Below are 72089 nucleotides of genomic sequence, written 5' to 3' on the forward strand. Positions count from 1 at the left end.
AGGAAGTTGGATATAATGAACTTTTTTCTGCCTTCAATTGATTTTTTTTTTGTAATAATTTTGAAATTTTTACTTTAAAATAAATACATATACCGATTTTTAAAACCATCTATAGAGGGGAATTTAGCGATAAGCTTCTTTTATCTCACTTTCCTACCCCTAAACAAACCAAGCAGATATTTCCAACCCTGGCAGATAGTGCACCTGTAAGGTGTCAGTGGGATCAATATGTATTTTCTGTCAGGATTGCTCATCAGCTTAAGATTACTATTTTTTTTTTTTTGTAAGCAGGACGAAGAGTAATGAAAAATAACGCATTTTCGCTACTAAATAACATTTTTCAGTCATTTATTTAAATAATGTGTAATAAAAGGGAGGAGTTTGGGAACCATTAGTTAAATTGCCTGCGTAAAGGATATAGTGAACCAAAATTTCGGTCCCTTGAAGGTTCACTATAGCGGGGTTTGATGACTATATAAATTTTCACACTCCTGCATTCTTCTTTTAAAATTATTGCACTCTGCAATCAATCTGAGTAAATATAGGAGTACCTAAAGTATACATATATTACAGTTAGAATAAGCTTGATTTAAGGTTTATATTCACATTGTCAATAAAATTTAGAAAATGTAAGGAGTTGAAATGAAAAGTTCCTCAGATTCGACCTGTTTTTTCTCTTCTAAAGTGCTTCAGAAGTATTTCATCATGATCCAGATAGCCCGCATTTTTTTTTCTTCTTCCAGTAGCGTTGACTACATTTGCATGCACACCTTTTCAACGCAGTTAATAAAGCTAAAATAATTTCAGTTTTTTTATTTATTATATTTTGCCCTTAAAGTTAGCTTTATGTTTTTAGATTAAGGAAAACACATTTTTAGTAGTTCATCCCATCAAAATATAGATTAAATATCATTTGGCATGATGCCAACTCATAATAGTAAGAATTTACACCAATCGAGCAACTTTTTCTTGTAGATATCAACTCAGAGGGGTAGTAAACATCTTCTACCAACAATATCTATAACTAAATTGATATAACACTATTGCAAGGGCACCGGCAGGGGGGTGACCTGGCTTTTTTTTAAACAATTTTTAACAAGAGATACAGAAAAACAATTTTGTCATAAATTTTTTTTTATTGAAAATATTTTTATTCGAAAACAAATAATTAAGTAATTATTGATACATAACAATTTAAGTATTTTTTAATCAAACAAGAATTGTAATCGTCTTGTTTGCTGTCCAAATCTGTTTATAACTTTTTCAATGAATTCTGAGTCATCTTTGATTCTTTTCACATTGAGCATGCCCAACTATTTAATCTCTCGTGAGACATTGTACTGTTTGTCTTTAATAGGTATTCTGCCAGACATTCGCCTGGAACTGTGGCGGTGACTATGGTAACGAGGTATGATAATTTCAAGTAGGGGTGCGAGATCCCTCTTCAGGACTGGTTTCGGCGAGAGAAGAGACCTTTTTTAACGAAGCTACCCTCCCTAAAATGTCCTCTTCTTGTTTCCATAGCACCAGACTGCCGCAGACTTAGTGGCGGTCAGAGTACCTATCTTAGACAAACAGTAGACCGATTCCATGTTTTGATGCGTAGCATTGTACTAAAAGTGCGTTCAATAGTGCACGTTGTAGCTGGAAGAGTTAGCCAATTTTGATTGCCTCCGCTACAGCTGCATAAAACGGTGTAGCCTCAATAACTGAATCGATGTATTCGAGGGATTCATAAGAATTTTCTCTATTCCTCCACATTTCGTACCACGTTGTAGCTTCAGTGATGAAATTCGGTGAGAGCAGATCTTTATACATAGTATATATATCTTCTACAACTTCAAGGTATGATGCTTTGTCCAGTTGGTAAATCGCATTTGGGTGAATCTGTAAGAGTTAAAATGCTTTTCTTTGTGTAGAAGAAAAACGGTCTTTCAACGAAGATATGATGGAGTCCAAATAAGGAATAAAGATTGACCTCCTGAAAAATTCTGCGTTTTCAGAAGGCACATTCGATCTATGAATTTGTCTAGATGCCACTCGAGGTCGATTCATTAATGACTAATTCTTCGCAAATGTGTTGTGTTTTCGTGAAAATTGCAGTAAACTCTTCAGAAGCATTGTTTTGATGAATTTGCAGCACACCTATCAATTTGGCTACATAATCAGTTACTTCTTTTAGATCTGTGTTTACTTTTTGCAACTGATTGCACACAGATTCAAGTTTGGCAGAATAAGTAGCAATAACAAAAAGTGATACAATGTATGATGGCGTTGAAGCAGCTGATAAAAGTATATTAGCTTTCACTTTGGTGTTTTTGTTTGCCGCTTTTTCTGTAAGGCCCTCAAAAGCTTTTATAATTGTTAAAAAAATTTCAGAAAATCGTCTGGTACTCTTGTACTTTTCTGACCAGCTTGTTTCACAGAGTAAAGGGATGTTAGGAATTTCTTTTCGTCTCAAGTTACTTTCTCTGAAAAAGCTAATAATTTCCTTCCTTGTCCTTATAGTATTCTGTACTTCCTTAACTCCGTTTAAGGCGCTGATCACGAGATTCAATACATGATTGACACAATGAAAAAACACAGCTTTAGGATATTTGTCTGGAATCAATTTTTGAACACCACCTTCTTGGCCAGCCACAAACACGTAAGTATACGAAACTACTGTTTGTAGTTATTTGTGTTTCAAAGTCAGTAGCTATGCCAGCTCCATCAATACAGTTTCTCGTGGCAAAATTTGCAAGTACAAGAAATTCGTATTTTTAAATATCTGGCTAACAATGAAGAAATGAATTTTAAAAGTATACGTATTAACAAAACAAAATGTAATATCAGAATAATTTTCTTCTTTTTTTCGAGGTAGAGGATTAGTTTGTTAGAGGGTTGCACCCCCTTTCATATTATTCTGCCGGCGCCCTTGCACTATTGATGAAATTTCAATTGGTACCAATTTATAATAATTATTACCCATATTAGCACATTTGGTATCGATCAAAATTGTACCAATTACTATAACACCAGTACTGCCACGGAATAGAAAAATCAACGAAAATCAGAAGAAAAAAATCTAAATAGAGAGTTTTATGTATATGGCACTTTTGTATGATAAGGTACATATTGCGAATTTTATTTTCGGAAGTATATTTTGTTTTATCAGTTTTCAGAGATTCTATTTTTACGTCCATAGCATTAGCAATAGAAAGAAAATAGTTGCCAAGTCACTTGCGTTGTTTCTTCAATTACATGGCAGCGTAGCGCCCATTACCAAAACTAATTAGGTATCAATGTCGTCGATATACATCACTGCTGTCGTTCATTAACAGTTAAAGAAAATCTCATTAAAAAAAAATTATTCCTTTCTTATTTTTACGTATTTCCTTTTCAATTTTTATTTTTTAAACGCTTAATTTTAAACCATTATTTTATGCATTTCTGTTTTTTAGTATGTACTGTTTCACAATATTTAGCAATCTATTACTAATGCTTTACCAACAAAAAAATATTTTTTGTTGGAGATGTTTGTGTAAAATTTTGTGACGTTAATGGATTCGATTATAAACAAACCGACCCCTTTCTCTTTTAGCTTTTTCAAATTTACCAAAAATTTTTGCTCTATACCCAGAAATATACGCTAATTGATTTTATCGAGTTTTTAGTTCTTTTTATGGGTCCCACAAATATTATCCACTGTTTAGTCAACCTATTTAGTGTTAGATCTAAACAAGGAAAAAAAAATTTTTTTTATTAAAAGTTTTTAAAACTTTTAAAGCGTAATCTATGATTTAAAATAATAAATTCAAATTCTATAACTAAGCACCTAGTAAGAGTTCATTGCGTGTTCACAAAACACTTTAGTGTGCTCCATAATAAATTAAAAGCACATTAAATATAAAAGCTTCACTAGCAAAAAAGGTGTTCTAATTCAGTTTAGAAGAGGCACGTTCAGTTTTTGACATTTCTTTTAAATTTCTCAAGAAATACTTTATTTTGTAACTTCAGAATTGCTTAGTTCATGCAATTTTTCATGCTTAGCAATAAGATTTAACGCTTTCAGTGGTTCGGGAGACCTACAATAAATTACAAAAGAAAACAAGTATTTTTTAACACATAATGCCAAAAAACTTGTATTGATTACTTTAGCTAATTTTAATAACTGCTTAAACCTGGAGTAAATACTTATGGAGATAAGGCATAAAAAAAATTTTTTTTCATAAAAAATGTCCTTAAGTTTTAATGATAAAACTTATAAATATTCAATGGAATTTAACAAATTTTGATAGAAGTTTAAGATTAATTACAAAATTGTTAACTTAAAAAAAAATTCGTTAAAAACTGCACAAGATATGTGTACTTAAGCTAGTTCTTTTGTAACGACTGCATATGCGACGAAAAAATTTTTTTTCATAAGTTTTGTAGGGAATCATACTTGGCAACTAATGATAAAAGCTTTATTTGTGAATATCTTAAATATATAAAAAGTCTCTTCAACTAATTTTCTGAGTAGTTTCATAAAATTTGTGAAAGCTATTTGGAAAATAGCTTCCAAATAGCTTTAAGAAGCTATTTGGAAAATTGTTTGAAACTTTTTAAATTTTTAAGATATTCAAATCAAGTTTTTTTTTATTAGTTGCCAAATACAATTCACTACAAAATTATGAAAAAACCTTTTTAAAATTTATTCAGTGCATGTGCAGTATAAAAGAACTAGCTTAAATACTCATAACTTGCTCACTTTTTAACGAATTTTTTTAAAACTTTAAATCGACAATTTTGTAATTAATCTTAAACTGCTCCGAAAGTTTTACTTAATTCCATTAAATATCTATAAAGTTATAATCAAAACCCGCAAAGAGAAAAATAAATTTTCTTAAAAAAATGTCCATATCTCCATAAACATTTACTCCAAGTATACCAACTAAACATCTCAAAACTTTCAAAATAATCCTTGTCTCTTCCATTATTGTAGGGTAGTGTACGTACAAAAATTTGCTATTTGTTTGAATTATAAGATGAAATTTTATATTTAATTACTTTTGTGGGGCAGAAAAATTTGAACCAAAATTTTATAGACTAAGTACTATAAACATTGTAGCCATTGTATACCCATTCAAAATGGAGTGATCAGCTTTATCTTTACATTGATTAAAAGCTGCATAGCTTAAATAAATGCTACATTTTTGTGATTTTTTAATAGTGTCAAAAAAGTGATTTAGTTTTCATCTCACTGCTCCAGAAAGATTTACCAGGAATTATTATTATTAATTTCGTATTTAACTAAAAATAAAGTGGTTAAAAAGTATGATAGCTTTTTGTTTCTAATTTGAACAAAAAAATAATAATAATAATTATAAGTACAACTTCTGATGCCAACGCAGCCATAACCTAGAAATTTCTGCACTTTTTCATGCTTCCTAGTTAATGTTTTGCACAAGATTAATCCACGATAGCTTGTGCAATATCACTATTCTGCATTGTTACATTCTGTACAGAAACTTTTTCATTAACGTTATCCTTATATTCTTCAAATGTTTTCTTATTTAAGTGAGATATCCAAAAGCACATTTTTTCTTAAGATTCCTAAAAATAACTTTATAATTTGATAACTACCATACATTTTAAATAAAATTAAAATTCAAAAGACAGAATCTAATACAAATGATGGCGTTATTCAAGTTAATAAAAAAGTCGAAATCTGGTCTTATTAGTTTAAAGATACTAAAATAGTAGTCAGAAGCTGGTATTCTTTAGGGGCCATGGCACGTCCCAGTACCCAAGATTTTTTCAATCCCTGTGTTTAATCATTAATAGTAATAAAATAGCTAAAGCAATTGGTATAATTATGAGTTTGCTAAATCGGTGCAAGTAAAGGCAATTCTTGATTTTTTAAAATAAAAATAATCTGATTTCTTCAATGTGAATAAAATTATGATTTTAAAAGTGATTTCCCTTTTTTTTATTTTTAACACAGAAATGAAACATAATAAAAAATCTACAGTAATTTTTTAAAGTTTTTACAAAGTACAGGCAACGAAGCTTTCATCAGAAGTAAAGCTTCTGCACAACATGCCAAGCAAATTAGAAAATTATCGATTTTTAATTACATAATGATACATCAGTCATAATTTTTACCCCATTTGGTTGATTTTTTTTATACTAAATAGAATGAAATAAATATAAAAAAATATAATAAATCTAGAGAAAATAAAGATGAATAAAATTATGTACAGGATTAAATATACAATTGTAAACAGAAAAGAAAAAAAAATGATTAGAGTTAATCATCCACCTGGAAAAATGTAATCATTATTTACAGAAAGAGAACACAATTCATTGATATGGCAGTGACATTACAAGAGAAATTTCATAGGCTGCTAATACATCAAAAGCCATTAACAATAATGAACACATTGGCAGTGTAACTAGAGGTGAGTGTGAAACAATATGCGGTATTTAACAATATGTGGTTATGGTCATGAGGTAAAACAAGTTTCATAAATTCTAACCAAAAAATGACTTTTTATACAAATTTATTATATTAAAAATATAAGAACACATAAATTATGCCAAAATTAAAGATGATTAATTATTAAAAATAGGATTACTAAAGCCAGACAGTTAAAAATAAGAAATTAATTTATTATTGTCTTGTACAATGACTTTTTTATATTGCTATAAGGATGAACAATAAAAGAGCTACTACTGAAGTTGAATTGCTACTTTAAATGCAAGTAAATCATTATAATAAATTATAATGCTATATAATTTTAAAAGCAGCTGCAGTTATTGCTTTGAATAAATGTTAAAAAATATTGCTATTTTTTGATATCCTGAATATTTTGGTACTTTATTTTCAAGGTTTGACTATATTTTGCTTACATATTATCAGTAATAATTGAGTTTGGATTTAAATTGTAAAAATGACACAAATTCTTACATGTAAGAGTTTATCAACACCAGATATACTATGTATTAGTCATGTAGTAGTGTATTTTAGCAATTTTAATTCATTTTTTCATAGCCACCAAAGTTCACTCTAATTTCAAACATACATAAAAATGTTTATCATGTTAGATCAATATAAAAGAGCTTGTTAATGTTTATGTTACGAAAATCCAGACAATTTTATTTTAATTCATCTCGAGAAAAAAAACCCATACGGATTTATAATGAAATCGAGTTTCATGAAATGTTTAAGCCTCTAAGTAATATGGATTTTTGAAGTTATATTGTATAATCTATTATCACTATTTAATTTGTTTTAAACACACAAAAAATTCAAGATTGTGTAAAAAAAAAAAGCATAAAATATTCTCAATAATACAAGGCATTTATTAAGCATGTGAGTACGTCCACAACATGAAATACTTAAATAAACTATTCATATTTAAATACTGTTATTTATATAGAAAAAAATTTAACTCTCTGGCTCCAGTGTATAAAATATCACAACTAAAAACACCAAAAAACAAAAAAGTAAATTCATACAGAATGAAAAAGTATGGATATGGCTTGAATAAATTAAAGGTGATATATTATGAATGAACACACATTTGGTTTTCACTAAAATTTACTATTAGAAGTAAATGAATGACTATAATATGATTGTAGGTTTTGAACGAAAATCTATGGAGTGAACACAGACTAGGCATTAATGAAGATGATTTGATAGGTTTCAGGTTGTAACATTTGAACATTAGATGTCTTCGTACAAGGTGTTTCAAAAATGGTAAAATCCCATATACTTTTAGAAACAAATACCAAACTGGATCCAAACTAACACCATTTCATGATATTTCCTTTTTTTAAAGTTTTTTTAAGCTATTTTTATGTTACAATTTAAAAATCACATATGTACATTTCAGAAAACCTCGTAGATCTTGCGGGTTTTAAACCAAACAAGAACTTGTATAAAAATGCAAAACAGTTTATAAGAAATAAGTAATTTCTAAAAGATAGCTTCAAAATGCACAATCATTTTGTGCTATATGAAATAAAGCTACCCCACAAAAGCCAGTTGTGGGCCAAGTAAGTCAGGGGGTTTAGGGTTCCGTAATTTCAAGACCAATAGTATGGCGGGGGCAGTGTGATCAACATTGCACGCCAACCACCTTTACTTCCCAGACCAGCTGGTACTAATCGATCTGAAATTGAGTGGATTTCAAGTTGCCACCTTGAATTGAACTTCGCTCCTACACGATTTCATGCCTTAAACCAATCAAAGCAGATCCTCTGTTAAAAACTAAAATGTAAAAAGACTTAAATATATTTTACTGGTTTATATTTTGGGATATATATAGAGATTGCATCAGTTTTGAAACACTCTGTATTAATGCATAGTTAGTTAATAGGCATTTAAAAAAAAACTAAAACAATGTAATATAAATGAAGCGGTGGGTACAGTAAGCCAGAATTTCTTAGATTTAAATGTTACAATTATTAATGAAGTCTAAATAGTTCAATTATTATAATACTACTATATAAATAGTATTACAATATAATTTCAAATTAAAAATTAAGATAGTGAAAATAACTTAGAATAAGAATTAAAGGAAAAATGTGAATCATCTGATTTTAATTCCTTAAGGTTTGAAAATTAAAAAATAAATAAAAGATAAAAAGAAAAGAGAACAGATTAATATTCATGACAAAGTTATTTATAATGAATGAATTAAGAAAAGGGTAAATTCACAATAAAATAATTACTAGACAAAAAATTCTCAAATTATTTTTAATCAATGCCTCAATTGAGCCAAAAATGAGACAAATAATGTGCCCAACTCTTTTAATATACACATTCTTAAGGCAAAGCATATAAGTGCTGATTTTTTATTTATTTTCTTAAAAAAAGAGGGATTTTCTATATTTATACAAGAGATTGAACACCAAATAATTAGTATTATTCAAGGGTCGCATTTCATGCGAATAAAATTTTGATGAGAAAGGGGACTAATTTATTTGATCTACGAAGTACAGCAATTTCCAGAAGAAATGCTGCACCCAAGGAAAAAATCGGCAAAATTTTCAATAAACATTGTATATGTCATATTTACTTAACATAGTTTATTAAATTCTATTAAAGAGAAAAAAGACTTTTAAACAACGAACCTCCATACTTTTGCAGTGGCGTACTTTTCCTCGATTTACTTCTGCAAGTATTTTATATTTTGGTATATCAATATAATTACTTCTATGTTTAAAAAATAAATAAAATTTTAAGTAGAAATTTTTTAGCAATAGAATAAATCTACTACACTAAAATATGAAGTCCGAAAAATTTAAATGAAAGCTAGTTAACGCAAGCACTATTGCAAAATGCGTTTCTGAAACAAGAATATACTTATAAGAAAATTTTGATTAATAAAATTGGCTACCTTTCTTTCAGACACTATTAGATGCCTCACTTTTAGATAGGATTTATATTTTCATAGCCTAGTAAAAAACTGGATAAAACATATGAACTATCTCAAAAAGTGTTGTTCTAAACACTGATCTAACTTTGACAAGTTAAAATAACTTTTTCATGACAATAAAGAACAGTACTGTTATTATCTTAAAAACATTAATCATTAATAAAAAGAATGAACTAAAATAAAATAAAAATTGAAACAGAATATATATAACATACCAAGATTGCAATTTTACTTTATTTCATTTTAGTATAGACACTGTTTAAATAAATGTATTTATTGTTAATAGAATTTGTGATGCTGGAAAACTGAGCGATACAAATGAAAAAGTGTAATTTCTCAATCGTATTCAAACATCTAAGAAATAACTGGCTTTTTTTTTTTAAATGCAAAAATATTTGTACTATTTATCACAGATATTTTATGAATCTATTAAGAATAAATAAAAGATTCTGCAGTCAGAAAAGTTTGCATAATTTCAAAATTACTTAGAAATTATAGACTTTTGATAGTATAAGCAACAAGACAGTTTTTGTATTAACGCTGGTTATTAATCTAAATTGTAGTTTTTTCAAATCACATTTACAATTAACTTAAAAAATTAAGCTAACAAAAAATTTTCAAATCTTTTTTTCAAACAACAATCAATATGATACATGAACCTGCTTTGTAGGAATAATATTTACATTTTATGCTATAATTCTTTTAACAGGAGAAATATATATACATCAAAAAATAAAGGTTTCAAAATTAAAATAATGCTGAAAAACTTTTCATTACAGTTGAAATTTAAGATCGATATGTTTAAAATTTGATATAAGAATAACGCTTGAAAAAAAAAATATATATAAGGGCTTCATTCATTATAGTTCATCTAGTGAAAAAATATCTTGAAAGAAAAAAGAAAGAAAGACAAAACCATATTTACATGCAATTTCAAACCAGAAAAAAATGCACATCCAAAAATAAAATCATATAATAACAGAAATACACCAAAAGTAGAAATCAACAACCATTTCTTTGAATTAATTTTTAGTGAATAAAAGACACATGCATTTTCTTACACACAATAATAAAAATCTTTTATAATATGTATACTACATGACTAGACTTTGTAATCCCAACTATCCCCAATCAGCAAGATAATAATAAATAAATGATACTAGAGCATGCTTGCAAAAAAAGTAAAATGAGAAAGAAAAGTAAAATTATGGGCATTAAAAACTAATATTTTGTTGCTTTGTATTAGCTAAAAATAATGGTCAGGAATATTTTTATAATAAAGGATTGTTTGCTGTTACAAATTATTTCCTCCTCTTTAGTTTTGTTGCACATAAAGATCCAAATCTCTGTCGTTCGCAGGTGACATTTCACCTTAAAAAAGATTTAGCTCTGCTTAAAAGTTATTCTTGAAATACAAGTAACTTCTTAAATGTGTTCTAAAATTATTTAGATGTTGAACACTATTTGGCCATAAGCTTAAGAGATTTAAAACTTGCTTGTTTCATTAAAAATAAATTAATTTAGAACTATATAGAATACAAATAGAAAAGAACAAATAGAAGAGAACATAAGAAATTGTTCTAGTTTCATTAATTTTAGTAAAAAAAAAAATATGCCTGCCTTCTACTCTGTATATTCTAAAAAATAGTAAATATTTAAATAAGAAATAGTAATAATTACTAGTTTCTATTACTTTCCTTTTTCAAAAAGATTTTGCAAACTTTTATATTTTACTTTTTAAATAAAATATGTAAAAAAAAAAGTTTAAAAAGTTTTAAAGAAAAATTTCCCAACGAGAAAGTTAATATGAAAAAAAGTGCATTGAGTTGGTGCTGAAAACTAAATTTTTTAAAATTGCACACTGTTTTATAAAGACCCAACTGCAGAATCTTAAATAATGTATATTATTGTTACCAGATTAAATGCAAGAAATCTTCACAGCATGAAAAATAACAAATGTGTATCTTTTTTCTTCTTGTGGAGAGAGAACAATTCTTTCAATGAAAAAGACACAAAGGCACTGATTATTATCTCCCCTAAAAATATTCACTTAGCAGCCAATCTTATTATTGTGTGCCTTCCTTTTATTTAATTGCTTATCAGATGAAAGTGTGAAATTTAATTTTACTAATTTGGGATAAAAACACACTAAAATATAGTTTTTGTATAAGCACAGTGAATGTAAGTTTTCAATGCATGGCACTTGCAGGAACATGTTTTTTCTCTCGCTGAATAGAAAATGAGAAAAAGATCACTTTCGGCGGTGCTTTACCCGTGGAGGTTCATTGCTTGTTGCACCATTAGTTGGCAGTGAGTCTAATGATGTGCGGATATCTGGTGGCAGTGATGCATAGGAAATTCTTTTGTACTTGATGGCAGATTTTTCAGATACCCACAAATCTGGTAAGCTGGGAAGAAAAATTATACTACAGAACAAAACATATATATATATAAAGGCAAATGTAAAAGAAATATATGGATAAATCACAATATTAATATTAAAAAGGGTATCGGAGGTGCAGGACGCTACAAGCAACGAAACTACTGAAGGTGTTAGGACCGGGTGATTCATCGGTAAAACTGATGCTATGCAATTATCACTAATCCGATGTCTGGGCCATGACAGCCTGGTTCGTAGGGAGTTGGACTCCTGTTCGTGAGAATGCGAGTTCGAATCCAGCCAGCCGAAGAATCCCAGTGTTTTAAATGGTGACTGGTGCACATTAAATCTGTCGCAATCACAAAGTTCTCCAAGAACCCATAACAAAACAATACGTCTGGAGGTATTGATCCAGGAGTTCTCTTGTCTTCTGGATTGGTTTCAAAATTACAAGGCTACGGATTTGAACATTGGTAGCTGTAAACTCAAATTTAGGTCGGCTGTTCAATGATGGTTATTAAAAAAAATAATAATAATAATCCGATGTCTGGATAAACGTTTTTTTTAAATATTAGAAATTACTTAATGTCAAGAGCATTTCTCTCTGATCACAAGAGAAAGTGATTACCATGGTGTATTATCGTTATCTTTCCCCATGTTTCTGTTCGGGGTATTTAAAAAAAGATATCCACAACAATGATGAACAAAATAACTCAAAGAAGATTTACAACTTGTACCATACAAAAAACAACGAATTCAAGGTCTTATCAATGCATAAAAGCATACTAGAGTTAAAAAGAGCGAGACATTATTAGCACAACATCTTGCAAGATGTTACGTCAGCATGGGCTGTGACAGTCTCTTTTCTGATGATAAAGTTTTTATCCTACAAGACAGGCACAACCAGCAAAACAGTATGTACAGCAAGTCTTGCCGAAAATCCAAAAGAAAAATTGGCAGTAAAATGATAACAAAATGCATTGAAAGTGGTGGTATGGGGGTGCTATTTCCCAAAAAGGAAAGCTTCCACTTCTTTTTATCTAGGAGTTAAAACCAACTTGGGGTACTACTCGGAACAAGTCTTGAAAAAGCATTTGATTCCTTCTGATTTATTTAGAGGGCAATCATATTGCTCTCAACAAATCTCAGCACCCACCCACGAATCAAAAAAGGTGCAGACATGGTTCTGAAGCAATTTGCAAAATTTCAATCCACTTGATTATTTTATGTGGGGGTATATGTTAATGGTGAATAAAAGATGAAAAATGCACCAAAAATATAATCTGGTTTCCACCATTTTTTTCAATAAATATCATAGATCAAGATAGATGCAACAATGACATGTTTTTACACAAATATAAACTGATGATAATATAAACATTTCACAATAAGAGAATAAAAATTTAAAATAAAAAACTTAAAGCAAATTTTTGATAAAAATTCTGAATGTATAATCTTATGAATGCATACCAGACTTCATGTTAAATTCTGCATGAGACTGCAATATACATTTCTTATGATCAATGCAAAATAATCCATATTTCACATACTTTTTGACCTTAGATTACGACCCTTGAAGATAAGAATTTAGAAGTCTTCTAACTATTCTTTCATTGAAAGAGAATTCAAGAAGTATTGAACTTAATGTGTGTCAACATCAAAAGATTGAATGGTTTTAATGATTTTTTTTAAAAACTTTTGCTAAATTAAATTTCTCTTGTTAATGAAAACATCATGTTGGACATTTGTTTAGGAAGAGTTTTCGTGTGTTATTCTTTTTCATTTCATAAATATGCGAACACTATAAAAAAGAATAAATGAAGATTTTGAAATTGCGTATTCATTACTTTACAATTCTATTTAACATAATGGATTTTTATTATCTAAATGTTGTATTGGTAATGTATGTAAAAGATTGAGTTTCCCTTTGCTTGTGAAAATAANCAAATATTCTCGTTTCCCTCGGTAAATCCGAGCTCGTTATAAACGAGTTCGACTGTATTAGTAATGTATGTAAAAGATTGAGTCTCCCTTTGCTTGTGAAAATAACATATAAATGTCATACTGCATTATTATTTAATGACATTAATTATCTATATACATTTTAGAACATAGATATAAATTTACTTAATGAAATAAATATTTCTTGTTTGCTTTTTCTCATACAAATTTTAATGAAAAGGAGCAAGATAAATTTAAGACAATATCTTTTTTTCCAATTAAAAAAATTTTTTGAATAAAATAAAAATATAAAAAGGACGAAAAATGTCAAATTGGCTGCATACATATCTACGTATAAAATAGTAAAAAGTGTTTTAGTAGTATACTAATGATTCATAAATAAATAAAGAATAAAACACTCTTTCTGGTAATTTATTCTAACGAAAAAATCTTTAAACAAAACAATATGCTTTAATGCAACAGCATTAAGTAAAATAAAACATACTTTCTTCATATTGTATGTGAATTTTGAATATTATTTTGTTAAAATTCTTTTTTATATAAATGTTGTCCTTAGAAACTATTAGAATCATAACATACTGCATGCTTGCAGTAAAATTTAATAATGCTGATAAGGAAAAAAATTCTAAAAATAAAAAATAAATAAAATATAAAAATTAGTATAACACCTCATTCCTATTTAATTTTTTGATTTTCGCATGAATCTATTTACCAAGATGGAAAAAACATTAAGAGAAACTTTGATCTTAACTCACACAATTACAATATTTAACGAATTTTAAAAATTATCAAAACATGCAAATTATAACTATCGATTTAATTTTTAACTTTTTTCTAAATAGAAAATTAAATTATTAAAAAAAAAAATCTTACAAAAACCAGGATTGGTTAATTTAAAAACTGTTTGGTTCAAAGTTACCTCAGTTTAAACCAACTTCACTGGGAACAAAGTTAAAGACAATCCTATCAATTTTTAATTTTAAAACATGATCAAGACCACATTTTATTACAAAATAGTTACAGTATTTCTGAATCTAAAAGTTTATCTTTAAGTATTCTAATTAGGACATAAACAAGATATTTAAAGACTAATTCAGATTCTTTTTAATGGAGTAATTTTTTAAAATAAAAAAAATGAATAAATGAAGTAAATCTATACAGAATATTAGTCAACCTGCAGTTAAAGTAAAGTATTAGGTAACACAATTAATTTTGTCACCTCAATCTTATAAAAAAATATATATATATCTGAATTCGAAATGATTAAACATGTTTATTTTAGCCTTATTTTTTTCCTTCAAATAATCCCTCTCTTTTTATTCAATAAATTTGAATCAGTCATTTGAACTGATAATTCATTTATAAAAAACAATCATTAATGTGATATTGTTAGAAATATATTATAATTTATTTTTAATAATATCAATATTGCAATAGTATTTATAAATTATAACTAATTAACTAAAATTTTTGAAGTATCTTCTAAACTTTTAAAGTATCTGATTTAAATAAAGAGAACCACACTAAAATAAAATAAAACAGATTTTTAACATTTATTTACTATTTTTCTTTTAATCACAAACACTGCTCTAAAGTTAAGTTTCACAAATTCACTTAAATGTTACTTAACAAGCTCTTCTGCAAAGTAATTTAAATATTGTTGTACCCTGTGATTAAGTGCCTAGAAGAAGTACCTACAGCATAAATTTTTACCCACTAATAATGAAAGCAAAAAAAAAGTTTTTAGCTTTTTTGGTAAAGTAGGACTGAAGCCCTTTTATACAGTGATTCAATAAAAAATTAACAAAAAAACATTTAATTAGCTTGATTAAAAATATACAATGAAAATAATCACTAAAAGTTCCTTTTGAAAAGGGGAAAAAAATAATAACTTAAGCATACTTACATATTTTCAGGTATCCAGTGTAATAAAACTTTTATGTTTCCAGATTTTTCTGTTCTTATTGCTTTGACCTAAAAATATAATAATTGTAATTACTGTTTAATTGTATAAAAATTTTGAAGCAGAAAAATAAAATCCATAAAATTTAACCTCTTTAGCACTTTTTTTCTTCTTCTTCTTAAATTTGGGAAATAGCTGTTATTAACTTATTAAAATAGATTTACATAAGGTATCTGAGATATATCTTATGTAGTTAATAGCATTTTCTGCATACTACTTAACTTCGTGAACACCAATATGAACATTGAATTTGATAAATTGCATGTCATCATTTGATGATATGCAATACAATACCATCTAAGAGGTTAAATTAAAATAACTTAAATAAAATGACTGTTTCGAAAACTACGAACAGGGTGCGTAACCAAATTATTCAACAAAAAAATAAGCACTTTTGAAGCACTTTTCAAGCACTCAAAAAATATTTTCAAGCACTTTAAAAAAATATCATGATTAGGCAGGGTTGGAAAGTTTTTGACAATTGACGGTTTTGTCTTGTTTTAACTGTCACGTAAAAAAAAAAAAACTTTTGGCATTGTTTTTGAAATTTTGAATCATGTAAAATGAATGATGTATTCATACGCTACGGACTGACAATACAACGAAATGCATTGGGGTTGAATTAATTGTGAAAACGTTGAATAGAACAAATGAACTGTGTCTTTTTGCATAATTCGAAGCGAAAATCAACATGGTAAGGGGAAAATCTCATACTGAAAAAGGGAAAATTAAGCACTTTTTAAAAACACCCAATGAAAAAAAGCACCTTTAAGGGCTTTTAAAAAACGAAAATAAGCACCTTTAAGCACTTTTTAAAAACGCTACGCACCCTGTACAAAGGAAAGAAAACTTAATAATACATAAAATAAAAGAGATATGAAAAAAAGAAGAAACAGAAGACTTAATATTTTTCAGTGCAACATTTCTGTGCACTTGGTACAAAGAATGATAGGAGTATGAGCATACCATTGCAGCTTTTATTTAGAAATACAAATCATGCAAGTTAATCTATAACATGAAAGAAGACAACTAAATATTCGTTTCGAGTGTGTTAGGTGTAAATTCTCCAGAATAGAGAGAGTTTAGAGTTTATCTTTTCTTCTGAAGAAAAGAGCCCTAAAAATAATTCAGAAGTACATTAGATGCATGAAAAAATTAAGAAAGAAAATATTATTTACAAATTTAATCTAGATAAAAAAGAACTTTTTGCAATAATTAACATAGATGCCAATCCATATCTAAAAATGCCACTTATGCTCAATCCTACACTCTCAAAACGTGGTGAGAATCTATTTCCTTAGAAGTATGCAAAAAAATTATATTACATGAGTGAAAAAGATTTTTAAACTAAAACATTTTTGTAATTTTTGTACTTGCAATATTTGCATGATTGGCCATTGATGTACACAAAGTTATGTTCACAATAGTTTTGAAAATTTAATAATTTTTATGAACTGGCACCTATGTCAATATAAATCATGAAATTGTAGAGCCAGTAAAAAAAAATTGAATTTATTATTTCAAGTACATTAGTTTATGCTTAAATATGCACCATAATAATTTTCTAAGTTCTTAGTTTTTAACCTTTTGCAGCCCCTAATTTTTTTTATAGGTGATCACAATGGTCGAATACGCCTTCTAGGGAGAAGACTGGTTCCATGCATTTGGCCCTTCCCTCTCCTCCTCATTTCAGTTGTATAGGAATGTACTACAATATTTTTCCTTTTCTTAATATTTTTCATATTTAATTGCTAAAAATATTTTTTAAAATTTCCATGACGCTTTCTTTTAGAAATATGTTTAATGTAGTTTTTAGTTCCATACAGTTTCTTAACTTAAAAGATTTTAATCTATTTGAAAATCAAGACAGAAACTAACGTACTTCCTTCAACTATGACTCTCCACGTGATAATGGTGAAAGCATGCAAAGTGTCGCCATAGGTAGAGAGTTCTGCTCTACGCCACCCGTAGCCCATTTCGATCGCCAAATGTAACTGTTTTCAGATTGGTAATCAGCAATTATTTTAAGAAAAAATAAATATATAAATAAACTCAATAAATCTTTAATTTCTCATTATTTTTTTTATTCACTAAATGTTATCAAAGTTGAGGTTTAAGCTAAATGTTCATTCTTAGAGCCTAAGAAATAGCTGCATAATTTATCTTTTTTAGCACTGATGCTTTATCCTAAGTTTGTTAGAAATTTTTATAGATCTTTATTCAGTAAAATAAATAGAATTTAATTCACAAATTAAAAATTACAAAAATTTTTTTTTTACCATAGAGCAGGGGTGGCGAATCTTTATACACCAACGTTCCATTTTTTCTAAAAAATTGTTTAATTTGGTCATAGACGCGTATAACTGAGACATTGCTAAATGTATTCTTTTTCATAGTAAATGAAGAGTTTAGAGTTGATAGTATTTAGTGTTATTATTTTCCCAATAATCACGAAGTCAAAATTGTTTGACGGCGCGTAATTCAACTTAAAGTAACATCAGTGTGACCTCTGTTGTTGCAGATTAGATGACAAATAACTTATATTAGTTTGTAAGATGTTATTTTAAGCAGGTCTGTTGATTTTTTTTTTGATAGTTATTTATTGTTAGCTTGTTTTTTATGTTAATTAATTGTTTTTTGGCATTAATTCGTAATTTTTTGTTAATAATTGTTTATTTTTTTATGTTTGTTTTTGTGAATTTTAATTTAATTGGTAAATTGCTTCACAGTGAACTTCGTGATCGGTGGCATGCCCAAAATATTATGTGGCGTGCCATAAATGGCACGCGTGCCATTGGTTCGCCATCCCTGCCATAAAGGTTGTAATGAAATATTTCTATTATGAAAATTTTTCATTATTCTGTTAAATTAAGTTTTAGTCTTAGCTCCCAAAGCAGGAAGTGCTCAAAATTATGTATTGTTTTTGTCAGTTTACGTTTGGGAAAAACTATTCACATCCATATCATTTCAGAAGTACTTATGTTCCCATCCGGATATAAATTAAAATTGAGTTATTTATCTTTGATGATACCTGCATGACATTTATAATTATTAAAAGTCTTATTGTAGAACATATGAAATAAATCTGCTTCTGGGGTCTTAACAGAGTTTTTTTTCTTCTAAAACTTGAGGTGCATTTCATTTTCTAAATTCAAACGAAGCAATTTCAGCAAATTCAATTTGTGAATGCTCTAATCCTTTCTATCTATAACCATAAATGCTGTACCACAAAAGAAGAAAACATTTTACTGAATTGCAGCTGACGCACAACATGTAACACTTCTTTTTTACCTTCAATTCTTCAGTGGCCTGTCATCAAAGAAACGCAAAGATTTCTTGAACTTGAATTTCTAACTAAATAAAGTTCTAAGAAAAATATCCATAAAAAAGTTAAGTAAAAAAGGATATTAGCATTTAAATATGTAAATAAGAGATATTATTAAAATAATCAGTGTGAAACTCTAAGAGGCTTTATTAATTTAAATTATGCAGGGCAATGATTGAGCACTATAGTACTTATTGATTATGTAGTCTAAGTAACATACCTTTAATACAACTTTTGTGTCAACACAAATTAGTAACAAGGGAATTAAAATATTTAATAGAGAGAAATTTATGAGGTTCAAACCATGTAAAGAAAAGAGCATGTGGAATTTTCAACTAAATTATTTAAAAAAATTTCATTTTGAAAATCATTATCACAATTTTTTATGAACTGAAATAATACTAATAATTTGCGCTTCTTAAATCATAATGTGATTTATATTTTGCAATGTAGCTTTTGAGAGGCAAAAGATTTACGCTGTGACATTCATTATTTTACAGTTATTTTTGTAATATGTCTCCCAACAATGTGCTAATTCAGTTTATGAAATTAAAGCCATTTTTAAAAATTTTAAAAGTTAAAGGTAGCTCAAATTTTATACAATTAAGTAATAAATTTATTAGAGCTCTTTCTAATCATACAAAAAATTTTATTTTTCAACATCATGTTTAAAAATAAAAATCATTGTATAATCAGAAATAGCTGCAAGAAATGAAATAGAAACTTTGAGGAAAAAAGTTTCGAATTTAGAGAAAATTATTTTTGTCAAAAACTAAGGCCAAATTTATAAAAGACTATATGAACTTTTAAATACTAAAAATTTTAAACAAAACAATTTGTCAATTGCTGGTTGTCAGAAACATTACATCTCATTCTTCTTTGTTACATAATTCTGACCCCATAAACATGGCTTGGTCAATTTTTAACACATTCATTGATATTTTCTAGTGTGTAAAAAAAAATATATATATATATATTTTTTTACTTATTTATTTTATGAAAAGGTCATTTTTGAAGTTTAGAACTTTGTGAAAGGTTCATTCAATTAAATTTTTGTAAAAAGCCTCAAGTTGGATTTTTTTTTAGAAGATCATTTTTCGAGGTTTGGAGTTTTGTAAAGGGTTCTTAAACTTTGTAGGATCCCTGCCTACAATATTTTTCATTAAACATATTTAAATTAAAACTTTGCATAAGCATGCATACTTAAGAAGAAAAAAAGGGGGATGCATTTTTTAAAATTTATTTGTGAAAAATAAAAAATTAAGAAATGTAGATCAGCAGTAACATTACATCTGATGTGAAGGCACTCACATATCAAATAAGTGAGTGCCTTCAAAAAAGCTTACCTCGTGAAAAAAAAATTGTTTTCTTTAGCTAATTTTAAAAAGTCCTTTCGGTAACTACACTATGTAGTAGGGAACAATACTGTTCTAATGTATCTAAATGACTTATTTGAAGTCAATATAATTTTCACAACTATTAGATTTTACTGCATTTTTCAAAAATCAAAACATTGCTGAGGTTAAATAAGAACCTGTTTTGTAATAAATTATTTTCATTAATGCAAGAAATGTACCAATATCTCAAGTAATGAATAATTCCTACATCAATAAATCTTTCTCATAATATGATATTCTCTTTGCACAATTTAGGTTAACACGTTGAATGCCACACTAATTTTACATGGCTCGCCGGTCTGGTCAAAATGATTTTCTCAATATGTATTGCATTACTTTCTTCAAACCATTTTAGTAACGATAGTAATATTAAAAAAAAATTAAAGGCATTAAAAATTTACTCAAATTATGTGTTTCTAATAATCTTGGCTTCGCCGGTCACCGGTGTGCCCCGTGGCGTGACGAACAAACTCAGTGCCAGTCACCGGTGATCCCTATGGCATTCAACATGATAAAAGGTTGCCAAACAATCACTTTATGGTTTTAAGGTTGGATTTATCTAAACTTTACACTTTATCGAAAAATACAAAGTGTTCTTGGTTTAAGTTACTTCTGAAAGGCATAAACTCTTCATTATACTGTAAAAGTTAAAATTGAGAAATAAAAATTTATTGGCATTACCTTGCTATAAAAAGTTGCGGTTCTAAGATCATTTGTACTTGGTGAAAGTTGATCAGAATGAATGTCTATTAGCTTGTACCTGATTTGCTCCATGATGTTAGCATCAAAAAAATCTTCGGTTTTAGCTGAAATATGAGTTATTCTGCGATTAATTAAATGCCATACAACATTCATAAAAAAAGGTGGTCAAATATAAGTTTGTGAACAAATTTGTGGTGTTGGCAAAATTTTGTTTTCATAAAGAAAAATTCTTTACTTAAAAAATAAACTCCACTGAGTGGTAATATTTTCAATTTCTATGACTAAAATAATAAAAATATTATATAAAATAATCATAAAAGTAATAAATCACGTAAAGCACTCTTTATAGAAGAGTGGTTAATACAAAACTATTTTGGAGATGGTTCAAATACATTATAAACCGGGGAAATTTTAGTGTAGTTATTGAACATACGAAATTAGGTCAAAGCAAGGAAGGAATTGTAAAAAATAACTAATAAAATAAATAACTACTTGGAATAGTGAAAAATCATACATTGTTAATGAACTTAGTATGACCACACTTTTTTTCATTGAACTAAATTTGTGAACAATAGATACAGTGGAAGCTCATAATTGAAGTCTTTATTGCTTAAATGGAAAAGATTTCTAAATCAGAAAATGTTTGACTTAAAATCAAATATGTGTGATTCAACTGTATCTATACAAAAATAATTCTTAAAATATATAATTATTTACATTTTCAAAAAATTTTATATCATGGAATGTTATATTTGAGGTTGTCGAACTGCTTAACATAAATCTTTTTTTAAAAAATAGTCTTTTAATCACTTATCTTTCATAAATCGTGTCATTATAGCATTAATCTTATTAATAAATTTCAAAAAATTTATCTAAATTTTTCAACAGTATTTCTACTTTTTTTTTTAAACTTTAATAAAAGCAAATGCCAAAATAAAAATATCTTTTAAATAAATATAAAAATGTTTAAGTTAAAACTAACAAACACTCTTTTACTTAGATGCAATCTGATTTAATTTTGTTTTTTTTCTTCTTTTTTCTTGATATAATAATGATTTAAAAATAAATTAAATTTTAGTAAAAGAGAAACGATTTAATGAAATACAACATTTGTTGCACTGCTGGTTAAACACACAAATTCTTAACTTAATCATTTTATTTTATACATAATTAAACTAAGCATAAATTTACATCTATGAAAACTGTTTCATAATTAGAACAGAAATACATTTATATTACACGGAGAAAAAATAATGCAAAAACAAACACACATGATTAATCTTTAAAAAAAAAAAGGGAATAGTAATTTTTTGATTAATTTAACAATAAATCACATGAAACTGAATATCTTAATAAAGAACTTCAGAATCAACATAAATTAAATCCCTTAAAAAATTTATTTTATTATTAAAGGATCAAATAAACTGAAATTTTCAATCCAAATTACAAATATGAAGATTTAATAAAAACTATAATAAATTGAGTGCTATTCACCCTCCCACTCTAATATTGTGTAATATCAATGCCATCAAAGTTGTTTTAATTGTTTAATAGAGTTTCATAAATGTTGATGTATGCTCAGTTTGTTAAGATTATTAATGAAATGACAAAGTTGCGAATCTACATTATTTTTCCAGCAATGCATTTATATCAAAAACATTTTTTTAGAAATTTCTAAGTAAGAAAGTTAAGAGAAATTTTGAACGTTTCACGAAAGAATGTTCCCCTGATGTTTCCACGGTTGTCACTTATAGATTTTATAGTAAGCAAAATTCCGAATCCATCAAATAAGAAATGACCAATAGGAAAGCTAGAAGAAAGAAACACATTTGAACAACCCATAACAGTATTATAATGTTATACGGAGCACAAGCATCACCTCGATCTTTTTCTCTCTCTCTCTTTTTTTAACTGCAACCAAAGCTAGCTCTAAGCAACATATTAAGCAAGAGCAAAGAAAAAAATCCATTTTTTTCTTACATCTTTTAAAGCAAATGCCTACTATTTATCATAAGTAATAATATTATTATTAAAAATATAATATAAATAATTAACTTTAATTACAGCTAGTTTTACATCATAAATATTAAAAAAACTATTTTTTATGAACCAAATTTTACAAATGAAATTTGAATCTAACCATATAAACAAATTATTTTAATAAAATATATTATATACTAGCATATCCTTCTAATTTTACTTCTAAGTGAATCAGTTATAGAACAATGAAATTCAGCATAAGAATATGTTAAATTTGGTGTTTTATTATTTGAAAAATACTAAATTACATCTTGTTTAAATTATATATTAAAATCACATTAGATTATAGTAATGCATTACAAAGGGGGCCAATATATTTGAAACAAGGGAGATATTTTAACTACCATACTTAATTTGGTACTATTTTTTACTGACATTTAGTTTTTTGAACATTAGTGTCTTGCAAAAAGACAAACAGACACTTAACTAGCTATATAAAAATTAATTTTGTCTACATTTTTAAAGAATGGTGCAGATAAAAATTACTGTAATCAGCAATAAAATTCTAATGCAATAAACAAAGATTACCTTAAGTCTTCCCTAAAAATCATTAAAATAGTAAATAACACACGATAACAATGGTAAAATAGTTTACAAGCAATACAAATAATAAAAAGTTACTATGATAATTAAATGATAACATTAGTTTAAAAGTAAAAAACAATATATATATTAACTAAACAAATATATAAATAGGTTCTAAAAGAGTAACTAATTTAACTGCCTAACACTTTTATGTTCAAATTTTATTTAAACAATTAACAAGTATTATACAAAACCAGCAATTAAACTAATGAAAATTATATATCATTTACATGTAAAGTTACTTAAGTCTGTACAGTTAAAAATTAACCTAAATATACAACAATTAAAAAAACTAGACAAAATAAATATACTATGTATAAAAAAAATGCATATCACAAAATATTTCTAATTATTTCTAATAAAAAGGTATGCAAATTGGACAGATAAAATAATAGGAGCACATTAGAATTATTTAAAAATACAGCTTACAACTTAAAAAATATATATAAAAAAAATAATATAAAATATATTTAAATATATAAAAAAATGTTTTATAACATTTTTATTTATGAATAAAAAATACAAAACTTAGCTACGATTTATCAATTACGTATAGCAATAAATCTGATAAGAAAAATCTGTAGTACTCCTCTATCTTATTGTATATAAAACACAGGTTTTAGAAAAGAGACACACTACTAACATTCAGTGATAAACTTGAAGCGTAAAGATTTAATATTACACAATTTATAAGCTAACACTATAAGTTATATAACATTATAAGTTAATAATTTATAACTAATGCTCCTGTTATTTAATCCAATGGACAACATATACACTGACTCAAAACTATTGGTGTAAACTTAAAGAAGTGGTAGAATAGGTCCAAATTAAGTAAGATAAAGAATGTAGTTAATGTAAAAGAGCAATCAGTTGGGAAAAATAAGTTACAATTAGGATTCATGTCAATATGACAACAAATTTGCCGATTGAAATATTCCTGTATGCCACTATTTATATTATCATGTTAAAAAAAAAAAAATTTAGATTTTAAAAATCATGCAGAAATTAGTAGCAACAATGGCCTAAAGAGATCAGCAAAACCATGTGGATTTACAATTAAATCGTTGAAAAGTGTTCACATCAAAAAGTGATTACTCAAATGATGAAAAGTGATTACAATTCATGATTTGCCAATAACATACAACATTTAAAAAAATACAATATTAAAAAATCTATATTTAAAAAACCACATGGAGATCCATAGCCAAAAATGTTAATGACAAGATCGCATGAATCAACACTAGAATCCTCATGAATCAAGTGAGCCAAAATAATATCCTATTAAAAATATCAGGATTTCAAAGCCACATAGAAATATAAAGCAATGCGTGCCAGAAACACGATTATATAAAAAAAAAATTAAAAAAATTAAAATTAAAAAAAAAAACAAATTGGAATTTAAAAAGAAATCCTCATGAATCAAACATGTGAAAAAGTGATTACTTAACTGCATGATATTAGAATAATGAGATATAACACAAAATAATTAAGATTTTAAAAACCGTTTAGCATTTAGAATATTTCAAAATTGAGACAATAGCTTTTTCTTTGTAGAAATATTTACAACTAATATGCACCCAATACTTGCATACTGGTATAGCTAAAACTTTTTTACATTTAACTACTATGATATATTTTTAGACCAATAAATGGAATCTTAGGTATTCCTTTTGGATGACTTAACTCTCAATGCTGGTGTGAAATCTAATAATAAAAAATTTAGAAAAACCATTGATTTTGAAAGGAATCATACAAGTGGATTAAAAAACTAAATATGTTACGATTTTATTTATTTCTTTAATCCATCCAAACACAGATTTTATATATTACTAATTTTCATCAAGTCAAAAAAGAACTTGCGAAAAAAGAAAGTCAAATCAAAAGAGAATTTTTAAATACTCTATTGTTTTCAAAATACAATACGATTTTATTTAATCCTATTCTGTATGGGATGAATAAATCTCTTATTAACAATTTTTTTAACGGTACATGAACTATACAAGGCTTTCATGCACCTTTAGTTTTCACTAAAATGAGGTTTTTTAATAAATATGAAAAACAAATAAAACACAGTGTAATTGAGATTCTGTACCCTTGTCAAACAAATTACTTAAGAAAACTTAAAACAGATATTGAAAAATTAAGAATTATTTCGAGCATTTACAATAACTTGAAAACAATGTCATCCTTTTTACCCTATTTTATTCCCAGAATAATTGACACAAAAGAAATATTTGTCACACTGTATTCTAACACCACTTAACAAAGTTTTGTTCCATTAGTTCTAAGAATTTTAGCACATTTATAAACATAAAATCAACGGCTGAAATTCAATCAAAATATTATCATCATATACAATGGTCTCTTGTAACAAGACTGTTAAAGGATAACCCTCCTTAATGGTATATTAATCTCAGTCCAAATTAGATAATGTTTATTTTGATAAATATACAATTCCATATTTATTAAAAAATATATATGGTTAAGGTGTAATTTCAATGAAAAAAATGGCGATCAGTAGACTGCAAACAATTTTTTAATTCCCACTTGTTACATTTAGTCCCCTCATGGCTGGTGGCAACCCTGAATTTTGCTGTATAGCTAATAGAATAAAAAATTAATTTTGATAATATTTATTATTGCCACTTTAAAAGTCAAAAAGATAAAAAAACTGTTTGATGAAATGAAATGAAAAACAAAAATTTATTCACTGCACTCAAAAAATAAGAAAATACAAGAAACAAATCTGCATCATCTAATAAGTAGTACTCATTAAGTATTTTCTTATTATTAATTACCATCAGAAGATGTTAGAAATCCCCAAAATGTTCTCATTAATCACAGAGTAGATTCATCTTAAATCGACAAGAATCAACGAGAGACCACTATATTGAAACGACAAAATTTTGGCAGTAAAAGTACACATGAGAATAAACATTTAAAATGTGCAAGGTAAACATCAAGGTTTAAAAGAAACGAAGAAAATTTTATACCGTTAACATGTTTCCGTTTGTACTTGAGGTGTTTTTTTCTTTTAAAGCTCTTGAATCCCATTTCATCTCGACATCTTCCATTACGAGATCCATTGCTGTGGCCACTGTTGTCAAAATGGGAGTTTACATGTCGTTGTAATGCTGCTTGGGTAGGGAAGTACTGGTTACAGTTGTCGACTATACACTTAAAAGGCTTGTTCCCACCGTGTTGCAGAATATGTCGCTCCAGCCAACTCAAAGAACAGGATGGTTTGTTATAAACCTAAATCAAATAAAAAAAATTTAAAAAAAAGCAGTGTGAATGTAGACAAAAAATACATTGTCAATTATATTTCTGTTTACTGGAATTCTAACCACCACACTTTCATTAGTGACTGTGTATAAATAAAACTAACAGGCTGAAATTAATAGTGCAGAATTCTAATAACAACAGCAATCAGAGATGGATTTTTAACAACTTTAAAAATAATTCTTATTCATAAATTCGTTATTTTTTTCAAAAATAAAACAGTAATCATTTGCAGAAGTAAAAAAAAAAAAAAAAATCAAGATTTAGTAAGCAATTACAATTTACTTAAAAGCTGAACACATTTTCAGAACTCATTGCTTTACTGTATTTAAATTACACTTGCTTTCCGTAGGCTTTTATTAATTCATTTCTGTCTGCGTCAGGGCGAAATCTTATGATGACATTTCAACTAGCTAAAGCACAAAAATATCTACTGGAGCTCTACGTATAATGATAATGGTAGTTGATAATGGTAGTTTCAATCGCTTTGTGCAGCTAGAAAGCAGAATTTGTAGCAATATCATTATTAATCAAAATTGCAATAACTTTCATACAAGCTAGAGTAGTCATATTTTAAGTGGACCTTAAAGTATGAAATAAAAATAGAGAAACGTTTAATTAATTGTTGTAATAATGGGGAGAAATTAACAGCTGCTCATGTATTATTTGTTAAATATGCATATTTTCTGAAAGGGAAAAGCAGAAAGTGTTTCCTTTGTTTTAAAGATGTGAACAGTTTCTTACAGATTTAAATTTTTTTTTACTTATTTTATTCTTAAATTACTTACTTGACTAATAATTTTCAGAAAAAAATAGTTTATTAAAGGGATTACCTAGCTAACTAAAAAAATATTTTTTCTAAAGCTTTAAAACTTTGGTAATACGCATTATGAACGTTCAGTAAAAATATCAAATTGAGTTATAATTTTATTATTATTTATCAATTTCTATCTAATTCCATTCCACTCATTCCTAAAATGATGGAAATCCATTTAAAGGCTAAAATATTGCATTCCTGTATACCANTCCTTTGTTTTAAAGATGTGAACAGTTTCTTACAGATTTAATTTTTTTTTTACTTATTTTATTCTTAAATTACTTACTTGACTAATAATTTTTAGAAAAAAATAGTTTATTAAAGGGATTACCTAGCTAACAAAAAAAATATTTTTTCTAAAGCTTTAAAACTTTGGTAATACGCATTATGAACATTCAGTAAAAATATCAAATTGAGTTATAATTTTATTATTATTTATCAATTTCTATCTAATTCCATTCCACTCATTCCTAAAATGATGGAAATCCATTTAAAGGCTAAAATATTGCATTCCTGTATACCAATATTTTTTTTAAAAAAATAAGAAAATGTTATGTTAGAGAAAAATTTTCTTCCTTACTGAAACTCTGTTAGAAAACAGGTTTAAAACAAACAAACTAGGTTCAATTAAAAACTAAATTCTATCTACAAATGTTAGAGGCTAAATATAGAGGGAAAAAATAATAGAATTGATTTAGATACCAGTCAAATTCAAGTTCAATTTGGTAAGAAACAAAAACACATGCAACCAAATTAATGAATGATTGGTGGAAAAATTTCTATTTAAATATTAATCTTTTATTACATGCTTCGTTTTAAAGATTATTCGGCTGTTGGTTATAAATAACCAACAAAACCTGGAAAGTCGTTGTGAATCAAAAGATGGTGAATCAAATGCGCAATTCAAGATTCATGTCATGATGCCTTTGTATAACAGAATTTTAAAGATTATGTCGAAATCCGGGTTCAACTGCTACAAAACTATTTAAAATACCAAACAAATTCTTGATTTAATAAGCATAAATTGAGTGTATGTGACAAATAGTTACTTAAACGTAGGATACAAAATTTAACTGGCTTAATATTACTGTATTAAAAATATCAGGACTTTACAAACAGTGTAAAAATTTGTAGCAATATGGATTTAGGATGAAATTGGCATAAAGCTGAGCCCATTAAAACATGATCACTCAAAAGTGTGATTTAAAATTTCTTTGTGTTAATAATCTAACGTTAAAAAAGAATGAAAACCCCAATTGATGTATTTTTTTCTCTTCTCATCTATCTACCTCACACCAGCTGGCACACCCAGGCACCCATGTCTCGTGCCAGTCCTCTTGCCTCCTTCCATCCATTTATTATTATTTAGCAAAATTTTATTGCAGCACAAATTTTATAATAAAACTAAATTTCAAGTCCGAAAAAAAAAAGAAGCTATGAACAGAAAAGGGGAATCGTGCAAATACTTTTACTGACTACCAGAAATTTTTGCTAGTTACCAACCATTTTCAAATTATTGGAGCCCTAAGGAAAATTGGAGCCTCCAATTTCTTTCGAAATAGAAAAATTTCTTTTTTTAATATAATTCCAGTTTAATATAATTTCATCCAGTCAAATTTTGTACGCTCATGTCATATCAGCTCCCTGCCATGCTGTTGAGAAACATTTAACATTATCTTTATCTATCACTGTCTTAGCCTCAACAAAAATGTCAACCGAAATCTAGATAAATATTCAAAGTTTTAAAATGATATACAATATGAACTACTTATAACAATCTCATATTTAAAGAGATACCAGATATAAGATGGAAAATTAAGCCTGTTGCTTGATACAATGTCATATGCATTAGAGTACACTATTCCAGCAAACAATGTTTTCATTTAACCCTTTTCTCAGATTAATAAAGGAAATAATAACTGAAATAAGTACAAAATAATTTAAAGTTTTACTATACATAATTGCAGTTCAACACAGACATTAAATACTTAAAACAACAATATGCACTAGTATTGTAAAATCATTACAAATTGTTGAAACAAAATTTTGTGAAAATAAATAATCAACATTGGATAAATACATTTTTATTTCTCAGAAAGTATTTACCAGAGGCAATTAGTGCAAGTTTTTTTTTCTTCCTGTAAGCTTGAACCTGTGCGTAGGACTGTTTTTTTTAAAGACATTTTGTTTGTAATTGATGATTGCGAATTAGATGTAATTTAAAAGTTTTTCGTGCGTGAAACAATCAAATGTAGTTGATTTTGTAATCAGAAGATTGACTATTGCTGTGCATAATACAGATGTAAGTGATTAAAGAATGGCCAAAGCCTAGAAGTTATTCAGTAGAATAAAAAATTTGACTCACATTTTATGGGTCAGTCTGTTCATATTTTACCTGTATGTTACTGCATAGTTTTAATTATAAAATTTATATTTTTTTACATTTACATGTGATTTACTTTTACACATTGATTTATTTTTCTCAAATCTGGTGACAAACTTAGCAATGAAAAATAAATCAGCAAAACGACTGAAATTGAGCGTTAATAAATCAGTTTCTTTAAATCTTAATTTAACAATATAAAAAAAGTTTTGGTATTAATGCATTTAGCTGGATAGTCGTTAAAGTTGCCAATGAACAGTAAACTCAACAGCTTTTTATTTAATTTTTTAATTGAATAAATAAAAAATTAAAATAAAGAAAATTATTGATAAAAAAGCTAAATTTACTAGGGCTGGCAAAATGGATGAGTATCAATTCCTATTTAAATTAAATAAAAATTTAAATAAAAAGTTCAACCACTGAAATAAATAGTGTAAAAAAAAAATAATGGTAATCAATTGGCAAATTTTTAGAGTATCACATAAAACACTTACAATACAATTTGGCTTATAAAACTCCACTTTGAGTATAAGTTAAATTGGAATAAATGTTACAGAGGAAAGTTGAGTAATTTATTAAACTGTTCTATTTAAAAAAGAAAAGAAAAAAGAAATGAATTACTTTGCATCCAACCCAAAGGCAGACAAAATTTTCTTTGTCCATTTGTACTTGTACATGTTGATTCCTTATATGTTCGACTAGTTCAGCATTACCATCTACATATGCTTGGCATTGCATCCAATTGCAATGTAGTTCAGTTGAGGAACAATTGGATTGATTTGTGCCATTACATGATACAAATTCGGGTTGTACAGCTATTTGTTGTGAGGACCCAGAATTAAATTTATAGTTTTTAACATCACATTTAATGGTAGAAAGTGTACACTCTTCAATTTTATCACTTTTTACATTGCAATGAGTCACTGAATTTTGGAATGATTCACATTTGGAGTTTGGCACAAAGTTTTTACTTTGGTAGAGGTAGTTTTCCTTTGGTTTTGTTATTTGCGAAGTTCCAAAGTCACATTCTTTAGAGAACAGAGATTGAGGAATTTTGTTGGAGAAAGAAACAGTCTCACAACAATTTCCACATGTACTACAGTCTGTAGTTCCCGACAAAGGACAAATTTTTTGTACAGTAGATTTGTCCTCAAAGTCCATCTGATTAACTGCATCATCATTTTGATCATTAAAATTAAGATCTGGTGAAGATGGAGGCATAGAATGGGGGGATCCTGCTCTAGAACACAAGTCTGGCTCCTCTGGAGAACTTGGAGAAGATACACTGTTACTATCACTTCCATTGCTGCTATAATGACAAGAATCAACACTACCTTGGTCGCTGCCGAAGTTGCTCACTACAATGCTGTAAAAAAATATTTAAAAAATTTAAATACCTAATAAAGTACAAAATAAATAATATAACTTTTTATCGACAGTTTATGGCTTATTCATGTTTTTCTGTCATAGTTACATACATATAGTCTGTCTATAGGAAGAACTCCCCTCACCAGTCATCTGAAGCACTGTCAGTGTTTAAGGTTATGAGGTAGAACTATTCCAAGTAGGGTTGTGGCATGGTAAAAACATTTGGAGCAAGTTTTGACAGGTGCTGCCAGAGCGAAAAGTATCCAAAACTCTCCTCTCTAAAATGTGCTTCTTCTTGTTTTAGCAGCAGACAAACATGGAGGGAGTTCTTTAAACAGACAGACTTACAAAATTTACTTCAAAGCTAAATTTTGCAATCAAAATCTTAATTTTGATGAGTAAGAATTTTGAAAATTTTCAACTTATAAGAGAAGAAACCTTCATTTTTAGAAACAAGAATTATAGTTCTTTTAAGAAGGAATTGTAGTTTTAAGGGCAGAATAGATATAATATATGATAAAATTAAAAAGTAATGATTATGATTTCTATTTTGCCTATGATTATTTATGATTTCTATTGTATTTTAAATTTTACAATACAGATTTTACGTACTACGGTAACATGTATATATTTTGAAGCTTTTACTCATTGTACTTAATTCGGCTTTAATACAAAACATATTCCTTTGCTCTCACCTCAGATCAATTTTGAAATTTTTAGATGATTTAATTTTATTTTTAAAATAATTATTCACCTTGTTTTGCCATTTTAACAGTCCTCTAACATAATTGCAACAAATTTGGTTCAGAAAAATATTTGTGGTGGATTATTCTGTAATTTACAGCATTAACTTGGAAGTTTTTGCACCTATTTTGTGAAGAATATTGCGTACTTTTCTATACAGACAAATGCGTGATTTGTTATTATTATTGGTAACATGAGAAGAAATAAAAATAAAACAAACTATTTTCCGTCAAGACTATAATTCTTACCACCATAGATTCAGACTTTTGATAAGATAAAAATATATGTTAGTAAATAACTTTTATATAATTCCATCCTAAATGCTAGTGCACAGCTAAATACAATTACTGATTAGCAAAGCTTAAATTGCAAAACTTAATACAAAGAGAGAGAAAGCACCAGTCAAAGATCCAAGATGAAATGCAAAAGCTGCTGACAATCCTACTTTGATTCAATGAGTGACTTAATATTTAGGACCATAATTAATAAATTCCACTAACGTTAAAAAAATAAAAAATTGTTTTATTTGTGATCCTGGAATAAATTCCACTAACGTTAAAAAAAAAAAACTAGTTTAATTCTCATTTGTGATATTAGAATAAATTTCACTAACATTAAAAAAAAACTAGTTTAATTCTCATTTCAGATCTTGGAATAAATTCCACTAACGTTAAAAAAAACTAGTTTAATTCTTATTTGAGATCTTGGAATAAATTCCACTAACGTTAAAAAAAATAGTTTCATTCTTATTTGTGATCTTAGAATAAATTCCACTAACGTTAAAAAAAAATAGTTTAATTCTTATTTTGTGATCTTGGAATAAATTCCACTAACGAGTTTAATTCTTATTTGTGATCTCGGAATAAATTCCACTAACGTAAAAAAAAAAGTAGTTTAATTCTTACATATGTGATCTTGGAAAAATATCAATATAGAAAAATAAATAAATAAAGCCTACTCAGTACTGCAGCTCATCAATTTATGCCATTTTAACATTCAAATTTGTTTATAAATTTGTCTCAAAATTTTTTTAATGGAAAAATATATTATAATGAAAAAGAAAAGAAAAATATTAGCATGATATTATAAAATTGAGGAAAAGACCATTGTTTGGACAAACAATTTTTAGGAACAGCATTTCTCATTAATAAAATGATTTTTCAAACGTTTGCCTTTAACGTAATAAATGTAAATGATAAAATTTCATGATCAAAAATAAACAAAACACGAAACTATTAATAAACGCTTAAGTAAAATAAAATCTTAAAAACAAAAAAAAGGATAATTTTTGAAGGAATATTAAAAGAAAGCAAAAATTTCCAGAAATAAGAAGGAAAAAAAAGAAATTCTAATATTAAAAATTATTATCCAAAATGAAATAAGATGCACATCGTTCGAAGAGACAAAACACTCACCAGCGCTTTTCGCGTCTGCTATAGACAGTGGAACGCATAAGGGGCATGGAATTAATAATCATTCTTTTCCAACCCTTATTACGGGAGGCCTGGCTTCAAGGAGGTCTTTCCGCTATTTTTGTTTTCTTTTTCAGTTTGCCACGCGTTTCGCATACACCTTTACCCCGCCCCCTAAAACTTTATTTTAATTTAGAACAGTGTTTTTGCATTTCAATAAAATAACGAAGAAACATTTAAAATACCCGCTGTCGGCAAAGGAAGATTGTATGAATGCAGTAGAAATATGGATAAAGAAAGAAGCGGAAGTGTGTGCAGGCAGACTTCTTCTAAGGTTTTTGTGAAACATCTACAAAATATTTTTGTGATTAGCTCCAATTAAGGTTCTTTTAGCCAGGATTCTTTTTTTGATAATTGTATGGATCCCCTCCTTTTTTTTCTTGTGAATTTGTTAAAAATAACAAAAATTTGCTTTCAAATAAAAACATTTTAGTCTTTAACAGGGTGCCTAGTCAAATTTTTCAACAAAAAATAAGCACCTTTTATGTACTTTTTTTTAAGCACTCAAAAAATATTTTTAAACACTTTACAAAAATAAATAAATAAATAATTAGGATCTCTGCAGTAATAAAAATTACTTTTTTCTATCGTTTAAAGTTCTTAATTTATGAACATAAAATCAATAAAATTCGAAAAAAATTTTCACTAAAAAATAATCACGATAAAATAACTAGTTTCTGATAAATATTGCAGAGAAAAATGTGAAAAATCATGAATTTTTTTGTAATTTAGAACGACAATCGACACGGCAAAGAAAAAATCTCTTTTTTTAAAAGATAGAAAATTAAGCACTTTTTACAAACCCCGAATAAAAAAAAAGCACCTTTAAGGACTTTTAAAAAATGCAAATCAAAACTAAGCACTTTTTAAAAAAGCTACGCACCGTGTTAAATAATATAAATAAAAAGAATTTTTTTTTTTTTACTTTTTTCATTTAAATAAATGATTTTTCCATTTAATATTATTTACATATAGTTCTTTCCTGCTACACGCAAAATGCTAATTAATGACTAGGAAAAAAAAATTTGAGAAGGGTTTGTCTTTAAAATAAAAATTTATTAGTGGCCCGTTTTTAAGCCAAAATATTTTATGAAAAATGCGTTTTTACAATAAAATGATCTGCGATGAGTCCAATTTACGAACCCTGATTTCTCCAAATCGAACCACAGTGAAATGGAACAGTTATTAAAACAAAAGATTTGAGATTTACAGTTTTTGAAAAATAGATATAAGTTATATACGCTTAGAAATCACAAAAGGAAATAAATAGTTCCATCATATTATATTTAATAAACATAGAGTAGAACAGAAAAACTAAGAAAATATCCAAGCACACATAAAATGTATGATATTGATACTATACTGATCATAGAAATCACGACGATATAGTGCTTAACGTAGCGTTGAAACACAGTAAAACGCCTTTCAACAGGAAAAAAAAATTATAAATAAATACAAGCTTTCTAGCTAAAGTGCTCTTGAACTATCTGGTACCTCTTCTCCAACGCCGCACGCAAGAATATGTAACAAATTTGGCAATTACATAAAACAGGAATTACATATGAACAATTACATATGAACAACCAGGGCCTGATTATCGCCAAGGCCCAATAGGCATGGGCCTAGGGCCCACAGTTTCTGAGGGGTCTCAAAAATTAGTAAAAAGTTTAATGAAAGGTGGGCTAGCTTTGTGTTGGTCTAAGTATTAAATAAAAAAACAGTGTTAAAACAAACAATATTAAATAAAAATCAGAGGCTTGAGCAAAAATCACTGATTTCAATTGTTGTGGCCACCAAACTATTTTTATTTTGATATAACATTGTTTTGTATTTTGCTTCAATTTATAGATACGTAAACTTTATCTTAGAAAAGTAATCTTCAATTGTCTGCTTTCAAAATTTCTTAGAATATTTATCTTGAACCATGCAGTTCAATAGATTCTTTTTCATTGTTAGGACTACTCTTCAGTAATTTAATTTCAAAATATCTCGTAAGGGGCCCGGAAAATTTGGTGGGCCTTGAGCCTGAATTTGTCTTCATCGGTCCCTCTGAACAACATAAGATAACCCAAGCCTCAGAAATGAAGAATAACAGAGAAGTGTAATTTAAAAGTCATTTCCGAGTTAATTCAGAAAGAAAAGTTCATTTTGTAATAATAAATATAATATGGTAAGTAAGAAGGTTGTAATTCTAATTACAGAACGAAAATCTGCCACATATACATTTCTGGCGCGTGGCACGAAAGTATAACTTTCATAATTTCATTTCCTAAGAACAACATTAAGTCCTAAATACGAAGTTTAAAAAGAGAAGAATAAAATAAAATAAAAAGTACTACGCAGTTCTGTTAAAAGCCCGAAGTTAAAATTAACAAGTTTAATACTTTTAAGTCGATGTATATTATAACGTTGTTTTTATGCATTTTATTTTTCCCATGCAGAACATTCTACCACATTTTTAGAACAAAAAACTGAAAAGAAAAGTGAGTCTCAAATTAATATCAATCTAATAATTTCTGTTTACTTTCTCATATAACACAAAAAAGGTGTTATAAAAGAGAATTCAAAAAGGAAGAGGGAATAAAAATCCCCCCTTTCATCGTCTATAAATTTCTAGAAAAAGAGAGTATTTTGAATTTAAAATGCTGAATAAAGGTTAAATGTGCATTGCTTTAACCCCACTCACACACATACCCACAAAACAGATGTGTGACGAAAGGCTTAGCAACAGCTGAAAGTACTATAACCCCCCCCCCTTTACCGCCATGTTAACAGATATACCTATGACGGAAGCAGAGGAAAGTACAAGGTTAAGGACGAATCGTAATAAAAACAGCAATTCACAGATAAATCAATACTTTTCAAAATTTCTACAAAAATTACTAAAATAAAAAATTATGTACAACTAAAAAATTATTTTTTTATTTTTATTCAACAGTACATAAATTAGCCAATCAGTAAAATTGAAATTTACTTTTAATATAGAAACTAGAAGAAAAAATAGCTGAACGATTAAAAACAGCATTTAACAGACGAATAACCCTCAAAATTTCTTTAAAAAAAAATTAATACAAAAAAGCAAATAATTTATTTTAGTATATTTATTCAGCAGTTCATGAATTATCCAATCAGTAAAAATGAAATTTACTTTCTAATAAAAACAAAACGGTAAGAAAAAAATTAGTGATTAAAAATGAAATTGTTTTCACATGTAAAAGAAAATGAATGCAAATCACAACAGAGATTCAAAGGTTGAAATTATCGATCAGCGCAATCCTGAAGGTCGTATTCGTCGGACGGCAACCAGAAATAATTTTAAAAGGTTGTCGGAAATGATGTTTTTGGTATTTGTGAAACTGCTAATTGGAATACCAAAAATTTATACATTCGTAAATTTTTTTTAAAAAAATGCCTTCATGCTAGTTTAATTTTAATTGTATAAAATAACAAATAAAAATAAACTATAATAACTCAGTTGAAGAATAACATTCAATTAACAATTTGAAAAATCGAAGTTATGTAGGAAGTTGCATGTTCTTCAAATTGCACCTAATTAAATTTAAGGCTGGTATACTGAAATATTTACACATTAAAACAGAACCTTAGACCAGACAACTGAGGTCAGAGAGGATAACCTAGCTCAAATTTTTTTTACCCTTAAAAAAATTAAGTTATAAATTAAATTTAAAAATTCAAATAGATATTTTAGAACAAAGTAAAATACAAATGTAGGAACCACTCTTAAATAAATTATAGTTTAAATACCCCATCACCAAAAAAATGTTTAGTCTTCGTCAATAATTATAATTGAGAAAATTGTATAATAATAATATTGATGAAAAAAAAATTATTTTTTTCTAAACAGAAACCTTTAACAAGAAAGCCAATCAATTTTACAATTAAAATAAAAAAAAAATAATAAAAAGTGACGGGAAAAATATTTTTTTATGATAACATTTAACAATGGATTTTTCCGCGAAAAAAAAATCTTCATTTTCACCTAAAAAAAATATTTAATTACTTTTATTAAAAACCTTAATTACTCCTTCCATATTTAATTAAGAAGCATAATTGCTCAATCCTTTTATTCTTCGTGTGTGTTTTGTAAAATGACTATGAATTAAAATTACTACCTCTTGAAATAAAAACTTTTTTTTTTCTTTTTTGCTGCCATTGAACCTTTTTTTCTTCCTTCTTTTAATAGGAATGAGCTTGACAGAAGCGCTCCAATGTTATATACATATAGAACTTGAAATTTAAACTCTAATCCTAGTTATCTCATTAAAAATTCAAGATGATGGAAAACTATACCATTCCCTGATTTAATTATTTCTCTTTTATTTGATTGCAAGTTATTCATTGGGTATGTGCAGTGAGTTACGTTTCCAAGAATTTTTTTCCAGAATGGGTAGCTATACTTTTCATATCAATATATCATTAAAACTATAATTCTAAAGAGCAAGTTTTATAATAGCATTTTTTTTTCTTTTACTCAGACTTCTTATAAACGATTATTTTTTTTCCTTCTTTTTTAGGAGTCACATACAAGACAATGAAAATTATGATTTGGTATATAATGCAGTTTTCTATTATCTCCTTCATTCAAAATTTTTAAGGATACTGAAATAGGTAGTAGATTAATCAAATTCTAAATAATTTAATAGTACTTCCTATTTCATATTAAAAGTTCATGTTGTTTAAACAACATTTAGAAATAAACTGTCTAGAATAATAAATTATCTTCAGAAAAATTTTATTTTATTCATCTTTTTAGTTCAGCTAGAAAGTTTAAATAATTTTTGTATTAGTTAAAAAAATAAAAATGATACTTATAAAGTGGCATAACTTTTTTTTTTCTCATGACTTTAAGTACACTTTTTTTCCACTCAGATATCCAAAGAAATCAATAATCCAAATAAATCACAGATTGATCACTGGATGACAAAAGTTTGATTTCTCTATTGCCAATTTTATTTTCTTCCTTTTTCAGATTTTTCTGCAAAATTTGCGAACAAAAAATTNTCCACTCAGATATCCAAAGAAATCAATAATACAAAGGATCCAAATAATCCAAAGAAATCACAGTTTGATCACTGGATGACAAAAGTTTGATTTCTCTATTGCCAATTTTATTTTCTTCCTTTTTCAGATTTTTCTGCAAAATTTGCGAACAAAAAATTTAGATAAGAAAAAAAAAGAGTAAATTTTCTTTTCTGTTTAATAAACCAGCTGTTCCCAATTTTTTTCGGCTACGAAATTCTAAAGAATCACAACTGACTTTTTAAATAAAGTTTATTAAGGTAATAATAGTTAATGTTATAACCTATAAAAGATATTTCATCGCTTTATCATTAATAATTTTAAATTAGTTTCTATGTTCAGTAGTTAAATTGCAATCCTTCTACTGCATCTAGTCAAGGTATGGACTCAACTTTGGTATGCATTTATAAGCCTAATTATGGTTCACTTTGAGATGAAAACTTTAAAAAAAACTGTGATAAATATTAAAAAATAATTATTAAGGAAACATATTTCTTTATTAAACAATTTAATTATTTTATTTCAATTTAATAAGCGTTATATGAAATATGGGAATATTTTACGCATGCTTGTATTTTCACCATTTATTCAATGTATTAGATTGTTATTAGAAACATTATATTTTCTTTAAAAAAAATGCCAATATTCACATATATTTTACTTGAAATAATTTCATTAAGGTTTTTGAAAGATTAAACAAATTGTGAATTATAATTGCATTACTACCTATTATTGAATTATAATACGAATCTAAACATAATCAGAGGTTTCAAAACTTATTCTTGGCTATAAAATGTACTAACTCGCAGAGCCCCTTTAACTTTTTCAGGGAACCCTAAGGTTTCAGGGAATGTCATTTGGGAAATGCAGTAATAAACAATTCAATTAGACATTTTAAAAGGATTAAAAAATCATCAGGCAAGTTAAATAAGTATTTTAAGTTATCATTTAACTTCATCAATCTAATAATCAATAATCAAAAATAATGAGGCTTTCTGGATCCTAAACTATTTTACAACTTCACAGACAATAACTTTTATTTTATTAATTTAAAAAATTGCGACTGACTGCTACCATTGCCAAATAAAGCATCCATCCAATTGTTTTCTGTATTGTAGTATGCAATAAGATACAGAATATTATTTCATGTAATAATAGTAGGATTCTGTATTGCAAGTAAAAATTATAAAGGTAAATTTTAAAATTAATTAAAAATATCCTTTTTACATTGCCAAGGAAGAGAATAATTTATCTTCAATATATTTACCATACAGCTCTGCATTTGCATGATATTGCTGGTGCCTCATAAGGGCTGAAATTAAGTAGAAAAGGAAGAACCAAGTATATTTTTGGAAACAATGAATAATCTAAAATGCTCCTTAACCCGACATCTATACAATTGACACTAAGACATAAAATTGAGAAACTGTGTGCATTCCTTATTTCACAAAATGATAGAAAGACTTAAAATTGCTGTATAAACTTTTTTAAACTTAAAGATTCCTTAGACGAGGCAATCCAATAGATCAACAAAACTGGGTAGTATTTGCTATTTTAATATAGAAGATATACAACAGCTTCAAACATGACTACACATTTTTGGAAACGACATCAGTACATTGAAGATTTCTATATCAGTATTTGTGTTGAAATAATTATGATGTGCAAGCCCAACCATATTAAATATAAGTAGGGTCACTGCCTGCCATCTTGGTGATATAAAGTGGCATGAACAAGCACATATGGAACTAGCCCTGAAGTGCATTTTTGGTATGTCATCAACAACTATGACAAAGTAAGAATTTTAATAATCCATAAGATTAAGAAAGATTTTGTATTGGATTGTGGTTACCCATAATTCTAACGTTCACTCTATTTGAGCTTCATAGCACATTTACAATTTCTCTACATATCACCGTGTCCCTTAAGGATATCAAAATTAAGTTAATATTACAGTTAACATATGGCAAGTGCTTTGCAAAAACTTTCTATTGTCAGAATAAGAGCTCATTACTGTCAAATCTTGACCAAAGCTAGGTAAAAATTAAATAACTATAATAATCACATAATTGAGCCTCTATTAAAATGCAAGGATTACTAGTCAATTAAAGGCATCCTTGATTACATATATCACCTAAAATTCAATTTAGTATTCTTCTTCAGCATGTAACAATATAATTTCAAACTTTTTCAAAGATGAATAGATAAATAATAAAATTGATGGTACTTAATTATACATTCTTTACCTGTAGCAAGCCTTAGTACAAAAGAAAAATCCGAGCATACATTTAAGTGTTGCATAAATTTTTATGTTAAACCACGACTAGAAAAAGCTTTATAGTCCTACACACTAAACATTAAATAGTTTTTTAAAAAAACAAAAAAACAGACTGTATATTTCCAATATAAATTTACTTGATATTTATAGCAAGACAGATGTAAACACCAGTCTTTTTTTACCTTCAGTTAAAGATTATTTTTTCAACAATTTAAGACAGGTTACTTTTTTGTTTAGAACACTTAATTTGATAATTGAAGTACATATAAGTTATTTATAATTGAGGTTCAATTCTAAACTCTAGCAGATTAGTGCTCTATTACTGACATGTAAAACCAGCAAACACAGACTCAAAGAAAAAGATAAATTTGAGCAAGTTTAACCATGTTATGAAAAAGTGCAAAATTTACAGCTGATTAATTAAACACACATGTGTAGTTGTTTTGATATGGGCACTAATTGGAAATATAGACAATTTTATTATTAGTGTTTGTTTACAATTTTTGCAGATAACAAGCAAAAGTGGTACTAGCTAAATGGCATTTTTTCTATTTGTTACTTTCTTTACATATTAATTTTAAAAAATGCAATAAATCCCGAATTTACCCTCTCACGGGGAGGGGGGGGGCTATCAAATCCTCCGTTAGGGAAATCTTGGCGCCACTCCAGACGGCTAGCAAATTATTGCAACAAACAGATTTCATTTTTATTAATAAGTATACATCTGATCTGTTGTTTATTATTAATCGAGTGATTTTTCAACTATTATTTCACCCCTTTAGATCAAGTCGAGAGATAATTAAATGAAACTGAAAAATATCTACCATATTGTTTATAATTTTCACAAGAAAAGTACACATTATAATCATTCTTAATCCCAAAATACAAAACCATTTGTTTGTAACAAAATTATACAAATTAAAAAGATACCAGATCGCAACATTGAAGTATAAATAAAAACTTAATAATTATAAAACTAACTTAATAATAACATTATTTATTACTAAAAGCAAATAAAATCATTAAGAGGAGTTTTAAATTAGATAAAACATAATCATTCGATTCTATGTTATTGTATTTCATTCCCCCATATGTCCCAAACATATTATTAAACAGGGACTGTTCCAATGGTACACCCCACTAGGGGGTTAGCTTTTTATTGACAATGGAAATTAAACGTAATTATAAAAGATATATCACTTATTTATAATAGTTTTCACTTACCTGTCGGTGCTTGGCGATCGTCCGAGCCGACTATTGAAAGATTCTCTTCCAAAATATCCATTATTTTTAGCGTGAGAGTTTGTTTTTACTAGTGTATTGGTCTTGTCTTTTGGAGGGATTAGGCTATTTAATTTTTCTAAGCACTTCGCAATATCTGATCCATTTCTCACACCGTTCTTCTCCAGAGTTTGAGGAAAAATCGCCTTCATCGGTATCAATCGCACAAGGGGAACTTTCAAATTTATTGCTTTTTCAATTGCAGCGGCATCGGTCATATCGACCAAGCCGCTAGCCGCCATCTTGAACCAGCTCTGCCTGCTCCTGCTGCTCCTCTCAACTTCGGAAAAAAAAGAGAGGAATCAGAAAACATATTTTTTGTTCATTTTCTCTCCCCCTTACATCGTCGCGGAGTATCCTGGGATAGGAAAAGCTATACCCCCTCTTTTGGGGGTGGGCGAAGAGTCGGAAAAAGTAGAAGAAAAAAAAAGCCGTTGACATGTTCCGTATACTTTTTACATAAGTTTCGGGAATTTTATTTTCATTTTTTTTTTATTCCTTGAAAAGTGCCCCTCAGTTAACCCTTTCAATATAGAGAACCCTTTTTCCCGTGTCATCCTGAAAAGTTTATTTTTTTGCAGAGGCACGAGTTTAAAATTAAAATGCGTCGCACAAAAATTATTCGCTAAATAATTTTGTCTGCTTATTTTATTCTATGCAATATTTATTGAAATTATCAAATCTCTTTTCCAGGGGCTTAGCTGGGGTTCAGTTTTTGAGGGGGACGAAATTAAAATGAACTGTCACAGTAGCTCTTTAAATTTCACACACAAGAAAAAATTCTTAAAACTGCTTAATATCTGGTAAATAATTAATCATTTTTATTCCTTCCTTGCTTTAAATTATTAAATGAATTTAAATCAATGATGATTCCAGTGGAGTACGCAAGGGAGGGGTTTAGGGGTTTGAACACCCCCCTTGAGCTCAGACAAAATGGCAAAAATAAAAATTTTAGTAGAAATTATGCGGGTATTATTTTTTAAGACTATATATTTTTATTTGCCTTATGCCTACCATTTTTTCTCACGGTATTTCTCAGAATATTGAAAAAAACATTTAATATAATAGGGTTGTACTTTTGAAACCAAATTCAAGTAATACTGTTATGGACTGGTTCCTTTCTGTTCTGCCAGTCGCGATAGTTTTCGAGACTGGCTGTCATTCGCGAGGTCTTTACGCGATGATTCTGGAATCTTAGACGTTCTGTCATCTTTGAGACAATTCGAGAATTTTGGAGATGGGGTGAAAAATTATATAAAATGGGGAACGGAGTACAATGTAAGTTTTTCTGTTGTACAGAAATGTGATACTTCCGTTGAAGAAAACGTTTCGAGCGTAACAAAATCTGATGAATGTGAAAGTGGCCCTCAAAGTGTTACTTCCCACCCATATGACATTGGATTTTTTTCAGAAGATATTACATGCGAGAAGATATTACATTATGTTCTTAAACTTAAAAAATCAAATTAAAATTTAACTAAACAATGTTGTCTAAATAAAATGTCAAAACTGTCTAGCTGTCTAAATTAGGGAAATAATAGTGCTTTATTACATACTTGAATTTCTTTTAGTAGCTTCAGAAAATTATGAACACCCCCTTGAAAAAATTCTGCGTACGCCACTGGATGATTCATATAAAAAAAATTTTTATTTGTCTGAAATAGTGAGAGGAATTTTTAGAGAGTTCTAATTATTTAGGGGGGGGGCATATACGCATCGTCCCCTCACACAAACGACGCCCTTGCTGTTTTTATTTGGATTTTTCTTCGTGGTCACTGTTTTGCACTCAGATCTTGAACTTATTTTTACTTTAAATTATTTTATTAATAAAAAAAAAGTAGAATTTGATCCCCATTGTGAATCTTTCGTAACCTTGTAGTTCTGTACTCAGTGCCAAAAGACAAGGAAACTCCTGAGTTAGGTAAAGAATTCATTGAGGGCTTTTTGATTGAAGTAGCGTTCCTTGGTTATTTTAAAATTAAATCAAGAGGAGAAGAAAATTTCTAACATTGGAAAAAATATTTCAAAAAAAAAAATTGCTTTATTCTCAACTAAAAAAATGAGAACGACAAAAATTAAAACTAACTTAAATAATTAATAACAAAAATTTCAGAAAGTAAAATTAATATACTTTTTGACAACTAGAACAAGTAACACATTCAACAATTTTGAACACCAAAACGCTTATGGTTTGAATGTCAGAAAAATATCTCAAGGCAGCCAACTATTATTCTGTTCGTTGTTGTTAATTTACGTCGCACTAGAGCTGACTATTCTGTTTGCAAAACATTTTATTGAATTACAGACAATAAAAAAAGCTAAAGCTTTCAGAATTTTGGATAATTATGCCAACATTTTTAAAAAAGCCTCACAACATTTCCAAGGAACTGGAACAAAGTAGTATTCTATGTGAATTTTTGAATCATTCAGATGCCGTAGCTAGCGTGGAAAATTATTGTATTTTAAGTCAAAATTACTAAACAAAGAAACATTATACATCAAAAAGAATCATACATTCAAACATAAAATTTGCACCCACAAACGAAATTTTTCCGCAAAGCGTAGAAAGCTGGCAGTCCTGCTAACGTGGTTATTATCATTCGCTATTGAAATAAAGCTAAACTAAATTTATTCACAGTTTTTGGAGAACGGTCTTATCAATTTCATTTCGACTTATATCCATACCTCCCAACTTTTATTCTCTAAAATTAAGAATATGTAGCTAATAATAGGAGGGGAAAATTTTTAATGGTCTATAGCAGGGGTTTCCAACTGGCGGGTCGCATCCGGCCCACGAAGAATTTTTTTGTGACCCGCGAACTAAAATATATTAGTTGTCATTTTTTTTAGGACAATTTTCGTAAAAAATCTATATGGATTTGAAATACTTTTGTCGTTAATAAAAACCTAATTTCTTCGTTTCTGTGAAATTTAACATACCAACGGTGCAAAATAAAGTTATTTCTCAGGTTTTGCATCCAAGAAAATATTTATTCAAATACAAAAATAATCGTGTATGTTGCTCTTTTTTATTTCATTTTTTTTGTATTTTGTGAATATAATTTAGCATGTGTGTATCAGAAATTTTCTCGAAGAAATTCTCCGATTTAACTTTTTGAAACCACTCATTTTGGACGAAAATATTTACACACACATTTGTAAATTTTAAATTTAAAATGTAATTATCTATTCACTTTTGGTTGCAGCAGATAAACCTCAATTTTCTCATTGAACATTTTGTGTGCTACTATGCAAGTTTTAATACCAACCTTTCTAAAGTTAATTAGATATCTGTAGCACATTAATCGTTTAATACATAGGTGCGCATTAAAGTTATTGTAGCCCGAATTTTTATTTTTTACTTAATATTTTTTTAAATATTATTAATAACAATTAAATATTTTTAAAAATCTACTTCTTATTTTAATTTGTAATTCAATACTTTTGTTTTGCACAACTTGGTAAAAATCTGACAGTAATATTTAACGTTCCTTCAAACATAAAAGAGTCCCACATAAAATTCTGATAAAGTTGCGGCCCGTCTCTTGATTTGTGTTTTTGATTGTGGCCCAAGGCTCCATATAAGTTGGAAACCCCTGGTCTATAGTAGTGGTTTCCAACTGGCGGCCCGCCGGCCTCATCCGGACCGCGAACTAAAATATATTAGTTGTAATTTTTTTTGCGTACAATTTTCGTAAAACTCTATATGGGTTTAAAATACTTTTCTTTCGTTAAAAAAAACCCTAATTTCTTCGTTTATGTGAAATTTAACATACCAACCGTGCAAGAAAAAAAATTTTTTTCTTAGGTTTTGCATTCAAGAAAATATTTATTCAAATACGAAAATAATTGTGTATGTTGCTGTCTTTTATTTCGTTTTTTCGTATTTTGTGAATATAATTTAACATGCGCGATTAAGAATTTTTCCCGAAGATATTCTCCGATTTAATTTCTTGAAACCACTCATTTTGGACAAAATTATTTACATTTGTAAATTTTGTGGCCAGATTTTTTTAATATGCAATTAAATATTTTTAAAAATCTACTTCTTAAGTTGCGGCCCGCCATTTGACTCGTGTTTTTAATTGCGGTCCCCGGCCTCATGTAAGTTGGAAACCCCTGGTCTATAGGAAAAGTTAGAAATCCATGCTCTATGAAGAGGTGTTATACGGATTGATTTCATAATATTTTATTTGAATTATAAAAAAAAATATTCATAGATTTAAGAGAGAAAAAAATTAGTAATTAAGGTACCTAATTACCTTTTTCAAGCCAATTTTAACCAAACTATCATTTTTCTGTTTTTACATAAAATTAAACAATGGACTTTTCTTTTTAAAAAACCGTTTGAGTTTTGTTTTTACGTTAAATAGAGAATAAGTAATGATAATTTAAAAAACCATATATATTGGCTATTAAATTGATAATTGTGTCTTTTTTTACCTTTTTCTCGAAACAAATATCGAACTCGGTTTATTTCCTTCATTCTTTATCTTAAAATATTTTAGTTCAAATTACTTGAAATTTCGCATGATTGCTTTCTATATTTAAGTCAATGGAATAAACTACGGATTGGTTGAGGAAACTATTTATTTTATATTTTGCAGCTAAAACCAAAATAATTTATCGCAATTTAGTTTCAATATTTGCAGTAAAATATAGAAGTATTAATATTTAATTTAATGCTTAATCTATTTCCTAAATTGAGTTTTTTATGAGAATTATAAAACAAGATTAATGAAAAAATAATAAATTTCAACAAACTTATGAAATTTTGGAAAAAAATTAATTTTGCTTCTTTTTCAACCAGTTTTCTATAAAAAAAAAATTTAAATTTTATTTCATATTTTTTTGTATTATACAGTCTTATAGTGTGCAATACACATAAATCTAATTAAAACATTTCTAAATTGAAAATTTCGAAATTTTGTCTCTGAAGGTATTTTGGTATTTTAAACGGAATAATTTATTTGAATTTTTTATCAAACGCGAAAAAAAGGATTTTATTATAAACAATTTAAAGTCTTTGTTTTGTAATAAATGCTTCGATGGAAAACGCGAGTTAAAAAGATGTCGTTAACTTTAAGGATCATTCATTTACGTTCGCGAGGGCTCCACCCAACACCTCCTAGATGAGAAAATGCCTCAGCACGAATCAATTCAGTACTCCGACGTAACGAAACTGCGCAGTGGAGGCAAATAAGAAAGATGTCACTACATTTCGACTACTAAGCTGCGCAGTGGGGGGTCCGTGCTGAGGCCTTCTCTCTTCTAGGAGATATTGTTTCACTCCTTGCTAGCTATCACTCGTGAATCCCTAAGACAGTTTATGCAGTTCTTTTTAATACTGAGTTTGGCATACTGAGAACGCTTGGCTTGCTCATTCCGCCTTACTCTTATTCTATACACCTACTTTTAGACGACCTATCAACTTCTTACTAACCCTTTGTGGTCTTATTTCGTTAATACTTATCCGGAATTAATGACTGAAAACTGCCATACGGCCACAAAGGGTTGAATTCAATACATTAAGGAACTCAGTGACTTACTGCTAACCCGTAGAACCACTTACTCAGTTCTTACCAGTTCGCTGGCTTAATACCATAGTTTTTATATTTAAGTTATTTTAATTTTATTAGAGGAGATGTTCTTAAACTTTTTTGATCACGGAGCACCTTCGAAACTGTGAATTCCAAAGAGGAGTAATAAATTTCTTGTAAATTGAGTATCTTGTAATAATATCTTGTAAATTGAATGACTAAATAACATTAATTTATGCCGAGTCGTTTCGTCGCGTAACATTGCGGGACAGTTGATTCGTCTTTGCCGGACATTAGATTTCACGTTTAATTATTTTTGTTATTTGAGTGATTTCCTTCTTTGCGCATTGCGTACAACAAAAGCATGCACAAAAAATGAAACTGAAATAAATTCAAGGAAAATATTAGGGATCCACAACTTGTTATTTTATAATTTTGGCACTCGTACATTTGTACGTACGAAGTTGTACATACATCGAAATTTTACTTGGCACTAATCAAAGTGCTCACCCACCCGCTTATTGACCACACGCATCACTGGTTGTGGTCAGTAAGCTGGTGGGTGACCACTTTGATCAGCCTGCATAGGAACCGAGGGTGTGCAGTATCGGTCCTCGTTAAACTGTTCTACAGCAAAGTGCTCGACTTCGCGGGCAGGTCTTCGGGCTGCCAAAGCAGGGAAGCCATCTCCTCTGCAGAGAATCAAAGCTGCGGTGGCATGTCTTCGAATCATTCTCAGGGATGCTTCCCAGACCGTCGCCAATAGCCCATTTTGCAGTTCTAGTGCGGCGTAAATAAAGTACCGACCTACATTTGTTGCGAATTTTTACTTCGCACGAATTTGAATTTATTAATTAATAATTGAATTTTTAATAATTCATTATTTTGCAAGACAATAGCTTTTTCCCGACGATTTTTAAGTTCGACGAAGTTTTTTTCCTCTTAACCAAACTTAAGTTGAAGTTGTAGTTCATTCACGTCGCACTAGAGCAGCACAATGGGCTTTTGGCGACGGTCTGGGAAACATCCCTGAGGATGATCCGAAGACATGCCATCACAATTTTGATCCTCTGCAGAGGGGATGGCACCCCCGCTTCGGTAGCCCGACGACCTGCACGCGAAGTCGAGCACTTTACGATAGAACAGTATAACGAGGACCAATATCGCACACCCTCGGTCCCTACGCAGACTAATCCAAGTGGTCACCCACCCGCACACTGACCGTAGCCAGTGATGCTTGACTTCGGTAATCTGCTGATGGGAACCGTGTTTTAACGATCAGTCCACTGCGGGACTAGGAAAGCTGCTTTTCCTTAATTAATAAATTGAATTGAGGGATGGTTTTCGACAAAGCAACTCGCATATCATGTTCAACATTCAGTCGATTTCAATGTTTTGTTTTTATTGTCACAAGTGTGGAAAATCCCGCTTCGCAAAGATACACTGTAGCAAACGGAACTATAGCTGCCATAGCTCGCTTTACAAGCAATAGGTAGACTTCTCTCACAGAAGACCAGAACTCTTCGAGTGTTTTTAAGTCGAAATCCATTTTTAGCAAGGACTTTATGACAGACATATTAGAGGGTTACGGGCAGTCCGTGCGGAATTTAAGGGTATCTCGATCACGGGGTGGCTTACGACCAATCACAAATCACTTAGTTTCAAATATGTATGTGTTTTCACCTTTTAGAAATAAAAAAAAGATTAATGTCGTTTAAATATTATTGATCCAAACGTTTTAAAAATTAGGACACCTAAAATATGACCCCATGAACTCCTAAGGGGTCCATGAACCACAGGTTAAGAAACTATGCTTCAAGGTTATTCCATTTTTGTTAACTCTTATTCTTAATATACAATTCTTAAGTAAAAAAAAAAAAAATAGAGAGATAATATAATTATATAATTGTAACATTTAGCGGGCCCCCAGAAATGTGGGAACCCTAGGCCTGGGTTCTCAGGCCTAATGATAAATCAGGCCCTGCTCACAAGAATTCTGATGCACAACTTGCAGTTGAGAAAAGTGTGTGATGCAAAGCATTACCATTCCGCATTGTGTCATAGCCCATACAAAGGTGTCAAACCATAGATTCTCCAGAATTCTTCCAGTTCCTACAGAGTTTGAAAATTTTATGAAAGGACATCATTTCGCTTCAGTTAATAAGTACCAAGTCTTTTGCTCAAAGTATCTAAAGAAAAGTTGGCTCAAATGACCATAAATATCGAAGGCAGTTCTCGAATTTCAATAGTTTTGTCCTGAAAACTTTTTAAAATCACCGGGAACATGAAAAGTCCTCAATTTGTCCGAAATATCAAGGCTTTTAATATTAGGTGAAATATCAAAAAGAATAAAAAATCAAAAGTGCGCATGTTTCATTAATCTAGATAATTTTGTCTTCGGGAGAAAATTTCGGAGAAAACTATCGAAAGGCATGGAACAAAAAATCGTCTGAAACAAAAAATGAACTAATAATCATGAATTTCTTCATTTTACAAGTGTTAAACAAAAGCAGAATATCATATGATATATCAAAACTGCTTAGTAATGATATTAAGTTTGATGTAGATTGTTCTGGATTTGTTATTAATAAAAAAAGCTTAATTACGCATAGGTAATTAATATTTTCCATAAATACATGGGTATCCTCGAAATTTTTTTTTTTTGAGGATTCTCCACTGATTTGTTCTCAAATCATGGTCAGAAATCTGGTCACATTAAATCTAAAGGATTTTCCGGAAAAAAAACCTAACCGACTATCAATGTCTTCCAACTATAGTTGGAAGCGATGCACCGGCTAGGAGATTTTAAAAACTTTTTATGTACTGTATCAATCCCGATGGGATCAATAAATGTTTTTTAATTGATTCACATTACTTTCAAGACAGTTGATACGTAGTCATTCGACAAGAACATACCAGAATATATATAAAAAAAATTGTATAGGCAAAGTTATAGAGTGGTTTGAAAGCTGTAAAAAAATTGCCAGGTTCAATAAAAATAAAAGAAAGAAGTTCATTTGCATGTGGGTGTGAAGAATACAAGTGAAAAGAAAACAACAATAAGCGAGAATTTAAAAAAAGTTTGCATTTATTCCATTGCTATTTTATTACAAACAAATGAACATATACAAGAATGAAAATAACGCAATTAGATTGGATTAAAATGTTATAGAGCATATAATAATAGTTCTGTATCAAATAATATAACTACATGTACAAGAAAATTCAGCCATTTTTAATCTTTCATTAAGATACAAATTTAAAAGCCTTAAGCAGAATTTCGAGTGACAGGATATTTCATTAAGAATTTCAAAGTTAGTTAAAAATAGAGATTAAATACTAGGTGAGAAAGAGTAATATTCTGAGTTATTCACTTCATAATCCTGATTATAAACAAAATTATGTTACAAAAATAAATACTTTATATATGTTTTTTTTTTCTTTTCTCAACTGTCAAAACATTACCTGGTCTGCAGTGAGTTATGAGGAATAATCTACAAAACATTGACGCAAATTTTTAGAATTCTAGTCTAGAATGAAGAAAAAAATTTAAACATATTAAAGGTTGTAATTATAACGCACTTATAAAAGCGAGAGAAAAATACTATTTAGTTAGGGAAATCATTAGTGAGGAAGGTGGACTGAGAACATCCAAACATGTTTGATTGCCGTAGAAGACGAAGTTAAGGGAGGCCGAAAGGCAGCAAGCATTACCTTTCATTAGGTAATCAAACTAACTTTGATTTCAGTCTCATCTTCTTCAGTTGTAATTCGTTATGATAAAGCTTTCAGGTAACGAATTACAAATGTAATACGTTACCTGAAAGCTTTAGAATTTAATTTCACCATATAAATTAAGAAATTTATACTAAGTAAGACTTGTTCACAATTTCATTTGTGTTTTCTTTACAATAAAGGAAAATGAATTTTCGTAAATATGCCCAAAAGCCAAGCAAAATTTGCCGAATAGGGTAAATTTTTGGGACACACCTTTTCACTATTTGAGAACAAGTTGTAGCACTTACAGCTCATGAAACTTAGTTAAAAGTAGCGCTGGAAAAAGGGGCCATATGTGCCAACTGACGCAAAGAGAATAGGTAGGTAGACGTCAACCCTCAGATAACAAGACACAATCCGACTTTGAATTTTTTAATACTATTTTCATTTTAAATACTTTCTGTTTGGGAACATTTTAAAAAATTGTTGCAGGCATCTGTCCTGAAACCTTTGAATTAAAATGTAGTTTAAGCTAAAATCTTACTTACAATATCTAGAAACTACTGGCATAGCACAATTTCATAACAATGTTTGATAAAGCGAGGTGTGCGTTTCCTGAATTTCGGTATCAAATTTGCATTTCTTTCAGCGACACCATTTTTACCAGATAAGTCATTAGTGCAAACCAAAGGTTCCAGAGAAACATCTATCTTAAACAGCTTAGAATATCATCTTGATGTTCACTATATAGTTCATGAGGACATGGACTCCACGCACCTTCTCCGCTGCTCTGCAATTTGCAGAAATTCTATCACTGAACGCTATTGGGAAGCTAGAGACATGTTGTGATTAATAGACTCTGTTGCTGCATCTTTGTTTCTGTTCTTATTTTTATTAGATGTTTAGGTATGCTGTTACTGTCTATAATCTGCCATTGGAAATAAAATTTTTTTTCACTATATATATATATTTTACACCAAGATACTATTATTTATATCCCTGTGGCAGAATTTTTCGGGCATTCTGCGACAAAACTCTCCAGCATTAATATCTTTCTATAATACTTTCAATGATAGCAAAGATGCATGCTACTAATTTAAGGTAACAAAAATGCCGTGTTTACTAAAACAAAAAAACAATATAATTTTTTTAATTAAATATGTAATATTTTTTAGATTCTAACATGGGCGATATTCTCGAATTTTGTTAGGGGGGGGGGAAGCAATAATTATTTCTTTAATCGCATTTTTCAAATCATTATCACATTAAAAAAATAATTAAAAATCATGAAATCTGTAGCACTAATTATCGAAAAACAGATTAACGGGCACTTCACAAAGGGGTTGCTCAAATGTATGTTTTGTTTCAAGATTTAATTGTTGTAATAAATAATATCGCATAAAATATATAGGGTTTTAAAAACTTTGTGGAAATCAAAAGCAATAACTGCCAAAAAAATCAATAGAATCATTGTCTTAAAAAGCAAATGATGAAAATTTCCCATATAGCCTGAAATATATCACGATATCTAAAAGCCACATGAAAATCAATGTCAATAACTGCCGAAAAATAAAATCAAATGGATTTACGATATCGGCATATATTCAGCTCTTCAAAAAATGATTATATAAATGCGCGAACCAAATTTGACGTGTAAATTTCTGCTTTTACTTCATAAAATAAAAGTTCTTTTGTAGATCGTTCTGCGGCAATGTCGAAGCGATTCTGCTATGGGAATCTATATAAACTCAGAAATATCCATATAATATTTTTCCACTACCAGTAGCAAATGCAAAAATAACGTCAATGAAACAAAATTAACTTTATAATTTTGGCAATCTAAATTGGAAGGAGATATTAATTTTTGTATGAGAGGGAGAAGGGGACAGTATTTCATTAATTTCTTCTTATTATGATAAGAGTTTTCATTCTAAAGGAAACAGTTTTACCTTTGATTTCCTTATTTCCATTAAAAGCTGGAGGAAAGGAAGATTTAAAGGTCCTATTCAGTTTGGAAGAAAAAAAATAATAATTTACTACCTCCATATTAACCTAAGGTTAATTATACACCCAGAATTTCTTTATTTATTCAATAACTAATAAATATTTTTCAGATACTTCTTGTTTCATTTTATTCATTAAAATGTGCTCCATTGGAATTAGTTACTAAGTTTTAAATATTAAGGTTGTAAGTAATTTTAAAACTTTGTCAAAGTTTAAAGCTCTTCACAGTTCAAGTTTTAAATATGCCTACATTAAAATTAAAAATTCAGTAATTGAGTTCTACAGAACACATTTCAGTGAAGAAAATTAAAACAAAAATTATTCAAAAATATTAATTAGTTATAAAGGAAATAATATAAATAAGGAAATTCTGAACATATAATTCTATGTAAATTAATAGTAACTTTATAGGTACTCCATAAATAAAATCCTTTCTCTATCTGAAAGGGATCAATGAATGAATAGTTTGGTTGAATTAGTTGTTTTGAATACATATAAACTGATGTACAATATCTCTGAAAAAGAACACGAGTGTACAGAACATGACATGAAAGTGAACAGAAGTCATTTTAATGTAACTTTGTAAGAAACATACTAAAAATAACATAAGAAAAATAAACATAATTTACAATTTTAACTAATTGTAATGGACTCAATAGGTCTAAAAAAATTTTTTTGGAATATTAAAAACTAGCACATATTTTTGAGTTGTCCATAATGCTGAAAAGCCATTTATTGTAATTGTAGGGCAAATTTTCCATTTCAATATTACACTTCTTTATTGTCGACAAATGCATGAACCAGAGTATCACTTGCTATGAGTTCTTCTTCCTTTATATATATTTTTTCTTTCCCAAAAATGTTCAGTTCTTTTTCATTTACTACAAAATGTTAAATGAAAATCACTTGGCCAAAATTATTTTCAAAATTAGTGACATTTTTGGGTAGAAAACAGTTTATAATTAATAAAGAATCAGAATAAAAAGTAACATTCTGGCTATGTTCGGCGGCAGAAAATAATAACATAGGATGGGAAAGAAAAAAAACTTGGTTCCACAATATAATAACTGCTTCTAGGAATCGCAATAAAAATTAGAGAAAGGAACTGTGACTTTGCATTTCAATTTTATTTATTTATGTTTAAAGGTTTTTGACTAGCTACAAGACACATATTTACTGTTTCCTGATGAAAAATAAATCCTGGTGAAAGTGCAACATCAATTTATTCCCTTATATGAGAATGCTTTTATCTACCCTAGCAAGAATTTTACCTTGGCCCCAGTTAGGCTCAAAATTGACTGAATATGGGTATTATATTGGGTCAATATTGGTTGTTGTAGTTGTAGTTAACTTACGTCGCACTAGAGCTGCACAATGGGCTATTGGCGACGGTCAGGGAAACACTCCTGAGGATGATCCAACGACATACCATCACAATTTTGATCCTCTGCAGAGGGGATAGCCAATATTGGTCTTTATGGGGCCAATATAGGGCGTTCATTGGATGAATAATGAACATAAAATATCTGGTGAATTTAACAATTTCTATACAGGGCCAATATTGGTTGTAAACTGGCTGTAAAATATTGAATGAATTAGATAATTTTATATAGGGCCAATATCGGAAAATAATGGCCCTACGAACCCTTATTGCAACAAGATTTGTGAATATTGGTCTGATGAAGGCTAAAGCTATTTTGCTGCTAGGATACGTATAGATATGGTATTTACAAAATTAAAAGTTCTGATTCGGCCGTAAATAAAAGTATGCAAGGCACTAGATATAAGGCCGCTGTGTACTAACAATGAAATCAGGCTTGATATGAGCAAGGATGGAGTTTGCAAGTTACATGAATTAAATATTCTCAATCCAATAGATCATGATTATTCCTAAAAGTAAATTATTAAAAGAAACTATGTACTACATTGCAAATGTACCAAATGTATTTTCTTAAAACTGTATCTTAGTTTAGATTGTGAGTAGGTTATTTTAAAAATTTTATCTTAAGCATAAGCTTGCTATAGTGATTGAATGCTATTTTTAAATTACTGATTGAGCCTGCTTCATCATCACTGTGTAATCTAAGATGAAATAACATTGGATACATCAAGAAAGTGTACTTAATACAACTTTAAAAAAACAGTTAAAACTTTCATAATTAATTCATGGGATAGATAAATAAAAAGTTTTAATTCAGTAAAAAAAGCTCAACTAAGAACTAACAAAACAGGCATACATTATAAAAAATTACAACATTTAAAAATTTAAACAAGTGGATTATAAAATAACATAGATGCAATGGTGCAAATTATTCTCAGTCTAATATTTCCCCTAAAAGCAGTTTTTTTTTAGTTTGAAACTTCGCTAAAGATTACAGTCTTTTTTTTAAAAATTAACATAACTTTTTCAAAATATTTTTGATATCTTTTTCGTTAGCAAAGGAAAAAAAAATATTAGTTTTTAAGCAATTTATGAAAAAGTAGCATGCATGTTAAAAGTAATAAAAACCAAAATATACCTACTGAAATTATAATAATTTATTAAATTAAATTTAAGGTCTTGGTTAAGGAATTTAAACTAATAAAATTGACATAAAGTTTTTTATAAGGAAATTTTTTTTAAATTTTTTTCAAAATAAAAAGTTTTTAACAATTTTTTCTAATTTGACTAAAAATTTACCCATGGTTGTCTGAATTTACCCCCCCCCTCCCCGAGATATTTTGCACTCCTGCATACAAAGACATAAAAACACTAGTTCTTAGTTAAAGCAGAGCTCATTCTAAGCAGAAAAAAGGGCAGGGTGCAAAAGTTTAAAAAAGGGGCATTATTATTCTAAAAAGGCAATAATTTCTTTCTATGGGCTTTACACGTTCTATTAAAAAACATTGTAGATTATAAAAAGAAGTTTTTTTTTTTTTTCTNACAGTAGCAAAGCAATCATATTTACTCATTTTTATTAATAAATTAACATATATATCGAGTTATTGAGCTAATTAACTTAGTAATTTATTTAAAATGCTTGCATATATTAATAAAATAATAAATGTATGTTTTTAAGTGTTTGTAGATATGATTTAATAATTAAAATGATTAATAATAATTATGATTTAATGAGAGTGGAAGTAACTGCAAACTTTCAATGACAAGTGCAACAAAGGGGTATGATGGCTATTGAATCTATGTATTGACAGCAACAACAAACTAAATAAAAAGAGTTAAAAATAACAAAAGTTTAAGAAATCCATAGTAGAGTTTGAGGGGAAAACAAATTAGAGTTGAGGAAAGAAAAGGCATGAGTCTTTTACATCAGGGGCAACAGGGTGGATTCTTTTGACTAAAAGGGCAGCAGGGTGCTTCGCCCTGTTTACACTGCCTAGAATGAGCTCTGGTTAAAGGACTTTCTTTTTTCAAAAAACAGAAGCATAGATCAAAGCTTTTAAATTACAAAGTTGACGGAGCTTTGCAATTACGGTGCGTCTTAAAGTGATCATCAAAACATTTTTTTACTCTAAATGTCTTATGGCACGTGTCACATTCATAAGGTTTTTCCCCTGTATGAATCCTGAAATGAATTTTCAAAGCATATCTACTTGAAAGCCCTTTCTGACACACTTCACACACATATGGTTTTTCACCAGTATGACTTCTATAGTGTGCTTTCAAATCTGTAAGACTTCGAAAAGCTTTATTACACACATTGCACACATGTGCTCTGAAGTTCAAATGTCCTTTCACATGACTTCTCAGGCAACCTTTATTATTATATGATTTAAGACATATTTCACAAGAATAAGGTTTTATCCCAGTATGCTCAACTATGTGTTGAGTAAGCTCTATTTTTTGACAGAATTTCAAGCTGCACAGATTACATTCATATGGCGTCTCCCCAGAGTGAGTATTTAAATGATCGTTGAATTTCTGTTTCCTATCAAACCCTTTTTTACAAATATCACACGTATAAAATTTCACACCCTTGTGAATCAATTCATGGCGTTTTCTGTTCGATACATTGTTAAATGTTTTGCCGCAATCTTTACAGAAGTGCTCTGAAGGAGTCTTTCCTGTATGCACAAATGAATGAATTTTAAGATTGAATTTGTTCTTAAAGGTCTTGTCACAATCATCGCAGGTATACAGCTTCTTAACAGCAGATTTTTTTTTACTGTTCTTTTTAAAATGAATAACGTAATGATTAACTAATCCTCTTTTATGCTGAAAAGATAAACCACACAAATCACATTGATAAAGTTTACCTTCTTCATGCATTTTGGTATGATTTTTAAAGCCAATATCACTAGTAAAACCCTTATTACACACAGAACAAGTAAAAGGATAATTTTTAGTATGAAAATTAATGTGTCTGTTTAGCCTAAAAGGAAGCCTGAATCGTTTAGGACACAGATGGCACCCATGTGGAAATTCTTCTGCATGAAATTTATGTTGATGTTTTTGAAGTTGATGTTTATTTGGAAAAACTTCACAGCAAATCTTACATTTCGCTTCAACAATTTCTATACCATGAGTAGCCTTGTGCATTTTAAACAAATACTTCTCTACAAAAGATTCTTTACAGATTTCACATACATATTTAGTTTTACTCTCAACTTTCAGTTTAACTTCAGATACTGAAACTTTCTGAGCTTCAGCTATAGGTTCTGAAGGTAAATTTAAAACAGATTCACATATCTTTTCAGATTTTATTTCTGGTGCAGTTAATACATTGGTAGACGGATATATGACATAAAGTATATTATTTCCTTTAATAGGTGTATGAACAGTTTGTGGGGTGGATATATTGTTACCACTGTATGATGATGAAGAAACAAGAGATGGCACATTATCACATGTTAATTTTAAAGGTAAAAGCTTATTAACATTACTTTGAGTATCAATGAGATTGATACTCTTATTGTTATGGCTCAAGTTATGAAGCTGGACGAGCCACTGTTCTTTAAAATCTTTTTTACAGATTTTACAGCTGTATACAGATTTAAGACCTTGATGTTTTGAATCTGTAGAATCATTTTTCAAATCTTTTTGTGGAATATTGAATAACGATAAAAGTTTAAGAAGAGAAATTCCTTTATTATTCTTTTGAAGATGCTGTGTGTAATAATGGGAAATATAAGCTGGTATTTTATTAAAAGGTTGGAAACAAATATCGCATTTGTATGGCCATTTATACACTAAACTATTTTTGTTTGTATTTAGCTGAGATTCTCCATGCGAGCTACTTTCTAAAGATTTTGAATCTTCAGAAACTAATACATTGCATGTCACTCGATTAGCAGAAGAATCAATTAAATTCTTACTATCTTGTGAAGAAACTTTAAAATTGGAATTGCGGATTTGAGATGATGAAGCAGAAGGCAAATTAACTTGTTGAAAGGGTTTAATCGAATACTCGTAGGAAGTAGGAACCAGAAGAAGCTCGTTACTTTTATTTGGAGTGATCTTCTCAACCTTGATATTCAGGGAGGGTAATAGAGACATAACAGCAGAAATAAACACCGTATTCTTTTTAATTGGTAGTTTTCATTTGTTTATAAATGTTTCTACGTTTTCGACGACTTATTTCTGTTCGTTACAAACTCGATTACAGAAAATGCAAGACTGATAAAGTAAAATTCTCAGTAAAGCTCGCAGGCGCTTTTAGAAATCTGATTGGCGCAATGACATTCACGGAAATAATACTGAGTTGTGATTGGAGACTCACACTACATGTCGTTGACACGTGCAAGAATGCTAAGAAACTATATGGGAGCATTCCCACTGCGTGCGAAAAAAACGCATTTGCGAAAGAGAACCTACTGATAAAATACATTTACCCGCTAATTAAATCCTTATCTACATCTTTAAATTCGGAAATGCGATTTTTTTTGCATTGCAAACTGAATGCTCCTTATAAAGGGCCATTCATGCTGCATGCTAATGCAGAGATGCGAGCAAAAATATTGACCCGCAACAAATTAGCCAATCAAATTCTTGTTTTTATATGATGTTTTTCTTTGCATGTGAACAAATCGCACCCAGTAAAAATGCCTCATTACAGTGGGTGCAGCGATCATCAAATCTTAAGTTCTGTGCTATTTCGTAGTTAATGAGCTATTGGCGACGGTCTAGGAAACATCCCTGAAGATGACCCGAAAACATGCCATCTCAATTTTGATCCTCAGCAGAGGGGGTGGCACCCCCACTAACTTTGTTAGCTCGACGACCTGCACCCGAAGTCGAGCACTTTACGGTAGAACAGTTTAACGAGGACCAATACCGCACACCCTCAGTCTCTACACAGACTAATCCAAGTGGTGACCCACCCACACACTGACCGCAGTCAGTGACGCTCGACTTCGGTGATCTGCTGGGGACAGTGTTTTAACCACCAGTCCACAACGGGACATTCAAATCTTGATGTCAGTCCTAGAATTTCGTTGATTGTCTTCACAAAACAAATATTTTGAGGACGAAAATATTACCATATTTCAACGTGTGTCCTCAAATTTCTCCGAAAACATATAATCTTTGTTGTATGGTACGAGGCGGTACTTTCCATTTACGTTGCACTAGAGCTGCACACTGGGCTGTTAGCGACGTTCTTGAAAACATCACTGAGGATGATTCAGAGACAGCATATATACGTCACATCCCGTTCACAGGGAGGACACATTCACACACCATCCATCCACAAATCGCAATTTAGACCTGAACCAGAGCATAAACAATATCAGATCCAGTACTTCCAGAGAAATTGATTTTTTCATGGGAACTTGGAGGACTTTATGAACCTGACAGATTTAGCTTGCACCAGTCCCCATTTTGTACATAGAAAGTCTTCGGCTGCTGGGGGGTCGAACTTATGACCTCTCGGACATGTGTTCAACACTCTACCAGCCAGGCGGTCCTCCTTTTCATATGCAGTAAAATATCAACAAAAAAATAATACAGTAGTGCGCATGGTTTTTTTAAAAACAAGATAGTTTTGACTTACAAAGAATACAAACACATTAAAAGTCAAACCACCCGGTTTTACTTTAGTGGAGTAAAACCGTGTAGTTTGACTTTTCCTGGGAAAAAAATCATTTCATGTCCTTCTTTCTCAAACACTATTATTGCTATTTGTGGAGAGAATTGGTGGACCAAGCCAAATTTTCCAGTAGGATAATGCGTCAATTTACATTGAAAAATTTTCCCAGTGGTGAGTTTTGGATAACAGGGTGCTTGTCATGAATGGGATGTCCTTTCCCTTAACTTTGATCTCCAAGAAAATGTGAGGGCTATTCTCAATATACCAAAAAGAAGCGGCTTCAGTTTGTAGCAGAATTGAAAATTATGGTTGATGACTATAAACTATTGCATCGACTTCTACAGGTAGCCAATTTCAATCGCCAATAAAGCATTTTATATCCTCATCCACATGCCTTTTTTTAACATTGACAGAGTCAATGGTAAAAAGTGGCACATTTGGATAGGAAAAATGCTTAACAGTAAAAGCATTTTCCGAAGCAAATCTTACAACAAATTCCTGCTTTTGAAAAACAGGGTTTGGTTTAATCGAACATGGAATTGGTAAAAAAGGGAAAACAACCCATAATTAAAATGACTACAACAAATTTGCTAAAAATTGCTCCATTTTTAAAAATACTTATTTTAATTATGAAATTTCAAAAACACAATTATTTTTAAATCTGCAAAAACTCATAGACTTTGCTATTTCCCATAGCCTTTGCCATTTTTTTTGATACTTAGGAATACAAATAAGGGTTCTAAATACCATATTATGCATAGAAAATTTTTAAAATTTGAAAGATTTAAAAAAAAGAAAGAAAATATAAAAACTAAAATGTAATGAAATTATTTATAAAAATATTAAGTTACTTGCCAGATATAGCAGTATTATAAATTAATACATTGAATAACATAATAAAACAAAATTATCCATGGAAAATATATTTGTAAATATTTTATATAAATCACTTGCAGATTCTATGATAGAAATCATTTACAGCCTTAAATACCAGAGTTGGCAGTTGCTTGGACCTGAAAATCTGAAACACTTTGTATTTATTTTTATGTCGAAATTATCTACTGCTAATGTAAATTGGCTAACTTATTATTGAAATAAACTTGCAAGACATGTTTAAAAAAATCATATCAAGAGATCGTACAACAAACATGAAACTTTGAATTTAATTAGAAATACAGTAGAGTGGCAATTAACTGGATCAAAAATGATCCAGATAACGGAATATCAGGATAATTGGACAACTTTAAAAAATAGTTATGAGAACTTTCCTTCACAATTTTTTAAGGCTTAGAATTAGCAATTGTAGTACTGCCTATTATAACATATTGCAAATAGCGTGTTTAAAAGTTTTCTTGAAAACTTTAATCAAAACCTGTTTCATTGTTAGAAACTATAAGCCACTCACATTGAAATTGGGCAAGAGAATGAGAGTTTCTTTTCAAGGACCCCGGGACAGAAGAAACCATTTTTTGACCCCTTTCAGATAGTCTGAAAATAAAGAAACGGGTAAATTAGCGTTCAGTTAAATGACACACTACTGTAGTGTAAAATATTTATACCTCAATATATTTATTTTGGATAAAAGGAAAATATTTAAAAAAGATCTTGTCAGAATACAAATATATAAAAAATTTAATCAAGCAAATGAATATAGTAACACATACCATGACAACTAATGAATGAATGAATGATTGGAATTTAATAACACAAAAACAAAAAAAGACTTGATAGCTGCAAACTCAAATACATTATATACAAAGAAGTAATAAAACTAAAAAGAATTATAATTATCCTGTTTGCATTGATCAGTTGATTGCACTTATATCTGATATTAGACATAAATATCTCAAATGTGACACTCCCAGGAGTTTCTTAGCAAAATGAGTGTTTAAAAGTTAAGCTATATGGTAGAGCAATGCTAACAAGGTATTAAGGCTTTAAAAGGTAAGGTTTTAAAGTTTAAGAATGTAAGTTAAAAAGTTCAAAAACATCATTCTCCATTACTATATATTATTAGATAAGTACTAAAGCAGTAATAAAGATAAGTAATAATATATCCAATGATTATGCAATTGAAAACTAGATTTTAATCCATTGGCTGAAGTTTGAATATTGTTAAAACAGATTTTAACACAATTTAGAAATTATAAAATGCATTTCTTAAAGAAAGTTCTCAGAAGCATTCTTGGTAATGTCAAATAAAATGACCTCTGGCAAAGACTTTAGAAAATAACTTATAAATTTACAGAAACCAGACTTAGAAATTTACTTTATCTTATTCTCGTTTAACAAAGTCACTTTATGAGAAAACCATGTAGGGAAGTGAGATTTGTTTCAGAATCTAATAGTGATTAAAAAAAGACTGTGAATCTTCAGATCCACAATCATTATTTAATGGATATTTGCCTTATTCTCGTTTAACATTTAATGAAGCCACTTTATTAGAAATTCATGTAAGGGAGTGAAATTTTTTCAGATTAAGTTCACTATCTTGCAGAATTGATCAAACCTCACTTTTGGCTACAAAGATTTACATTAAAAACAAACAGTTATGACTTACTATTTATTCTGCATTGTGTATTGATGCACTTGTATGATGTGGATAATAGTTTGAAGAGTAAAGTTATAAATACTTTATAAAAATATCGCTAATTTTACTGTCTTCAATCTTAGAATTTAAAAAAAAAAAATGTCTAAAAAATATATTAAATCAATTAGACTATAGAATCATATCAATTAGACTATATTCACTCTTAGACTATAGAAAGCATTAGTTTTGTAAAATGCAACTTCAGAATGTGGAATTTATATTATATAACATTATATGCCACAGTTTACTTTTTAAATAAATCTCCGGGAACCATTTAATCAATACCATAACATCCGAATTTAAAGGAAAGAAAATTATCAATAACTTTTAACTCACCTGGTAGAAAAATTCGAACACCGGTAGCATTGTTAGTTCTCTAGTTTTGATCAATGAAAACACATTTAAAGAAATAAATCTAGTACTAAATATAAGCATCTTTCTGAAAAATGTATGCAGTTGAAACTCGATATAATGACTGGCGCTTTCCAAAGGAAAACTGACATTGTGAGGTTGCTATAACGTGAATATACAAAATTATAGTAAATATTCATTCATTAATAATGTCCTTATTTAAAAATATATATTCATACACTATTTATTCAATCTATACACTTCTTTCTACTAAGCATATCATGTTAAACAGGTGATAAGCAGACAATTCCGTTAAAAAACATACATTAACTGGAAAGTCTAAGCAAAACTTAAATAGAGAAAAATGTGTCTACCATGTGTGTTATATCTCGAAAATGAACCACCTATTACAAATTTTAATGCAAAGAGTGAAGATAGTAGTTCTGAGAGCAAAAAAAAAAAAAAAAAAAAAAAAAAAAAAAAAAAAAAAAAAAAAANAAAAAAAAAAAAAAAAATATGATTCATGACTCTCTTGAAAAGAAATTTACAAAGGCTATGAATACATATAAGGGACTCCACGTTCTTGGATAAAGTTCAATAAACACTTCAAATTCTCAATATTGAAAGTAATCAAGATATTTTACTATCTTTTTAACCATCATAGATAATGCTAAACATCACCTAAGCTAAGAATAATGCGATCCTATTAGTCCCTGTGACAGAATCGTGGCCACATTGTCACAGAAGATTTCTACTTTGGGAAGTAAAAAAACATTGGTTTTCTTTCCTGCAGAAATTTTTGAAAGATTTTTCCTTTTTTTCAGTATTATATTCGAAAGATGCTTTTCTTGCCCATGGGAGTGAAAAAAAAAATGCTTTTGATTTAACAGTTCTCATTTGAGGATAATAAGAAATAAAGAGTAATGAAGTAAAAAGTTTGTTTTCTTTTCTGCAGAAATTTTCACTCTATTTTTTATGCAATTATTACTATTGATTTACACATAGCTTTAAAAATCAAATATTATTAATACTGTATTATTTATTACAACAACTGTATCTCAAAACCAATACACGTATTTAGTAACCTCTCTTTGAAGAGTCCGAGATTTTGCTCTCGATCTTTCTTTTCGATAGCTACTACGGATTTAACGATTTTTTTTAAATGTTGTGATGATTTACAAAAGACAAAAAAAAAAAAAACTAATTAGTGTCTTTTCCCCCTACATAATGCAAGAATATCGACATAATATTAGAATAAAATAATATTACCCAATCAATTAAAAAAGTTTTTTTTCTTTGAAGTTGACCTGTAACTTTAAATTAGTAACATGCATATTTGTTATTTTCAAAAGTATCTTGCAGAAAGATATTAGTATTAGAGAGGTAAAAGATATTAGTATTGTAGGTTGCAGAAAGCCAAGAAAATTTTGCTACAGGGCTATCAGTCTTTCTCCAATCATAAAAAATCCAAGATATTTTATCTCTATTGAGCAGCAATATCATAAGATGAAATGTTTTTTTGCATTATCTCCTGGTGGCATTTGCTATCTATCGATTTATTATCAACAGAAAAATATATTTTTATAAAGTTAAAAAATATATAACATGCTTTTCTGTGAAATAATAAAATTTTTTTGCAACTGTAACAAAATAATCAGTACAGTTAGACGATCTAATGGGTCTCAAAATAACATGGTGACGACGAGATAAAAATCAGGACTCTTTGTAATGGAAGGATCACAGTTATTGAGATTTTACTAAAGCCTGTAGGTGAGGTAAACCTGGTTCAAATCGCAGCGAGAGCTGGTCGTTATGATTTCCGCATTAGACTTGCACTGATCACAGCGCTGATGCAAAATATGTTCAGTGGTAGAAAAATCATAATTTAGAGCCACCTTGCTGCGAGGTGTTCCTCTCCATGTAACGCAGATACAGGTTTGTTCCATCATAAAGTCCTCCCAAAACTTGATCCTGGAGTTCCCTTGTCGTCTCGATTGGGTTTAAAATTATACGACTATAGCGTTGAACATTGGTAGTCGTAAACCCAAAATTGGGTCGGCTGTTTAACGTCGGTTATAAATTAAATAATTTGTAGGTATTTGAGAATGCAAGCAAGAAAATTTATGTAAAAAATTTATCAATTTAGGACGAAATATTCTATATTGAAGTAATTAATACACTAATGTAAGATTCATAACTGAATTTGGATCATAGTAATACAATTCTTTGATACTAAGATGAATAAAACAAATAAAACTCACTTTAGACTGCACTTAATCTTTTAATGAATATAAATAAAGCAAAATACAAATATAACTCTTTTCAAATTTTGAATATTACAAATGAATGATGAGGTGAATTTTAACGGTTTATGTGGAAAAGTTTCTGAATAACTGGGATTATTAAGCAAAATAATGAGGCTTTTTGCCATTAATTCCATAATCGGCTAAAGCGGGAGTAAGATCTTCCATCGATAGCACATAACGCTTATCCTTAGCTGCCTTCTTACTACTTTGTCCAGCACCTCGCATTTTGCAATGTTGCAGAGCGTCGTTAGCGATATCACTTATGAATTTTTCAGCAGCAAGAGCAATTAACCTGGAAACTCTAGGATCAGTGGATTCAGCTCCAGCAGCCTTTAAGAAGTGCTTAACTACCGGTTCAGGGACAGTAGGAGTGTAATCTTCGAGCTGATCTATGAATTCACACAAAGAGTCACCCATAGTTCGTCCAGGGATTTGAACAGGTGATGAAGGGTTAGATTCAAGAGCAGATGAAGATGTCGGTAAATCATTATCAGTTTTGACAATTAGAGGTTGAATTTCATTGTGATTCGTAGTATTTAACGCCATGACACAGTTTTTATGTCATAAAGAGTTAACAATTTCAATTTCTTCAGCGTAGTGTAGCAAAAATTAAAGCACAATACAGATCTCTTTCTTAAATTTACGAAAAAATCAAAATAATCACAATTAAATAGAGAGGAGTTGAGCTGAAGATTTCCTGTATCTCCGAAATAAAGCCTGAAAATTCACGGCAGCCAAGAGTTGGACTGGTAATATTTACATAAACTACCGCTAGAGGGCAATGTCAATAGAAGAAAGACTTAGCGGTATTTCCAACATTGTCAATCGATGTGAGTAATGACTCCTTTTGTTGATCTTCTCTTACTTTTTGAAACAGAAAATCAGCAAAAGAAAGATTTCAGTTTATTTTATAATAAAATGTAGATACTTCTGAAAAAATAATTTTCTGCAAGTAATATTAAAGGATGAAATTGAGAAATGAAAATCTTTGAAATAATTGAAAGTTTAATTTTAGGTTAAAATGTTTGCATACTTTTTGAGAAATATCTAATGCGTTACCCCCACCCCATTCTAAAAAATGCTTAAGACTATCAAACGCGTTATTTTTTCTCATTTCCTAAGAAAAGTTTCAGAGCAAATGAATTTCAAGATGAATTCATGATAATTAGACCGATGAAGTTTCACACAATGGGTACTCAGTTACGATTCTCATAAATAACTTATAGATACGTCATAAATGAGGAAAAAAAACGCGTATTGTTATTCAATATTGTTTTGTTTTTAAATTAGTTTTTACCGATTCATGATATATTTGGGTAAATAAATTAAATTGTATTGCTATAAACATATGCGTAGCTTCAAGTTGAGACCTAGGAGACACTTACCCCCCTTCCCAATAATTTTTTAAAACTCCGTAATTTTTTTTAAAACAGCTATATTTTAGCTAAAATTGAAATTTAAAAAAAAATCACATTTAGAAAACTAAGGGTTTTAAATAGTTTATTTTCAATTTAACGAAATGATTATACGACTATAAATTTTTATCTTGAAAACCTCTCAGCCCCGCAGCGAACTGATCGTTAAGACACGGCTCCCAGCAGATCACCGAAGTCAAGCATCACTGGCTACGGTCAGTGTGCGGGTGGCTGACCACTTGAATCAGCCTGCGTAGGAACCGAGGGTGTGTGGTATTGGTCCTCGTTAAACTGTTCAATCGTTGCGTAGGGACCGAGGGTGTGCGGTATTGGTCCTCGTTAAACTGTTGTACCGTAGAGTGATCGACTTCGCGTGCAGGTCGTCGGGCTACCGAAGCGGGGGTGCCATCCCCTCTGCAGAGGATCAAAATTGTGATGGCATGTCTTCGGATCATCCTCAAGGATATTTCCCAGACCATCGCCAATATTCTATTGTGCAGCTCTAGTGCGACGTAAATGAACAACAACAAGAAACCTCTCAATGTTTTTTTCTTTTTTAATTTTTTTTTTATTTTAATTTTGTCACATTTCAAATTCAAAGATTTCAGTGAAACAAAATCTAAGTATTCTGTACACAATATAATTTTTCAAGACAGTGAATTTATAATTTTTCAAGACATTTTGTTTTTTGAGGGCATCTTATATCTGAGAATAGCACGATGAAATAGTTATAAATATAAATTATGATGGGTCTGATTCTCTCGAAACCTTCCAGATATATAAATCCAGATAATCATAAAATGCATGATAATTCTGATTTTAAAAACCAGTGAATTTATTAATGGCGAAAACAGTAATAAATTATAAGAACTAATTCATTAATCACTTAATTTTTTTGATATTTATTATTATTTTTTATTTTTTGCAAACTATAGGGAGGATTAGTGGCTCCAAGTTCGGTTAAATTAATGCAAAAGTATTAATATGGCCTTTGGGAACTCCAATTGAAAAAACTGGACTTTATTTTTAATTTTTTAAAACCATGGCCTATTTTAAACAATAAATGATGATTGTTTTTTTTTCTTTGTTTTTTTCCCTTCTTTTTTGTATCAGTAAAAGCAAGACACTAAGATTCCATATGCAATGGAGATGGAAAGGTACAAGTTTATGAACTGAAGAAACTTTAATAGTGGTTTCTCTGAAATTCTTATGTCTTGAAAAAATAATAAATAGATTTAATTCTAACTTTGCATTTCGAGATTTGAAATAATGCAGTTAAACAGTGATGTGAAGAAAATGTGACGATAGACATGGAAATACACAAAATAAACTTTACAGAATTTGAAAATTTCAACCGGTCTATTGACCTTGATTGCAGAGATTATTTTGCAAATTGTATTTTAAAACGTGAAAATTCTATCATTAGAACACGAATTATTCTCATCAAGGTGATTTAAATTTTCCCTCAAAGTGCAACACGAACTACTTAGTACGTTTAAGTTACTTACTTTATTTTGACTATGTTTTTATTCTCAGTTAATATATCAAATTAAACTGTTTCGTAGCACTGTTAGCACTAGATTGATACACTATATTCAGAATTTTTTTGATTAAATGGAAGACAGCTATAACTCAACACCAAGCACAAGTGCAGCACTGTTGTTTTCACGCATACTCTAACCAAAGAATATACACAGGATATATTTTTTGACTAGGATAGAATAGCATAGAATATACATATATATTCGTTGCCCTATCTATGCCCTTTAAACAATATAAATTTCCGCATTGTCAGGAGAGCGTGTGTGTTGGAATATTGTGGCAGAGCCCTTATAAAGCCACTTACAAGGGCTCATATTTGCAATAACAGCGTCGCTCTTTGAAGCCGGGAATACAGGATGTTCCGTTTTTTTTTCTTTTCTCTTTTTTTCCCTAAAAAACCCTAATAAATATTTTTATATCTCAAGTAAAAGAAAGAAGCTTTTTTAAAAAAAAGGGATTAACTGACATAAATTAATATTTAAGCCAATGAGAAATGAAAACGAGATTGAAATGTAAAGAACCACTATGGAGGAAACATTAAAACCAGTTTAAATGCAAATGGAAATAGAAAGAAGATGAAAGGAATAGATGAAGATGATTTTTCACCTTCTTCGCTAGTGATCCAACTCATTATGATAAAGTTTTTGCATTTTTCTTGATTAAATATTAATTTGTGACCTATAATATGCATACTATCTTGATTTCACTTTTGATAACCATTCAAAAGATATGCCATCTATCGTGTTTTTACTGACTCCCTTTTACTTATTTTTCTTTTATAATTCGATTCTCATAGCTTATTTTATAACTTTTGTTGAACAGCCGAGCCAATTTTGGGTTTGCAACAACTAATGTTCAACTCCGTAGCCTTGTAATCTTGAACCCAAGTCCAAGTGCGACGTAGATAAAATACCAATCTACCTGCCAACCAGAAGACAAGGGAACTCCTGGATCAAGCATTGAGAGAAATTTGCCTTCTTGGAGGATTTTTTGCTGAAACTAACCTGCATATACCTTACAAGTAGAGGAAACCACGAAACAGCCCACGATCGACCTGAAGGCACGGGGACTTTAACCCATGATCCGTTTTTCACTGAGGATATTTTACGTCAATACTGTGAACGGTGCGAGCAGGGTGTGGAATTCGTATCGACCAGCCATCTTTGAGATTCGAACCTGGTTCACCTCATTGGAGGCGAACTATCTCTCCCCTGAGCAAACACGGTTCAAATTCGATTATTTTATTTTATAATCATCGCTGAACGGCCGACCCAATTTTTTGGTTTACGATTACTAATGTTCAACTCCGTAGCCTTGTAATTTTGAACCCAATCCAGAAGACAAGGAAACTCTTGCATCAAGCATTGGTAGAAATTTCTCTTCGAGGAGGACTTTTTGGTGGAACTAATCCGCATTTGCGTTACATGGAGAGCAAAACCATGAAGGGGTGGGGGGAAATGGAGAGGGGGAAAATGGATAATTTGTGAAATTCAAAACTAGAGAGAAAAGAAATACTTACCTTCATAATTTATCAAAAAGTATTTGTATAGTAAAATATAAGCAGCAACGCTTATCCGTGTTTATTCTTTTATTAGTTTAAAAAGATTATTGGTGCATGCCAAACATATAAGTATCTTTGATAATAAACGCAGAATAAAATTTAGAAGCAAAGAAAGAGTCACATTAGGTTCTAAGAAGAAATACATTTTGTCTTGAATGTTCTTGAAGAAAAAACATCCAAGTACTTTAAATTATTAAAATAAAGGGTTAATAAATTAAATAATTAAAATAAATTTCCTTAAAATAATAAACTCTTTGTTTAACTAGTAGTCAGGCATATTATTGCAATGAGGTACCTGCTATGCCATTTTCCAGCGCTTTGAAGAAGAAGAATAAAAAAAAAAAAAAAAAAAAAAAAAAAAAAAAAAAAAAAAAAAAAAAAANAAACTGAACATTTCTTTATGAAACACATAGAAATATTACCGACGCAAAAAAGAGTTTTTTTTTTTTTTTTTTTTTTTTAAATTTTGCATAATTTGTGAAACAAAATTGATAAATTAAATACGTACAAGTGACATCACCGTTGGTAATTCTTGGCATTTATCGATTCAGAAGCCAATCCCATTCGACGCACGCGTGTGACGTCGCATACGGGTATCCAATTAAATCTAAATAAATCACATGGTTAAACATAATCATTTCATTTTTTCTCGAGCTACAAGTAACGAATTGCAGAAAAAAAAAAGAGCTCGAAGTTAGGCTCTCAAAAATAAGCCAAGCAGAATTAATATCTAAATGTCTATTCCATAACTTCAAAAATTTGAATATCAGCGATATTTTTTATTAATATACAGAACAGATTTATTTAAGTCTAGAAGCAAATCAAATTTATGCAAATCAGCTATGGGAGACGCAGATAGTGAAATTATCGTTCCAGGTAGGCAACGGAATTTATATTTTCAAAAACAGAAAAAGTTTTCACGAAATTTTTATTATAAAGTTATTAGATAGCAAATTTTCATGTTCTAAAATCTTATAACATGATGTAAACGATTTTTAAAAATAATTTCCGTATAATAGTATGAATTTCAATTAATTACAAACAAATACATACATTGTGAATAACAATATATGAATAATAAAAGTGATAAAAATAGATTATGATTAGAAACTCGTTGATAGACAATTTAACTTTTAAAAAAGTATAAAACAAAGTATCTGTAAAAGTAATTACGGTTTTAAGATTGAAAAAAAAAATGGAAAATATTCATTTAACATTTAAACGAGAGTTTCTACTAAAAAAAAGGCATCATTTTCAACTTTGTATCTTAAACAATCAAAAAGAGTTACCTAAAATAGATATTTACATCAGTCTTATCAGTTTTAGCTACAAGTTTTCTAAATACGCAGTTTACTTTAAATACGCCAAAGTGGATTTTATTGGTAGGAAAAATATCGATGATACAAAATGTTTAAATTAATTTCTGATTACCAAATATATTTGAATTAGTCCCGTAGTGGACTGATCGTTAAGACACGATTCCCAGCAGATCACTGAAGTTAAGCATCTCTGACTGATGCCATTGTGCGGGTGAGTGACCACTTGGATCAGTCTGCGTAGGGACCGAGAGTGTGTGGGTATTGGTCTTCGTTAAACTGTTCTACCG

General features: G+C 29.1%; 3 protein-coding genes across 4 annotated transcripts; all 3 read right to left on the bottom strand.

Moving 5' to 3' along the window:
• Positions 1 to 5929: 5929 nt before the first annotated feature.
• On the bottom strand, positions 5930 to 42775 carry LOC107442078 (zinc finger protein AEBP2). Of its 2 annotated transcripts, none has more exons than XM_043045388.2 (6): positions 42376 to 42775; positions 30871 to 31615; positions 26761 to 27022; positions 21119 to 21243; positions 15659 to 15726; positions 5930 to 11818 (listed from the first exon to the last, which is right to left on the bottom strand). In XM_043045388.2, exons 1-6 carry the CDS (start codon positions 42672 to 42674, stop codon positions 11662 to 11664), a joined length of 1656 nt encoding a protein of 551 aa, XP_042901322.1. In that variant the 5' UTR covers positions 42675 to 42775; the 3' UTR covers positions 5930 to 11661. The 2 variants fall into 2 exon arrangements, with proteins under 2 accessions (XP_042901322.1, XP_042901323.1); XM_043045389.2 differs by lacking the exon at positions 42376 to 42775 and adding an exon at positions 33777 to 36698.
• Positions 42776 to 55796: 13021 nt separating this feature from the next.
• Positions 55797 to 59262, bottom strand: LOC107442074 (zinc finger protein 502-like). Its single transcript, XM_016055543.3, has one exon. The coding sequence runs from the start codon at positions 59185 to 59187 to the stop codon at positions 57136 to 57138; it is 2052 nt and encodes a 683-aa protein (XP_015911029.2). The 5' UTR covers positions 59188 to 59262; the 3' UTR covers positions 55797 to 57135.
• Positions 59263 to 65920: 6658 nt separating this feature from the next.
• Positions 65921 to 66653, bottom strand: LOC107442079 (transcription initiation factor TFIID subunit 10). Its single transcript, XM_016055547.4, has one exon. It carries the CDS (start codon positions 66509 to 66511, stop codon positions 66062 to 66064), a length of 450 nt encoding a protein of 149 aa, XP_015911033.1. The 5' UTR covers positions 66512 to 66653; the 3' UTR covers positions 65921 to 66061.
• Between the last annotated feature and the right edge of the window lie 5436 nt (positions 66654 to 72089).

The sequence above is a fragment of the Parasteatoda tepidariorum genome, chromosome 10, assembly GCF_043381705.1.
Source record: "Parasteatoda tepidariorum isolate YZ-2023 chromosome 10, CAS_Ptep_4.0, whole genome shotgun sequence".
Classification (NCBI taxonomy): domain Eukaryota; kingdom Metazoa; phylum Arthropoda; class Arachnida; order Araneae; family Theridiidae; genus Parasteatoda; species Parasteatoda tepidariorum.

What these genes read in the sequence shown, in the direction of transcription:
- LOC107442079 (XM_016055547.4), bottom strand. Translation starts at nt 66,511, where the DNA reads ATGGCGTTAAATACTACGAATCACAATGAAATTCAACCTCTAATTGTC.
- LOC107442078 (XM_043045388.2), bottom strand. Translation starts at nt 42,674, where the DNA reads ATGGCGGCTAGCGGCTTGGTCGATATGACCGATGCCGCTGCAATTGAA. An exon ending in GCCTTTGGGTTGGATGCAAA is followed by an intron (nt 27,023 to 30,870) that starts GTAATTCATTTC and finishes TATTTGATTTAG; the next exon opens with GTTTATAACAAACCATCCTG. An exon ending in CCGCAACTTTTTATAGCAAG is followed by an intron (nt 15,727 to 21,118) that starts GTAATGCCAATA and finishes TTATATTTTTAG; the next exon opens with GTCAAAGCAATAAGAACAGA.
- LOC107442074 (XM_016055543.3), bottom strand. Translation starts at nt 59,187, where the DNA reads ATGTCTCTATTACCCTCCCTGAATATCAAGGTTGAGAAGATCACTCCA.